The 71232-nt window shown below is 46.6% G+C and overlaps 2 protein-coding genes across 2 annotated transcripts; one reads left to right on the top strand and one right to left on the bottom strand.

Annotated features, from left to right (window-relative positions):
* Positions 1-25666: 25666 nt before the first annotated feature.
* Fam43a (family with sequence similarity 43 member A) lies at positions 25667-28058 on the bottom strand. Its single transcript, XM_021209434.2, has one exon. It carries the CDS (start codon positions 27169-27171, stop codon positions 25894-25896), a length of 1278 nt encoding a protein of 425 aa, XP_021065093.1. The 5' UTR covers positions 27172-28058; the 3' UTR covers positions 25667-25893.
* A 12512-nt stretch (positions 28059-40570) lies between these two features.
* Positions 40571-68651, top strand: Lsg1 (large 60S subunit nuclear export GTPase 1). Its single transcript, XM_021209419.2, has 14 exons — positions 40571-40869; positions 42455-42581; positions 45574-45694; positions 46228-46314; positions 47306-47392; positions 54828-54888; positions 56332-56508; positions 58181-58564; positions 60080-60181; positions 60262-60405; positions 61666-61789; positions 64117-64196; positions 64700-64873; positions 68176-68651. Exons 1-14 carry the CDS (start codon positions 40768-40770, stop codon positions 68353-68355), a joined length of 1950 nt encoding a protein of 649 aa, XP_021065078.1. The 5' UTR covers positions 40571-40767; the 3' UTR covers positions 68356-68651.
* Positions 68652-71232: the final 2581 nt, after the last annotated feature.

Below are 71232 nucleotides of genomic sequence, written 5' to 3'. Positions count from 1 at the left end.
GGAAAGGGAGTAACTGTAGATGCAGCATTGGAACCCAAGCCTCTAGGGACATGGAAACTGACACCAGCGACTCCAAGCATTACCCACTGAGCTCATTTGTTTCTGGACTGCCTGGATTCAGATGTCCTTCCTTGGAGAACAAGACACTCAACTGCTCCAAACCTGTGTATGTTCTTGGGTAAGTTACTTCTACCCCATCAGCCAGGAGCCTGTGTCTGGAACCCCCAGATTTGCTAGACCATGCATTTCTGAGGACTCCACAGACCCCAGTGAAGGCGAAGGAGGCGAAGGCATAGATTAATGTGGAAGATTCCAGAAGGAGCCACAAATGCATGGAGTTTGCAAAGCCGGCAGAATACCAGAGCACTGTTTGTGTGAGCCACACTCGAGTATAAACTCTTGGATGTGGATAAACAGGAGACATGCCTTATAGATTCTTCATGGCTGGATTTGGTTTTGGCTGCCCACTCCAAATCTATGGGAAGAGAATTGTGAGCGCCTTTTGACAGGCAGGATTGCAACTGGGTCCTACGGCCAGGAAAATAGATCTAACAATCAGAACCCTAGAAGGAAACCCCAACCTGCTCTTCAAGACAGCACTTTTACCTTACAAGGTCAAAGTAAGGGTAGTACTAAAAAGAATTTGTTAATTAAGAAATGCTTTCTGGGCCAGGCAGTGGTGGCGCCAGCCTTTAATCTCAGTACTTGGGAGGCAGAGGCAGGCTGATTTCTGAGTTCGAGGTCAGCCTGGTCCACAGAGTGAGTTCCAGGACAGCCAGGACTACACAGAGAAACCCTGTCTTGAAAACAAAACAAAACAAGAAATGCTTTCTGGGCTGGAGAGATGGCTCAGCAGTTAAGAGCACTGACTGCTCTTCCAGAGGTCCTGAGTTCAAATCCCAGCAACCACATGGTGGCTCACAACCACCCGTAATGAGATCTGATGCCCTTTTCTGGTGTGTCTGAAGACAGCTACAGTGTACCCGTGTACTTACATATGATAAATTAATTAATCTTTGGGCCAGAGCTAGCGAAGCTGGATCAAGAAGTTAAAAAAAGAGAGGGGGGAGGGATGGAGAGAGAGAGAGAGAGAGAGAGAGAGAGAGAGAGAGAGAGAGGCTTTCCAAGAAAGAATTGGAGAAAAGGAATCAAGGAAAATGTGATCTCTCTCCTCACTGTTTTGTTGGTGTTTGCTTGGTTGAATGTCTGGTTGTTTGGTTGGTGTGGTTTGAGACAGGGTTTCTCTCTGTAGCCCTGGCTGTCCTGGAAATTGATTTGTAGACCACACTAGCCTCACAGAGATCTGCCTGCCTCTGTCTCCCAAGGGCTGGGATTAAAGGCATGCGCCACCATGCAAGCTGCCTCTCTTCCTTGTTAGGTTGATGAAAGCATCCAAAGAGGAAGTTGCATCATGCCAGGCCACCCCTAGGGTGCAGGTGCATTCTCTGGAGACGAGGCTGGAGCCTAGAAGAGAGAGGGTTATGTTGTCTGTGTTGCTGAGTCGATGTCTTTTAAGTTCCCTAGGCACTCTGAGGTTCTATAAGATCGAGCACTGATGAAAAGCCTCATCTTGTCTGGAGGTTGGGCCCCAGGTTCTACTGTGGAAATCTGGGAGCCCAGGGTAATCTAGAAGATTGGTCCTTGCAAGAGAGAGGAGCAGAGGAAGAAAGGGAGGTGGTCAGGAGGGGCGGAGGGAACTGGAACGAGCCCAAAGCCTGAAATGTTCATCACTAAATTGGACCCAAGGAAAGGATGAACAAATGCATTAGCTTGTGCTAGGCAAAGCCTGTCATCTAGTCCCTGCACTTGTAAATGGGATAAATGAGGTGTGTATTCTACAACCATGATGTCACACCGACCTGAAGAGCAAAGCTGTGGCAGAGGCAGCTCTGAGATGGGTGTGATGTGCCTCAAGTCATTTCTATTTGCTGGCTGGGGTTCCGAAGTGACTCTCCCGATGCCAATGCCAGGCAAGGATACCAGGAAACAAGTCCATCTAGATTTTCTCAGAATGTTGGTGCCAGCCAGAACTGAGCACATTTTTTTACAAAGACTGGAAGAGATGAAATAGACGGAGTAGAAAATGCAAAATAAAACCAAGAGAGCAGAGGCTTCTGTGAGCTGAGCAGCTGGGTAAGCTTGAGAAAGATCAAATAAAAACTAGGATTTCTAGGCCAGGAGACTCCCTGTCTTTAAGCAAGTGGTAAGAATGAACCTGTGCTGTCTGACCCAAGCCCGAAGCCTAAGGACTAAAACCCCAGGATGGTACACAGGAGTGGACATGAGTGTCCCTGTTCCTAGGCAGCCCTGAGCTACTGTAGCTTTCTGGTCCAGTCATGAGGAGGAGGGCATGGTAGCAGGAGCTGCCAACCAAACCAACTGGTCATATTGCATCATAGAAAGCAGAGAGAGGGGGATGCTGATAGGCTTCCCTGTCTTAACCAGTCCAGGTTTCAAGCCCACGGAAGAGAATCCCTTCCTCCATGCCCGAAGCTCTCTGAAGTTCAGTGATTCGTGTTCACACGCGTAACAGTTTAGAGGAACCACCTCTCTAGAGAACCATAAATGACAAATAGTAGTATATACAGTGTTTTTAACTTAATGGAGTCGTCATGTAAGCCCGATAGGAATTCATATCTTAATAAATTAAAATAAGGTATTTATATAAGGAAAAGTATATGAATATGAAATATTATGTAATAAGTAATATTCATGGAATCAGACCTGCTACTTACTTAGGTTTTTTTGCCCAAGTCTTTTGACCTGGGGTCTGTCCATGCCAATGCCAGTTCACATGCACACTCCACTATGTAAAAACACCAATTTAAGTGTACATTCTTGACAACTATGCAATTTTTCCAGTGTCTTGACAGATTTTTTTTTAAAGATTTATTTATTTATTATATGTAAGTACACTGTAGATGTCCTCAGACACACTAGAAGAGGGAGTCAGATCTTGTTAAGGATGGTTGTGAGCCACCATGTGGTTGCTGGGATTTGAACTTGGCACCTTTGGAAGAGCAGTCGCATGCTCTTACCCGCTGAGCCATCTCACCAGCCCATCTTGACAGATTTTTAATGCTATGGATATGATGTCATAATGAATATTCATGTGTGCATAGCGTATTCTGGTTCTGTACCTAGAAGCGGAATTGCTATGTTCTGGGCACGGGACCAATCAATGGCTTCAGCCTCGTGCCCATTGTTCGTGTCTAGCTTGTTCCCTGCTTTGGCGGGCACTACACAGGTGTGGGCATTTCTGGAGCCCAGGGTGTGGTCAGACACCAGGCTGATGGGTGCAGGCCCTCAGGGATAAGGAGGCTCTACGTGCAGATTATCTGCATGGATCCACCAGATCTAACCCAGATCTCCTGGAGATCCATCAATAAATTAAAACAATATATTTTATGTAATAAAATTAGACAAATCAAGCCACAAAACTCAGATCTAGAAAAGTCAGTCTAAAACAAGCCACTGCCCTGCCTTTTTTCCCTTTTCTTTCTTTCTTTTTTCCCTTTTCTTTCTTTCTTTCTTTCTTTCATTCTCTCTCTCTCCCTCCTTCCTTCCCTCCCTCCTTCCCTCCCTCCCTTTCTTTCTTTCTTTCTTTCTTTCTTTCTTTCTTTCTTTCTTTCTTTCTTTCTTTCTTTCTTTCTTCCTTCCTTCCTTTCTTTCCTTTTTTTCCTCCCCTTTTAGGAATGTTAACTTAGTTCCCCTTTACTGTCAAAGTATTGTGTTCTTCATGTATATTTTAGAAATGTTAGGGGCAAAATGGAGGCTGGGGGTTGAGACACAACCTCAAGCATCCTACTTTGGCTTGGAACTTCCAATACTTCCCATATGCTGGGGTGACAGGTGTGAGCCGCCATGGCTCCAGGGTGCGCCTGCTCCACCGTGGTCTCTGGTCACACTTTAGCCTATTTCTCTAGGTGAGTTCCCCTTACTCATGTGCTATGGTGTGCATTGACAGTTTTGTTTTGTTTTGTGTTCTTGCTGGTTTTGTTTTTTTGTTTGTTTTCATTGTTTTGTTTTTGTTGTTTTGTTGGGACAGGGTTTCTCTGTGTAATCCTCACTGTCTGGAACTCACTAAGATCCAGGACAGAGTTCAGGACAGAGGACCAGAATTCAGGTCCCCGACACCCACGTGATTGCCAAATGGATCTTGGATCTTCAGCCTTTGCAGACAGAGATGGGATCCTCGGGGCAGGCTAGGTGGCTAGCTAGGAGCAGCGGAGAGCTCTGGGTTTAAGAGACTTGCCTCGCGGGGCATGGTGGCGTAAGCCTTTAATCCCAGCACTCAGGTAGAGGCAGGCGGATTTCTGAGTTCAAAGCCAGCCTGGTCTACCAAGTGAGTACCAGGACAGCCAGGGCTATANGGACAGCCAGGGCTATACAGAGAAACCCTGTCTCAAAAAACCGAGAGAGAGAGAGAGAGAGAGAGAGAGAGAGAGAGAGAGAGAGAGAGAGAGACTTGCCTGGAAGATTAACATGGAAAACAGATGAAGGAAGACTCCTCCACAGGCACACATGTATGGCCACCCACATGTGAACACATCACACACACACACACCCGCCAGCTCCCTTGGGGACCACGTGAATGGGGGTGGGTGTGGTTCTCAGGCAGATGGTGTTACCAGAAATAAGTGGATATGGTGGGAAGATGAGGAAGTAGAGTCCAAATTATTAAATCTGTGTTTTCCTATATCTGTTTTCCAGTGACCGTGTAGTCTGAAATATGCCCCCCCCACGAGGTTTGTGGGCCTACTAAACCTGGGGAACACAGTGAGTCTTGCAAAAAGAGAAATGTGTTTAGCTGTGTTCAATCCAGTATTTCCCAAGCTCAGTTGCTCACTAAACCGGTTTGACTTTAATTCCAGTAACCCTCCATGGGGTTTGTGTTATAGCGCATTTTGGAAAAACCAACCTAAGTAATAGATATTCTCCAGAAAGACCTGAGTCAGATTTCTGAAGAAAGAAAGCAAAACAAACAAACTAATAGAAGAAAACACCAGGAGCTCCGTAGTTATAGACCCTTCTGGGAAGCTATGTGCAAAGAGTTGTTTTATACTAAGTTTAACCTCTTCCTAGCCATCATTTTCTAGGCTCAGAGTTTTGGGTGCTTAGAATTATGCAACTTAACGTGGGGTGTACCTATGAGGCCCCAAGCCTTCCCTCTCTGGATACATTCCTTTCCTGGGTTGTCACAACAGTTCTCACATGATGTCTGGTACTCTGGTTCTGTCTAAGATATATCTATGCCATTATGTGGTTGGCTACTACAGTTCACAAAACCAACTTAGTGGCATGGGGACATCTGTTCTGTCCTGTGTGCCTGTGTAATAAAAGGCCCCAGAAGGATGAGCAACGAGCTTGAGAACAGCATTAACAGCACCTCACATCTGGGGAAGCCAGGGCGGGACCAACATTAATTAGTATAATGAAGGTCTTCACCTCGCTAATGAGGGCTTAGGTACGATTCTATCTCAGATCAGCCAACTGGCTTACAGGTGCAGCTGAAGGGCACAGTAAAGTGCCCGGACACTGAAGAACAGGAGAGTGATCCAGGCCGGCCACAGAGTCTAGAAATACAGGCTGAAATATAATAGATGGTTTATTGATAGCTCGTCATGATGCGTGCCAATATGATATCTCTGCTTCCAGACTTTGTGGCCACGCTGTAGTAAAAGCTGTTATTTACATCAAGCAGTCGAGTGTCGGCCATTATCACTGCTCTACCTGCCCTGCCTAATTGAATCCTTAAAGCCCTAAGAACTGGAGACTGTCATCATTTCTATGGGAATAGGCCAGGAAACTGAAGCATAAAAGGGCATTAGGATATAGGACAAGGTCTCCTCTTGGTTAAGTAGTAGAACTGAGCTTCCAGCACAGACAGTCTCAGACCTGACCCCAACAGGCTCCAGCTGCCTTTTCAGGAGAACTAGGGGCTGCAGGGCTTTGCTGAAGAGCAAAGAAGCACAAAATTTGGGTGCTCTATCTTATTCTGTTTTTTTTTTTTTAAACCACAGATGATATGATTAGCATCTGGACAGTCGTCCCTCGGTATCTGAGGGCAATAGTTCTGGCCTGCTACTTTCCAGATACCAAAATCTACAGATGCTCACCTCCCTCATATGAAATGCCATCATAGTTGCATACAAGCAGGAATATAACCTCTAATGTACTTTAAATAGTGGCTAGGAAACCTACATACAATACCTATTATAATTCCATGTAAACATCTGTTGTGTTGTTTACAGAATAATTGAGGAAGATTGTGTATATGTTTAATACTGGTATATAGTAAGAATTTTGGTCTCTCTTAAAAACATAGAAATATTGTGGAAATATGTTTTTGTTTTGATTCCAGGAGTGGGGCTACAGGGCTGGCTCACAGTGGGTGAGTCTGATTTGCCTCGTGCTCTAGCAGAGGTGTGGTTTTGCTAGCCACAGAGAGTTTCTGCGAGCATGTAATATGTAGAATTCTGGAGACTTTTCAGAGGATATATAAATGCTAGAGCCCCAAAAGAGGTGGCCAATTGGTAGCTGGATGCTGTTTGGTTGCTGTTGGCTATGCTTTGTCAAGTAGCTGTGTACAAAATGATGAAAAGAAGAAATTAGACATCCTGCCAGTGAAATCAAACTTGCCCCAAGGAACCTGATGCCCCCTAATGAGCAGAAAGTCGGCTTAAGATACCACCACCCCTTTCCTACCCCTGACTACTGTATTTTTATTCAGGGATTCATATTCTCTCTCTCTCTCTCTCTCTCTCTCTCTCTCTCTCTCTCTCTCTCTCTCTCTCTCGTTCTCTCCTTTATCCTCTTACTTGTCTACATAGTGTTAGGAGGTTGAAAGGGAAGAAAAGAAGTAGAAAAGAGTGGAATTAAAAAGAACCCACAAAGTAGCCAAAAGTCCAACTGCCGGCACGATTTTTTTTTTTCAGCCCGTGAACGGTGGTCTTCCTGGACGGACCTGCAGACTACACTGTACTTTACAGCTGACCTTTCATCACCACCCCACTACAGCCTACCAGGCAAGGGCTACAGCTCAGTCTCACCAGCTGAACCTTTCACAGAATCCCTACCTACCAAACAGCAAAGCCAAGTGCTCTGACCCCAGGACTCACTTGATGTTAATTGCCTGTGTGAGGCTGTGTGAGAATGAATAGTGGAGATGGAGATGGTGCCCGGCGACCTCTGCCTTTTATACTACTTCTCCTGCACCAACTACGACTATGGTATAATCGTTTTGACACCATGGAAATGCCAATGAATCCCTTCTGAAGCTAGGCCCTGAAAGGCGTGGAAGCACCTCCTCTGTTTTAATCTCTCCTGGATTGTCTCTTGTGGGGAGCCAGCTGCCCGGTCATGAAGATACTCCAACAGCCCCACAGACAGGCAGTGAAGCCTTGCTGTCAGCATCCCCCAGTCAGCACTAACTTGCCAACCATGCCAGCAAGCTCCACAAGCTCAGACAGATGATCATGGACCAGACCGACACTCTGAAGATCACGAATCATGTCCACCTCGATACGTCATTTCCGAATTTGTACAGCTACAAATAACTCTGAAGTTCCAGCTTCAACAAATGACCTAGGTCTCTAAATGGGAATGTGATCTTCAGAAAACCTTCAACACATTCTCTCAAACTCAGTTTGTCCCCCTGTTGAATAACAATCTAGGTCTGCTTGAGAATCAACCTCAAGGTAACTGATAAACCATCGCAACTGTGTACAGAGAATGCCCTGAGGAAAAATGGACTCCTGGTTCAAGGATGCTCTTCCATGATGCCGCTGGGGCCATGTAAGCATCTAAGGAGTAATTCACTTGTAGATATAGCCAATCAAGTCATAAAACCCTAGTTTAGGTCCCTGGAAACAACAGCCCACAAATGGCTGCTTAGTATAAACTCTGTTCCCCGTTCCATGCTAAGCTATTCCAAAATGAGATGTGCCTTTGTGTACATTGGTTAGTTCGATAGTAATGCCTTCCTCTACTCCACCCCACCACATCTTCTTCATTCATCTCTCCCTTTTCCTAGGTCCATATCATGCCTCTGAAGCATCAAGACACTGCCTCTAAATCCACAGTAGGGGCAGCTTCAGGTAGCCGGCAGAGGTACTCTGTTAAATGTTTATTAACCATCCCTATATAAGGGGGTATTCTCGGCAGGGTTTTCATTGATACATTATAGACTATGACAGCTTGGGAAGGAAAGGGTTTACTTCAGCTTATAGTTCTACATCGTGGTCCATCACTGAGGGAAATCTAAGCCAGAGCTCAGAAAACTGGAAGCAAGAGCTGATACAGAGGCCATGGGGGACTGCTGCTTACTGGCCTGCTCCTCATAGCTTAATCACTCTGTTCTCCTATAGCACCCGGACCACCATCCCAGGGATAACACCACCCACCTCAATCATTAGTCAAGAAAATGCACCCCAGGCTTGCCCACAGTCCAATCTGGTGGAAGCATTTTCTCAGTTCAGGGTGCCTCTTCCAAAAGGCTCTAGCTGGGTCAGGTTGACATAAAATTACCAGCCTGTGGGAGAGATCCTTATTTCTGTGTTGTTACTACTTTCATCATCGATGAGGGAATTAGCTACCACCCTCACATCCTTGAATAAAGAATGGAGAAAGAGGAGTGGTCTTTCCCAATCTCTCTCTCTTCCTCTTGTCTGCTTAACTGTTATGGCAGTCATAGCCTTGGGATGTACCCTCTTACCTACAGCATCCATCCTTCAGCCCCAACCTTCCTTGTCTTTGCCTGACTACTGCAAGAGGCTCTTCTTGTCTCCAGATCCTCTTCACCCCCATCTTTCTTCCACACTGCCGTGGGTACGTAGTCGGCCATCATCTCGTGGTTCAGCACTGTCCATTCTGAGAACCATCAAAGTCCAGGGCAGCCAGTGGAACTGTCAATGTTATTGGATGTACACTCTCTTGAAGACCTGACCCCTGTATATTTTTCTCACCTACACACACACACACACACACACACGCACACACACACACACACGCACACACACACACACGCACACACACACACACACCTCACACGTTTCTCACAACAACCCTGATGTTATGAGAAAGCAGAGTGATTAAGCTATGAGCATCAAGCCAGTAAGCAGTACCCCTCCATGGCCTCTGTATCAGCTCCTGCTTCCAGGTTCCTGAGTTCTTGCCTTAATTTCCCTCAGTGATGGACCATGATGTAGAACTGTAAGCTGAAATAAACCCTTTCCTTCCCAAGTTGTCAATTCTCTGATCAGCCACATTTCAGCTTAGGTTCCCATAACATTCTTATGACTAGAAATGGATTATTCCCTGTACAAATCTCTTCTCTCTCTCTCTCTCTCTCTCTCTCTCTCTCTCTCTCTCTCTCTCTCTCTCTCTCTCTCCCCTCTCCCTCTCTCTCTCTGTACATCACCACTATCCTCTTCCCTGCTAAGTATCACTTCCTCAGTCCCTCTGTCTCCCTGCTTAATGGTGTGGTACAGGAGGCTCAATTTTATTGATGAAATACTTACCACGGGGCATCCTGGCTGGTTCTGGATATATCTGGTGTTCTCTCCCTTTCCAAAGCCACTGAGGCTTCTGGGCAGGCAGAACTCTTGATGAGTCTCCTACTCTTCCATGCCTAGTACCATGTCCTGGAGAGGGAAGAACCTATTTGCATCTAGAGAGGGCAGAGCTGGGGGGGGGTGTCAGTGGAGTGGTATCATGGGCTTAAAGTGGTCAAAGTTCTCTCCTGCTTAGAAAGGCAGAGAGAGAGATGTGTGTCTGCGGTGGGCATGTGACAGGGGGCCCTACAGAACAGGAGTCCATCTAGTACCTTCTACCATGGCTCACACTCCTAGGACCACCTCCCCTCTGTCCAGTTTCTCTGTTTCTTCCCACAGTGAAGCACCTACTGTCAATAGTTAAAAATTCATCCTCGAAGTTCTGTGTCTTTTATATTACCTTAAACGGAATAAGTATGGGCTCGAAGCAACCTCTTGTTAAAGACTGGTTCTGACTTTAACCCAGAGTCAGTTTTCTCTCCCTGGTAATATCTAAGCTTAAGTCACTGAATAAATGGACGATAGTTTGGATCTCAACTATAAGAAAATGTCCTTGGCATGTTAGCTCTGGTCCACTTACTGAGGACTGAGCAAGTCTTCTCTTTCCAACCGGCTTCTCCATCAGAAAGAAAGAAGAAAGCCTGTGACCAGAAGGTCACCACTGCCTCTGATTTTGTGACTCTAAGTCAAGAGGCCTTTCTGACCCTTAATTTCCTAATCTGTAAATAACAATAATCATCTTTGCCCAAAGCCAGGTGTGGTGGCTCTTGCCTAACTCCTACCACTAGGCAGAGACAGAATGATTGCCAAAAATTCAAGTTCACCCTGGTCTTCAAGCAAGTCCTTGTCTCAAAATAATAATAATAATAATAATAATAATAATAATAATAATGCTAAATTTAAAATTAATCTCTATCCACTTCAAAAGTCTATTTATAATCAAATGAGAGGTAAACATATAAAGATATATAGAAGATATTAATGGGATAAAAATAAGATGGTAAGCCATAACAATGCATTAGTTGTTATAAGTAACAGTACATTAAAACACTTTGTAAATATTCCTAGGTCCTAGGTGATCTAGGTCAATTTTAACATGATTATAGACATTATAGTAAATGTTAACTTAAGAGAGAAGCAAGAATATATCAAAGGCACATCCTCTAAAGTGGGTACTGTTTCCATGGCTGAACCAACTCAGGAATCAAAGGTCAGGTACGCGGGCAGACATGTTAGTGCCTGGGAGGCTGAGACACAAAGACCTAAAGCCTGAGCCGCACAGGGAGCGCTAAGCCAGCCTGGGCTGTATAGTAAGGCTTTGTCTCAAAGCCACAATCCAAACAAGCAGCATCGGGACTTAAACCTTTACTGAGTGAGCTATGGACAGACGCCACCAGCCAGGCCTGTATCTATAGCGCTATCTTCTTCTTACATCCCCCAAGTTCTATACTAAAGCCTGATCATTTACATGCAGGCATGCGTGCCTATTCTAAGGTTTGTCCTGAATGCTCAGCCAGCCTGTTAACTAATGTGCTGAACAGAATGAAAGTAACTCATGCCTGTTCGCCTTTCCCAGGTAGAACATAACTGGGCCGCCATAGTGTTTCAAAGCCTCTTTATCCTTGTTAGTGTTCAACTGTTCAAAAGCAAGGTCAGGGCTCAGAAGTAAGACGGGCCTCGCTTTGATCTTCAAGATCATGACCACACTCTGCTCAGAAGCCTTCATCTTTGTGTCTCCAAGCACAATAAAAATATGATTAGGAAATCTTTATAGTGTCCTTGAGGAGTCACTGTACCCAGAGTGACTGAAGCCAGAGACAATGTGACAAAATCACTGCATAGCTTTAACCCTGAAAAGATCGTCCACTATTACTCTATGCAAAAACTAAGGAATAAGACCCTCTTTGTTTGACTTCATAGAAAAGTCGAGACCCCGAGACAATTATCAGGGCAGCTTTTTTGGGTGATTCTGGGGGTGCCATTTGATGCTTAGTTCAATCCTAAGCCACTCACCTCTCATTAACATACAGGTACTTGATCTACACTTGATCTATATGGAAGCAGAAACACAGGTCACCAAACAAGGGTGACCGATCTATCTTATAGTGACAGGGACTCCTCTGCCAATGGGAGATCCTGAATAACAGAGTATGGCTTATTTTTCTCTCTACCTCAGACAGAGAGCTAGCCAGGGCCACCACCAACCAGGAGACCGGGAATCTCTTATTTATCTGGAACACAGCCTGCAGGAAAATGGGATTGAAAGCAAAGCCCACACACATTTTGTGAGCTAAATCACATTAACAATAATAATACTTAACACAAGGTCCTTGATGTCTCTAAATTAATTTGCAGATAAAGAAGTGCATTTCTCTTGCCTGGCATCTCCTAGGACAGCCTTTCTAGCAAGCATAATATTGAATTGTTCCATATCTGTTAGAAAATAGTCACTAGCCCACTGGGCCCCATGGTGTTACCTGGCTACCATGTCTCCTCTGTGAACTCTCCCTGCCTACATTCCCATGTGCCCATGACCTAGCGACTGAAGAGGTAATAAGTAAATGACCTAAGTCAGGCCCCCTATTTGGAACAATAACTGTTTAGACTAGGGGTGTGTACACCCTGCTGATACCTAATACGTTGCTATTATTGTGATTTTTCCTATACTGAGCCACTTGCCTGCAGCCATTAGGGTGTCTGTGGTTTTTGCTGTCCATACTTGGACCACTGGGTCTGGCTGGAGGGGACCCTAGTACAAGGACATAAATCACGTAGCTCCAGCATAGCCATAGGGTAAATTCCCAGAGCCCAGGCAGGCCCTGTATTAACCCTGAACGGGAGTAAGGAGTGTCCTCTGTAACTAGCACTTAGTGTGGCTTCTTTCCCCTCAGCTGTGCCCCAGAGCCCCAGGTTAGGTGCCTCTTAAAACCCTGAAATAATAATACCTAACAGCTGTGTGGGTAAGCTCTCAACCTGCTGTCTGTACCCACGTCCCTCAGCTCAGTCCAGTGGAGAGAGATAATGATCTATCCCAGATTTAATTAACATCTGGGCCCTGCTGCTGGGAGAATCCCAAACCCACTTCTCCCTGTAATTGCAAGCCTTTTATTTATTTGGGGACTTTGATGACAGTCACATAATAGGAACGATGGCCCCAACCCCACCCACTCCCTTGTTCTTGCCAGCTGCCATCCTCCCCACAATTCTCCTTCCTGACGACCCATCATCCCCAGTGCTCCTTAGCCATGCCCTCGCTCTGTGCTATTTGGCCCTTATTGAACACTGAGAGCCAGGAGACCTGGACCTCGATCCTGTCTCTGCCATGGTTCGCTCTTACAATCAGATATTCGTGTCTGGAGGCCCTGGTGCTTTGCTGTGTGCAGCATGTGCTGTCTCGTCCTTTCTGCTGCTCTCCACTCTTAACTCCCTAGGTCTCTTACCTAAAAGCTGAGCGATTCATGCTGCCCTGACTGCGTGATATACTGGGTGGCTACAGGCATCAGGTAGAAATTATCTGAGAGCATTGCTGTTCTAAGATCAGATGTACCTTGTACACAGAAAAGTGACTTCCTTAGGACTGGGCCATGGATGAGAGGATCCAGCCTTTAATATCACAAGCCCCAAGGAAACACTTGGTCTTGGGATGTTGCTGCTGGAGCAGGAATTGGATGAGGCAGTCAGAGAAGGCAGCCATGGCCAGAACCCCTCTCTGGCCTCCTCCCCTCCCCTCACCCATGCTGAGATGCAGACTTAGCCTGGCGTTTCCATGAGATGTAGCTTCTGTTCATGGTTTCCTTTGAACTGAACGGTGCCGCAATTAGCCCTATTTACAAACAGGGCTGTGGACCTCAGAATTGTACCACTGGATGCCACCTGGGACTTGCAGAGGCCACAAACAGCCTCTGAACCTGCTGGTGTGCTCCCCTCCCTGCACCCCTCCACCCCCCACCTCCTGGTATCTTCCCCTAGCTTGTATCCTTGGTTCTCTTTATTCTTTTCTCTCTTTCTTCCTGTCTTCTTTTTTTCTTGATAATGACACCTTAATTTCAACTATTTACAGATTCATCACTAAAGTTATCAAAAGATAATAATGAAAAATCCACTGTCGTTTGGTTTCTCAGATGTCTTTTTGGAAGACATAAACATTGAAAAAAAAATGCCTTGTTAAATCAAAGTATTCTTAAAGCATATCGTGTGGTTTAGTTTTAAATTGGTGTATTGTAGGCTAATAAACAAACCCCAAGTCCAACCAATACAGCACAGTACAGTCAAATGCACCAGGTAATGATATTTTGGTCAGTGGCCAGGCAAGTGCACAACGTGACACTGTGGCCACCTGGGTTTGTGTAGGTCTGTCTATGATGTTCACACAATGACAAAAACCTCCTACCACCACCATTAAGTGATGTGATGCATAACTAGCTATGTGAAATAGACGTCTTGTATACCCTCCAGGCCGGGGGGGGGGGAGTCAACTGGTTAGCAGAGATGCTTCTGGCAAAGGCAGGGAGCCCATCAGTGTTGGAGACAAAGCATGGGAGATACTAGGTGAGTACTCTAATACTGAGTGACAGCCCCAGCCTGGTAGTGAGACTTTTCCCAGACATGGAGTGGGGTCATGGTATAGGGTGGAATTCACTTAGAGCAGTGGTTCTCAACATTCCTAATGTTGAGACCCCTTTAAAACAGCTCCTCATGTTGTGGCGAACCCCCATCAACAAAGTCGTTGTCGTTGTTACTTCGTAGCTGAAACTTTTCTATTGTTATGAATCATAATGTAAATACTGTTGGAGAGAGGAGTTTGCCAAGGGGTCGAGACCCACAGGTTGAGAACCACTGGCTTAGACCATTCTGAGGGCATACCACGGCTGCCCATTCATCTGTCTGGGCCTCTCACCTAAAAGGCAGTCTTCCCTCTCTCTTCACTGTGGGTCTGGGCTCCACCGTGGGCTTCCAGATCACAGAGAGGAGAGGTCTAGGCACAACCAACCAGGCTACTTTTTATAGGGGATCAGTGCAACAGACTGCAGGGAGACAGAGCTCAGGAAGGCTCCCCGGGAACCACAGCTACCCTTCCAGGAAAAAGAGGTCTGCTGCCAGGGACAGCGCACATCTAGGGAGTCCCTTGGCAGGAGACACTCTGCCTCAGACAGTCCTTCCAGTTTAGGGCTAGCATTTTCAGGATCTTCTGGAGAAGTTGCTTGGGCTCCGTGTCCTAAACCATCCAAAGCAGCCTGTAGGCCAAGTAAATAAATGATGGCTTCAGAAACCATAAAGAGTGGATTTCCCACGTCCTTAGCTCAGGGGAACCTGAACTCGTGGTCATAAAATGAAGAGATGACAGAAGAATCTATAATATGGGCTGTGAGATGGGCTCAGCTGGTAGAAGAGCTTGCTGCCAAGCCTGGCAGCCTGAGTTCGATCCCTGAGACCAGCATGATAGAGGGAGAAAACTAGTTTGTAATTTTAAGTGAATAGATGAAGTGTGTGTGTGTGTGTGTGTACACTTGTGTACATGGATGCATGTGTGCATATGGAGGCCAGAGATCAATGTCGGGTGTATTCCTGGGTCACTCTCTACCTTTTTTGTAAGACAAGGTCTCACTATGTAGTTCAGGCTGGCATGGAACTCAGTATATTGGCTCCGGCTCCCAGAGAGCCACCAGCCTCTGCCTCCCCAGTGCTGGAGTTAAAGTGTGTGCAACCATCCTGACTCTGCCTTATCCTTGGAGATAGGGTTATGTCCTGAACTTGGCACTCACTGATGACTAGACTGACTGACCAGTGAGCTCCAGAGATCTGCCTCTCTCCACTCCTTCACTCCACTGTACCCGACATGATGCCAGGGTCATAGATGTTGAGACATGCCCCGCTTTCTTCATGGGTGTTGAGGATGATCCGAATACAGGTCCTCATGCTTGCTTAGCAGGTACTTTGCCAAATGAGCCATCTCCCCTGCCCAGGGAAGGGTAATTTAATATCTGGACTGATTAAAGCCACATCTTTCAAGATTTAAATGAGCAGCAATATGAACAGACTCTGAATGACCAGTCATGTCCCTTCCGGCACGCTGTTGCCTCTGCATGTTCCTTCTCTAAAACCCTTTCTGTCCTGGTTGGGCTTTTTGTCAACTTGGCACACACAAGAGTGATCTAAGAAGCTCAGTGGAGACAATCCCTCCATCACGTCACCTACAGACACGTCTGTGGAGCATTTTCTTGATTAAGGATTGATGTGGAAGGGCCCATAGGTGCTGCCGCTCCTGGACAGATGACCCTGGGCTGTATAAGAAAGCAAGCTGAGGCAGCCATGAAGAGCAAGCCGGTAAACACACACGTCCCCTCGACTTCTGCTTCCATTTCTGCCTCCAGGCCAGGTCCCACCTTTGAGTTCCTGCCCAGCCTTTCCTTCAAGATGAACTGAGTTGTGATATGAAATAAATTCATTCATCCCCAAACTGCTTTTGTGAATGGTCTTTATCACAGCAGTAGAAAAACAAACCGAGCCAGTTTCCCTCTTCTTCTAACGAGCACACACTGATTTTTGAGCTTCCATTGCAGTGACAAGGACAAGGACAACTCTGTTCTGGGTTCAGGCCAAGGAAATGTAGGCGGAAGTGATGTGTATCCCTGCCACACTTGATCCATTAAAGCCTTATAAAGGGCCTTGAGCACCATAGGATACTCTGTCTAGATGTAGAGGGCCAGGCCTTTTCATGTAAGGTGTAGGGCGACAAATGCTTTAGGCTTGTTAATGGGCTCTGTTAGTCTACTTTCTGTCACTATAACAAAGGAAGAACATCTAACACAACCAATGCAAAGGATTTTTTTTTTATGTTATTTTAATTTGGCTCACAATTTGGAGAGTTCAGTCCGTGACAGATTGGAGCCATCACCCTGAGCCTGTCACGAGGGAGCTCATTGTGGCAAGAGGGTGGTAGAGAAAAACTTTCACCTCATTAACAGGGAGGCAAAGAGAAGGGACAAGTTTTAGATGCCACAATCCCCTTTGTGGTTCTGTCCCCAAGACCTAAGGGGCCTTTTAGTGTGCTATGCCTCCTAAAGAGTCCTCCGAAGCTTTACACAGGAACCTGTGGGCGGCACTTACTCAAATCGAAGCAACGGTGTTCCTTGCAACTAGAGTTGGTACTTAGCATCCTAAAGTTTCACATCTGTAAATTCAACCTGCCATGGGAAAAATTATCATCATCATCATCATCACCACCACCACCACCACTGCCATCGTCTTTACAGTCGACATCATCATCATGCAATGGCAAAAATGCAAATAAAAACAAGAATATATCAGCTATTGCAGAATTTACTTTTTAAATAGCTACCATAATACAGATAGGGTTTAAAGTGTACTAGAGGACCTACCTACATTATATCTTAAGTAAGCATCATTTACACAAAGGATTTAAGCATCCTCAGATTTTGTCATCTATGAGGTAGTGGAAAGGTAGTCCTGGAACGAACTCCCCTTAGGTACCAAGGGGCAGACTATGATAGCCGCCACTGTCAGGACGCACAAGCAAAAGTAGGCAATATGCAAATGAGCAGGTGTGCCTGTGCTTTAACAAAATTACAAAGGAACTCTTCATATTTAATATCACCCTTTGATACATAAATCTTCATGATATCAAGTCTGTAAAAGTATGAGGCCTGTTAATGTAACTAGTATTCTATACCTTAATTCATTAGATACCCTACACTCCCTCTTTGTAGATGGGAAGTAGGATAAGGAAGTGGGCCAGAGTAGAAGGAGAGAAATTAAACATGTTTCTGGGGCTGGAGACATGGCTCAGTGGTTAAGAGCACTGACTGCTTTTCCAGAGGTTCTGAGTTCAAATCCCAGCAACCACATGGTAGCTCACAACCATCTGTAATGGGATCTGATGCCCTCTTCTGGTGTGTCTGAAGACAGCTACAGTGTACTCATATAAAGAAAGAAAGAATGAATAAATAAATAAATAAATAAATAAACAAATAAAAACATGTTTCTGAAGAAGACCTTAACAGGATAGCGCTAGAGGGTCAGAAACCTAACATGGTAGTCGAGAACTTGCCTACTATGCACCCCGGTTTGATTCCCATACTGCATCGACTTGGTGTGCTGGCCCATACCTGTAATTACAGCACTCAGAAGTGGAGAAAAGTTCACAAGTTCAGAGACATCCTCAACTACATAGTGAGTTCAAGGATAATCTGAACTACATGAAATTCCCTTTCAAAAAATTTGTTTCAATATTTTAGGTAGAGATGTATATACCTCAGTGGTACCATGCGCACCAAACATGCACGATGTCCTAGGTTCGGTCTGCAGCAATGTCAACCGCGTGTACAATCCTGACACTTGAGAGGTGTAGCTAGGAGAAACAGAAGGTCAAGGTCATCTTGAACTACAGAGGAAGCTTAAGGCCAGCCAGGTATGTAAGACTCTGTCTAAAACAAACCAAAACCAAACCAAAAACCCCCAAGCCCTCAGGTAGCCAGGCCTGGCAGCACCACACCATCTCTGCCTCTCCTCTGAACGCTCTCCTTGATTCTACCCCTTTTTGTGATGGAGTAATAGCATGTGTTTGGCTCACATTACAAGTGCACTTTCAGAGAGTGAGGGAGCCAGAAAAGAACAGAGGCCTACACACATTAAGATGGAAACTGCCTGGGTTGCAGGTGGGCAGTCGGATCATTTTGAGAACAGAAGACGCTTTCCCTATAATTATGCGAGGGCATCAGGTACACACCAGGGCTGCCATGAGCAGGCCTAGCAACCTGTGGCAAGTCTAACAACCCAGTGCTTCCTTGGATCATGGTCGTCAACACGATAAAGCATTCCCAAAGGGAACTGATCATTTTGATTAGCTAATTTGATCAGCCCTTAATATTAAAAACAAAGACATTGAGAGCTTAGCGGAGAGGCAAGGTTGATGTGGTTTGAAGTGTCTCTGGGCAGAAGTCATGGTGTCCTCATTGTGCTGGTGTCTCACGGAGCATCTCACACCACAGCCAACCACAACAGCCAGAGTGTACAGCACAGCTTGTGTTCTGAGCACAGCCCCAGTCATGTCCACTCACAGGGCTTGCACACTCACACAGGCACAAGTGCACACACACGCACATACATATGTACAAATGCATGTGCACATACACACACACACACACACACACACACGAATTCTGAGAAAACCCTGTGTGTACTCTTTTCCATATATAGTCTCCCAAAAAAACCTCAGATCTTCCACACCTCTAAACGGCTGTCTCAAGGAGTGTGTGTGTGGGGGGGGGGGGGGAGAGAGAGAGAGAGAGAGAGAGAGAGAGAGAGAGAGAGAGAGAGGAAGCATTAATCACACCAGCAGTATAAACCTGGAACAGTAATAAAATGCTGACATAATGCACCCCTTTACATGAAACAAATACAAATCCATCCAGAGAAGCTAGGGCGGTGGTCCACTCCTCTGCCATGGCTGATGGGAGAGACTGCTGTGGAGATATGGACCAGAACTGCTGTGGACACCTAACATCCTGATGGCAACCCATAAACTCTCTTGTGCTGTGTGAATACTTACCTACGGTTTCCTTCTCTTAACTGGTTGTGTCCTTCTGTCTACATGTTTGGCCTCCCTGGGCACTGCAACACATTTTGTGGACACATGTGGTATGTGGGAGCCCCTCCAAGACTCTTGAGTCCACTGAGTCAAAAACTCTGCTAGTTCCTTCACTGACCAATTGCCTCAGATGTGAGAAAGCCATCTCACGACATGGTAATCTCCTCCAGACAAGCAACCCAGGCGCAAGCAGAGGCTCTTCCAAAGAGAAGCACTCCTCGACTGGAATCAGATGATGGGCACCAGGGACAGGCTGTCGCTGGGATTTAGGACTCCAGAGAAAAGGTGTCCTACAAAGGTTGGATTTCCCTTCTTGGAAGCCTTGGTAGAGGGCATCAGCAGCCATGGCTAACTGTGGGTGGTTTTCTAGGTCTGTAGGTGGTACCCAGGAAGCCATTTGCAAGCCCTGATCTATAACACAGAACTGAGAGTTTGCTGATGCAGAACCTGGTGGCCCTCCCCACCCTCTGTCCTTGAAATCATGTGACCTTGGAAATCTTTCACTTTCTCTTTCTCTGGTAGGAATTCAGCCGCTAAGATTGGTGCCTTTTGAAATGTGGCATCAGGTGTTACAGAAACATTTGTAATGTTATGAGTACTCCCTGCACCAAAACATTTCTTACTACCCACGGTATTTCCCTATCCTGGTTCCTGCAATCCCCTTATTATTAGAAAAGAATCCAGGACATATATACTAAGCTTAAGGAGGCCAAATGGGGTGCTTTAACAGTTGTTAGGGGAGGGGAGAGGGCTTATCTCTGAAAACAAGCAGCCAGCACCTGTTCCCAAGGCAGTGGGACCCTCCCTGTTACCTTCTGCAGGGCTCTAGAAGAGGATTAGATGGCGTCTTGGAAAGAGACTGGGGGCAAAATTGTGCCCCGGGTCCTAATCTGAGCTCTGCTACACATGAGCTTCCAGTGACATGTGTTTAAAAAAAATTCCTTCTTGGCCTCAGTTTCCCCATTTAAAAAATAAAGGGATTAAAGCCTGAGGTTCTATGTTGCTCTCAGAATTAGGAAGGAGAAAGGGCCCTGGAAATTAACCTATGCCCTTGTCAGCCACAACTGGCTCATTCTGGACTTCCAGCCAGAGAATCCATTGTTCTGGGGAAAGAGATGGACTAAGGATCCTGGCGAGGCGAGGTCTCTGCTAGGGCAGAGCATCTCCAGGGCAGCCAGTTCCTGAGTCTTGCCTCACGTGGGACTTGGGTTCTGTTATGACAAAGCACCTAGCCACCAGATGCCCTGGTGGTCCTTGATGGCATGCACAGGCTCTGCTAAATTTCCTCAGACAAAAATTCAGCTACTTACGAACTAACGTATACATCACACTCTAAATATGCAGTGTCTAAGACCCGCAGTCAGGAGACGAAAATTCTAGTCTAACTGACTAAGTGATCTTAGGCAAGGATTTGGAAGCTGAAATAAGTAGAAGCATGTTACCAATTTCCTTCCAAACCAACTCCAAATGAACCATCTTCCTCTGAGCTAGAATCCCCTCACTCTGGAAGGCTGACGACGTTTCAGGAAAAAGCTGAAGTTCAGATAGAAGTGAGAAGTTGAAGCGACTGCCCATCTCACCTGACGCGCACAGGTCCTCAAAACTAGATCCCTGTGCCTGGGTGGTGACCTGGAGATTTCTCAGACTCTACCTCTAGCCTGGGATAGACCTACCTCTCCCCTCCCTGGGAGTATTTTCTGAGCACCTATTAGATGCAAACCTCGGTGCTCTGTAGAGTGAATCAGAGATGCCTAAGACGTTCTTGACCTTGAAGAATTCTACCCAGCCGGAAAGATACAGAGGATTAATAACCATGATGCAATGGGAAGAACGCCTCACTCTCAACTTCGACCTGCTCTTTGAGGGTGGAGTCTGGCTAGACCAGATCTCATGGGTGGAAGAGCAGATCAAGTTGCTCTGAGAACTGGCAGCCACCCACCCAGCCTCCCACCAGCACTATTCTCAGGAAGACACACACCTGACCTCTCTCACCCCCAGCATGTGCATCCCCTTTGTATTCGTTCAAAACGGGTGGGGGATGCCAACCACCAAGGCCATAAACATCTGTAATTGAATGTCTACCCGTGGATGAAGCGTGGGAGTACAAACCAGGTGGGGGGGGGGGGAGGGAGTAGCTTTGACTTAGAACTTGGACCCTGGGGCCTTCCTGTGTGGCTTTGGCCAGGACAAACCCTTTATACTCCAGTTTCTTGTCTCTTAAAGGTGGGGGCAGGGCCAGAGAAAGTCTTGAACTCTCTGGAGTGGTGACAAGCCCCCTGCCTGGTTTGCTCTCTCTTTAACATCTGGGGGTTTTATTTTGCTTCTGGAGTAAGTAACTGGCTTTTCTAAGAGCATTTGTGGAAAGTTGAGAAATGAAGCCAAGGACCGGGTGATGATTGCAGCAACAGGAGAATCTGCGTGTGCAGTGGGGGTAGTGTAGGAACAGAAGGAAGTAGAGTTTGGTGACAGAGATGAAGAGGACAGAAATGGCGTCTGTCAGAAGGACCACTGTCCACAGGAGTTAGAAATAAAGACTTTCACTGGTGCTGCTGAATACCCCAAGACTGAGGAAGGAAGGGCTGCCCTCTAGCTACTCACGGCTGCTCTAGTTGGCTCCGCTCAGAGCTTGCTTGCACGAGGATGCAGTGACAGAGACCTTTGGGCTGTGTATAGAGGGAAGTCATCAGGAAGAGGAAAGGCTCCAACTCACAGCAACGCTGGATCCAGATGTGGCCACATACACAACATCCGGTAGCAGTGAGCACTGCGTGCCCTGGCCCCCACCTTCCCCGGGGCCAGGAGTAGTTTCTCAGGCATCTGATGTGCACCCCCCCCCCCACGCCCCTGCCTGCGATCCATGCTCACCAGGGTCCAGCCCAGTCATGCATCCCCTGCCAGCAGTTGCTGAGACTACTGATGCATGCCACACAGAAGGAAGAGGCCCGCTGATTAAATTACCAAATCCTGTTAGAAAACAGGGCCAACACACTCCAAATAGAATTTTTATGTTTCCCGTGATCTTTGACGACTCCTGGGAGACTTTGAAATCTCCAGTGTGGTGCCAAGGGTGGATTCATCCCAACGGTTCCATCTTCTTCGCCAGCGGAACCCTCAAACACAGCTGTGTCCCCTGGGAAGGAAATCGGCTCAATCGGTATAACAGAGCCTTTCTAATTTGTTTAAGAGCCGCTGTGCTTCTGGAGTGGGGGAGGTGGGTGTGTAGAGATGTTTCTTTCAAGAGGCACTGTGTGTGTGTGTGTGTGTGTGTGTGTGTGTGTGTGTGTAGGGGTGTTCTCTGAAACTCCCATAGTCCAGAGACTTTGTCATACTAAGGTTTATTTTATACCTTCCAACTCCTCCTTCGTTCTTCCTCAACACACACAACACATTATAGACAGGAACATGTGATATCCGTGCTGAGAGAAGTTGGGACTCAGCTGCCACCTCTGCAACAAGCCCTCCTGCCTCCGGAAGTCACTTGAGTTCTAGGCCATCACTGCTTGCGGTGTGACTTAGGCTGCAAAAGAGTGGGCAGTGTCTCACTGCACTTAAAACACCGGCGGGTTACACATATGAAGGAGAAGCAGGTACCTCACCTTACAAAAGGGAGGAGGTCAGCGTGGTCACAGCAGACGCCAGGCCTCTCTGGGGTGTACTTTTCGCCCCATAGCCTGAGCCAGCGGTCGTCACACCAGGCTGTCTAGCACCACTAGGTACCAGAAACAAAGTTTTGTTGTGTCTTCATTCAAGACATTTCTCCTTCCTCTAGTGATGTCATCCCTGGAAGATGGAGATGAAGCAAGCCACTGCATCGAGTTTCCCCTTCACATCTCTTCTAGAATTACATCAGCCAAGAGCCCCGAGGTGAGGTGACAAACAGCCAAGAAGCCAAGGGGAGCGAGAGGGAGGCAAGGATGAGGGAGGGAGGAAGGGCGCTGCCTCTTTTTCCATCAGCATTTCTTGTTCCTACTCTTAAATCAAGCAAGAAGGCAAGAAAAGAAAAGAAGAGAAAAGAAAAGAAAAAGAAAATGAAAATCAAACTTTAAACAGAGAATCGCCTTGTGGCATTGGGCTTAAATGCTGTTGTCCTATCTACAGCCTTTGCTGATGAAAGCCAACCTTGGCGCAGGCAGGGTCTGGCTAACGGTGAAGGGCCTGTTCCTGGGTAGGAATTGTATCAGCTCCACTGCTTTAGACCTTCCTAGGTTTCGTTCAGCAGAGGAAGTTGGCAGTGTGGAAGTAACTGGAAATGTAAACTCTGTCAGGCGGCTCACACAGCTATCTGCGGGAGGTGTTGCCACAGAAGGCCGCAGCAGGGTGTGCTGCTGCTCTTCCTCATCTATACCAGAACGTTTCAAAACATCATTCGATGATGTACATCTGATGCATTCTGGGAAGATGACGACCAAAACAAAATAGAGGATGAAAAGGTGTGGCCTGTGTCCTTAAAAAGACGTTGAATGTTAAAAGAAAAAAATACTTCCCAGTCCCCCACCCTTCTTCTTTTCTTTTAAAGGGATAGGTTTATTGCTGAACCACTCCCATTAATTAGGAAGAAAGCTTCACCCTCCCTTCCTCTCTGATTCCAGTGCCCTCCAGTCTCCTCAGGATCCTTGGGCCTAGCCGTTCAGAACCTATTTTACAAGAAAACAAAGCAAAGTGGCCTCGGGACACCTCGAAAGGGCCAGGAGTGGCATCCATTTCTGCAGCACAGGAAGAGAGATCCAAAGGGCAACGGGGAAAAATGATTGGCAGAAGGGAATTTGGGCAGCTTTTGGGTGTAACCCAACCAGAGACATCTGGTTGGAGTTCACAACAAAAACAAACAGAGAAAGCATGAATACCCCACAGCACACGCGCGCGCTCACACACACACACACACACACACACACACACACACACACACACGCGCGCGCGCGCGCGCGCGCGCGCGCGCCAAGCCAACAGCTCTGCTGTCTTGCTATCAGAATGGTTCCCACTGGGCCAGGCTGGGCTGCAAGGGCAGGAAACAGGCCGTTCAAGCTGTCTCCCCCCAGCCCCACCTGCGCCATGACTCACTCCCCCGGCTGGCTGGGGCTTACAACTTTTCTCTTTGCTTTTCTTCCCAGAGAAGAACAAAGCAGGCCTCACTCCACTGAGTCCCCCTTTAGGGTGCTAGTCGGTCTCCAAAGCACCGTGGTGATTTGCAGAGGAAAAGGACTATAGATTATGTTTGTACTTGGTCACTAGGCCAACCCACAGGAGGTGGTAAAAAAAAAAAAAAAAAAAAAAAAAACCTCAGCACACAGTAAGTCACTCAGTAAACAGCCATCCATGTGACACGTGTAAACAGCGTGGGCAGTTGAATTTACACTGACCTCTCCAAAATTAACTTGAAGGAAAAAAAATCCATATGCCAGGCATAAGGAACGCTGCACAGCTTTGACCCCAACTCTAGGGGAACGGAAGCAAGCAGATCTCTCAGTCTGAAGCGAGCCTGGTCTGTATTATGGAGTTCCTGGCCAGTTAGAGCCGCATAGTGCGTCTCTTGTCTCAAAAGCAACAAGCAAGCAAAACTGCACACACACACATACACACACACACAATGAGATTATGAAATACACAGAGGCAGGCCACAGATATAACGCCCGGAGTTGTCCGACCCAAAAACCACTCTATGGTAGTAGCAAGGTCTCACCTCCGGCTTTCTTCAAGCGCACGCACAGCGGGGACCACACCAAGGTTGGAGGCACAACCCCGCCCCCACCTCCTCCCCGCCAATCGTCTGGAGTAGCATTTCCAGAGGCTCTGACAGCTTTTCCTCTTTATTCTCACCCCGCTGCTGACATGCAAACAGAACCGAAACAAGGCAGCTCAAAAAATAACAAAATGTTTTATACACATTTCCATATATACAACCGAACAACATTTTACAGGTATCTTTTGCACAGCAAAAGAGATATAAACATTCAGCTCCGAGAACACAGTTATGTACAAAAAAAAAAGTCAAAAATACTTCACAACAGTGCAAAAATATTTTACATAGCATCACGGAGTAGGAGCTTTGGGGCGGGAGGAAGGTGTGTATTTCTAAAGGAAAATTCCTTTTTTGTTTTTTAGATATTAGGTTTCTTTAACTGTAAACAAAACACGACTTTCATACACTGCCCCCCCCATAGAAGAGTTATTTGAGAAATTTGGCATACTTTCAAGAGTTTGAGTCTGAGGTAAACAGCCCAAGCTCCCCTATCCGAAAAGAACTGGGGGCAGGTAAAGCGGCATTAAAGCCTCCAACGTTATGAAAGTGACTTTGTTAATGAGATATTGATGACAGAAAGAGGCCTTCCAGTCAGGGGGTCTGGAGAGGAAGTGAGCCCCTCCTTTCCAAGCCCCAGCTACCTCACAAACAGGAAACCGGCTGCTGGGCACCTCCAGCCCGCCCTTGGCCTTTTCCAACTTCAGCCAGCTCTCCCTCACCCACCCCTTTACCACCCCAGAGAGCCTATCTCTCCTTTGTAGTGCTTCTCGCCCTCCCTGCCCCCCACCCCCCTGCTCACAACCTGAGCCACCTCAGAGCAAAAGCTCTGGGGCAACTAGCGGGAGAGACTAGCGTCCCCAGAAAACTCCAAAGTCAGGTCTGGGCTTCAAGTATATCATTTCCCTTTCCTGGAGAGGTTAGGGGGGATAGAACTACTGTTGGGGAGCCACTGTGTGTATGTTGGGGGGGGGCGCACGGAGGAGTCTTCTGGCAGCTTAGCCCGAGTAGGGCTCATCTAGGTTGGTGCAGTCAGCGGGGCCCGATGGCTTGCCAGGGCTGGCAGGGGTGGCATCCAGGCCTCCACCCTCGATGGAGCTCTCGCTGCCTGTGCTCTCGCCCGACAGCAGGCGTGTCACCCTTAAATCGGACTCCAGGGTGCTCACGTCATTGCCAAAGCTAAGGTCGCCCAGGTCACTAATAAGCTGTGACAGTTGGGCCTTCATGTCTGAGGCACAGACTGACAGAGGAAGTGATGTCCCCGAGCTGGGTCCCAGCGAGACCCCGCCGTCTCCCAACGCCTCCTCGTGGCCATTTTCCAGCGGGTCCAGCAAGTCCTCACATTCCAACTGCATGGCCACCACCAGCGCCCTCTGCGCCTCAGCCTCTTCCTCTGCTGGATCCCCATCCCCCACGCCGTCCTCTTCCTCCTCCTCCTCCTCCAGGCAGCCCTCCAGTTGCTCCTCTTCTTCCTCCTGCAGCTCCTCTTCCTGCTGTTCCCCAAGCAGGTCCTCGGTGATGGAGCCCAGCTTGGGAGCGCTGCGGCTGCGCTCCACTGGCGGCTTGTAGCAGCAAGGTCCGTGCAAGAGCAGCTTGCGCAGCGGCACTAGTGGGATGGTGTGTGCGCCCACCAACTCCTGCTGCTGGTGACGCGCATCATCCCGCCGCTTGAGACGTTTAAACTCTGCCAGAGCGTTGGCTGACGTCTGGTAGAGCAGCAGGGCCATGGCCTGAGCCTTCTCCGGCTTGGACACCAGCACGGCGTGGCAGCGTAGCATTACCGCCTTGTGCTTCAGCTCATGTCGGTACACCCAGGCGAAGACTTTGGGCAGCCGCGCGTCTGCCACACAGTAGGTGACGCGGTGCAGCAGGTAGAGGTGGCCGGGACGTCGCAGCGCTCGCTCCTCGGCATGCACCATGCGGATGCCTTGCGCACTCACGGTCAGCTTCATCTTAGTCCCTTGACGGCCGGCCTCACTCTTGCTCCAGATCTTGCCCACCGCTAGGTCAGTGCAACCGTCCCCGCGCGCCTGGATGGTGGTGGCATTCCCCAGGTAGAGCACAGTGTAAGTGGGGTCCTCGCTGGTGATGTGCAGCTTCTTGCGCTTGGAGCGGAACATGCTGCCCACCCGGCTGAGCGCGCCTTCCGGGCAGGCTCTCGCCAAGGAGCTGAGCGCGGAGTAGTGCAGGCTCACAGCGTAGCCCTTAGGCTTGGACGCCTGCCGCGGCGGCGCCTCGGCCAGCAGCTCGAACTTGTGCTTCTTCCACGGCAGCATCTCCGGAGGACGCCCGAGAGTGGCTGGGGCGGCGGTGCCCGAGCGCGGGGTGAGAGCCCCGCAGGGCCACCAACCCAGGCTACGCTTGGCCCGGGCAAGCTCGAAAAATAAAACTCGAGCTGGGAGGACCTCCGGGACAGGGAGATGGAGGCAGAGGAGGCCAGATAGTGCTTGGGAACCCCGCAGGGGCTGGGGTAGAATCTTAGAGAGAGAGAAAAAAAAAATCAGCCGAGAGAGATCAGGAGAGAGAGAGAGAGAGAGAGAGAGAGAGAGAGAGAGAGAGAGAGAGTACAGAAGCCTAGATGAGGAGAACCAGGACAAAAGTCTCAGGCAAGCAACAAAATAAGAGCGGAGCGGAAAATATTTTAGAAGAAGGCCAAATGAGTGCGTGCAAATAAATAGAGGTGGGCGGCTCGGCCAAAGCAACCGGGATGGTGAGAGAATAAGCTGGAACTCTTCTTCAGCGAACGTGACACACACACAAGTCTTGGGCCAGGGCCAGGAGCCGCGGAAACTACAGCAGTGCGCCCAGGGGTCGGTGCTCCCCACCCTCAGTGGGTGCAGGAGAGGGCGAGCCCCTCGGCTGGGCTGGTCCCTGAATAAGCAGCTTGCCCAAGTGTGGTCCGAGAGGTCTGGCTGGCCGCGGCGGGCCAAGCACAACGGTCCCGCAGCTCACTGCATCCTCGCTCCGAGAGGACGCCGGGGACTCGCGCTCGGCCGTCTCGGCCAAGGTAGCGCGGGGTTCCGAGGGCAGGACGCGCACATCGTCCGCTCCGGGGACTGCCGCTACCTCATTGCTTCCCTCCGGGGGTGTCCGGCTCCGCTTCGGGGTTCTCGGCGATCTGCAGCGCGCCCTCTGTAGTCGTGCGCGTGGTAGCCGACTTGCTCGCTTCACATCATTGCCGTCCGGGAGGAAGATCTCGGGTTAATATAGGCCGGCGCGAACCATTCACCGCGCGGACAGGGGAGGAGCACAGGAGAGGATCCCTTTAGGGCTGCGACGCTGGACGCAGTTCTGGTCTCTTAAAGGGACCAGGTTGCAGGCACTGGTCCAGGGAAGGGAAGATTAGTCCACTTAGGCAACCACGTTCCAAATTTACCAGCATCTCTTTTAGCTATAGAAATCAAAAGACCTGGAGTTACCCGATAGCAAGAGGAACTTAAACTTTGACACTCCACCCTAGGCTAAATTGCAACTCGCTGATTAAGTGTATGTCTAGATAGAAACTTCTGGAGGAGGTGGTGGAAGTTGAGATTGTAGACTCTCGGGAAAGTTGCGTAGTATTTTGTCGTTGTGGTGATGTTGTGTGCCTTCTGTGACAACTTCAAGAGAATTTGCAGGTTCTGTTTACTATTATTCTTTAATAATCATCTATTAAAGAAAATAAGGAGCCAGGCAGTGGTGATGCACGTCTTTAATCCCAGCACCTAAGAGGCAGAGGCAGGCGGATTTCTGAGTTCGAGACCAGCCTGGTCTACAGAGTGAGTTTCAGGACAGCCAGGGCTACACAGAGAAACCCTGTCTCAAAAAAACAAGAGAGAGAGAGAGAGAGAGAGAGAGAGAGAGAGAGAGAGAGAGAGAGAGAGAACCTGTTACTCTTCTCTTGGTGCCATTTATCCACCGGTGAGCAGCAGGTAGTAGAAAGCTCGTGGTAACATGACTGTCGTGAGCAATGTTGAACACAGTAGTGAATGGTCCCTAAGTTACTTGCTTCCAGTTTCCACCCCCAACCAAAACTGCCACAGACCCTCAGAGTAAGGCCCTTTTTCAAGTCATGTGAAGTTTCTAAGTAAGGCTGTGCTGCTGTTTGTAGATAGACCTATCACTGATGCAATTTGGGTGACAATTCTTAGTAAAAAAAAAAAAACAAAAAAACAACTCAAATGATACTTTTCATACTCTTTTTCACGAGCTAACTGGACAATGTGGGGTTTGTTTGTTCCCTTTTATTTTCCCTTCCTTGAGACGGGATCTGGTACCCTGATCAGGCTCTACACACATTTGGACACTCTTGTCTCCGTCTCCACAATTGCATCGTCATGTATAGCTCTGGACAAGACACTCACTCACCAGCTTGCCCCTCTGAGCCCTCCACAGCCTTCTGGACACCAAGGGGCCAATTAGTGAAAGCTAAATGACTTCTATTTGATGAATGAGACATTTGAGCAAACAGGTATTTTTTGCTGGGTTAGCTTCAGCCAGAAAAACCCAAAGTCTTATGAGAATCCGGGAGAAGAGAGAAGAGAGTTCACTGTGACTAAGAAAACTTAAAAAGATTCAGGGAGCAGGCGATGTTTGAAAGATGATTTCCCCAAATGGGAGGGGGATTGGAGGGTTTTCTGAGAGTAGAGGATGATGCAATGCCAAGATTAAAATGCAGACACTTGTATAAGATGCGACAGAGTCAGTGATAACAATAAAGAAATGTTTCCCCATCAAAGAAATGTCCTATAATGGACTTAAAACCCCCTCTCTCTGCAGGAAGAAATGGCCTTTTCCTGACTGGCTGTTAACGAGGGTCCTACTGCCCAACTTGCCAACTGTGTGGGTGGGCTAATGTGGGAGGGGATACCAGACACCATGATGAAACAAACCAGAATTATAATAATCTATCATGCCAACACTGATGTTTCTTTTCTGCCAAAGGGACTACAATATTGTGTGTATTTGTGTGTACGCACAATAGAAATTATTGTTCAATGCCAATAATGGCGACTTGCAATTCGAAAGAACAAAATATTCTGGGGGAAGCATGCCAATTTAGCCTTCAGCTGAGTGATACTTTCCCTCTCGATAATCCCAATCTCTAAATTCTAAACTAGAGCCCGTATCCAAGAAGTTAGCATTGCCAAGTGTCCAGGATGTCTGAGGGCCAGAAGGGCTTCGGGGAGCAAAAAGAGGACCAAAGCTGGTCTCATCTCCACTGAAGGCATGGGCTACACCCAGTTACAGAGAAACCAGAGAGAAGCAGTGATAAGGAGGCATCCACCACGGCTCTCTGGTGGCAGCCAGAGTACCAGTCTCAGAGGTACAGGCCTAACTACCTGTTTAATAAGCTTGTTTCGATCTTGGAAGAGCAGAAAGGTTCTAGGTGAACAGGAACACCCCGTATGTGAGTCACGTCCTGGGCTTGTGCTGTAAGACCCAGGAAGGAAACCTTGCTATCTCCTGCAGATCTGGACCTTGGATAGCCTTTGAGGGTCTACCTACCTTGCCTTCTGGAGAACCTAGCCGCCCTTGCTGAACTCTGAGGTCTCAGACGCTCGGTGGGAGGGAGGAGCAGGTGGCAGGCAGGTTCAGGGAGAGAACCTCCCAGCAGGGTCCATTGAGAAACTGGTTAGACACTACAGGCTGTACTTTCAATGACGCTACTCCACCTACTGGCGGCAGACGGAAGTGCCACTTGGTGAGGTGGTTTCTCACAAAACTGGACAAGCCGGTGATTGAATCAATACAAAAGAAACGCTGCCAGCAGGAGTGCCAGCCTCACGTGGCATCTGAGAACCAGCCTCCTAGAGGGCTTTTGGACTGGCTTTCTGCCACTGTGTGTTTTGCATAGTGCTCCTCTTCCCCTGCTGTCCCCCTAACTGGACACGGACTTCAAGGTGACAATGGTGACTCTGGAATCCTTTGAAAAAAAAATATTTGTTGAGAGTCTGCTGTGGTGATGACGTTGCTGGAGGTTGAGCAGTCGTGCAGCTGGGGGTGTTTGCTTTCTTGGGAGCGATAACCTGTGGAGAGGCAGATGACCAACACCCAAGGAATCAAATGCCCGAGAGGGCTAAGTCGCTGGTGAACAGAGGGCAGTACTAGGAGTGAAAGTGACTGCTTTCAAAGCCGGAAGGTGTTTCTCGTGAATAGCCATGAACACTGAACATCTGAGGGAGCCAGGCACTCAAAGAGATGCTGCACAGGCATGCGCGGTTCTTGAGCACCCAGGAGGTGGTTGACTCAAGTTGAAGTACGCCACAAGTATGCTTCTTGATGACTTAATTAGACAAAAAGGTGGTAATGATTTTATATGAATTCCATGCTGAGTAACAACATTTAGGCTACAGTGAGTTAGATCGAAGGCACTGCATTAAATTAGTTCCCCCTGTTCCCTTCCTTCTCTAATGTGGCTGTAGGCTTACACATTCAGGCAGTGCTGTCCTGAACAAAAGCCACAGCTAATGTAAAGGCCTTCAGGTTTTGCAATAAGCTACACTGGCTCAAGGACTTTCAAGCTTCTTCGTCCCCCTCTGTGACCCTAGCATCTTACTATTGCAGCCCCTTTGTCCTGGACTCCTGGGAGGTCTGTTTTCACGCCCCCCCCCCCCCGCCATGCAGCCACCTACACTAACACCAACAAGAGGCCACTGAGTCACTGGAGGCACCGCCCTTCGAGGGGGTTCCCACGGTTTGTGTGGGACTCCAGCTAATTCCCACCAAACGATATCACTACAGAAGAGCAAAAGCTGGCCCTCGGATCCTTTTCCAGCCTTGTGTCTCACCACATGGTTTCTCTGTCGTGTGTAGGCTCTCGTGTATGCCATCTGCCGTGAGAGGAAGCAGCCAAGGGGCTTCTTGGCAGAGCCAGTGTCATGTTGTTTAGATTTTAGACTTCCTAAACTGTGGGCTTGATAAACCATTTTTCTCGCTAAGTGGCTAACTTTTCGTGTTTTGTTGTAGTGACAGGAAACAGAGCGATAGAGCCAATCTTCTTAGAAGATGTCCCTGCACAGAGAGTTGTCTCTGTCGTGACAAGCAGAACAGAACCGATGCTTCTCCAACCAACAACTGAGGCAGTTAGACCTTGGCTTGTGTCCCAACCAAACTCACAGCGAACAGCGTGTCCACACACATGCCTACCTCTTCCCCCGTAGCTCAGAAGGCTCTCCTTTTGAGCCTGTCTCCCTCAGAGCTACTCTATAGAGTTGCCACACCCCAGCCCTGGCCTTGTGCCTCTTCCTAGTTTCAACCCTGAAGTGGCTTCCCACCAACTCCAGGCACAGCCCCTTCAGCCCAACACACAAGGATTCTGATGTTGAGCCCCGACCTAGCTGCCCAGCCTCCGTGACCTTTCCTGGCAACAGAATCTGTACTAGGCAGTGAAGGATGGCCTGGCCTCCCTCTTGGGCTGCCGAGACTGCTTCTTCTGTTTCTCCCATTGCTTATATGGTGTCTTCTAATTGAAATGGTTTCTGTCACTTCCCCTGGCTGGTCCCTAGTTTGTCTGTCTTCCCCCTCCACTACCACCATTATTCCCTCCTCTTCTTCCTCCTTCCCTCTTCTCCTCCCCCTCTCCCTCCTCCACTCCCTCCTCCTCCTCCTCTTCCTCTTCTTCTATGTTGGGAACTAACCTAAGGGCCATGTCAGACAGAAGCTCTACCACTGAGTTCCTGCCCCAGCCCTGACACTCATTTTCAAGAGCCAGCTCAGATGGCGTCTTCTCCAGGAACCATTCTGTTTCCTCCTCAACCTCACTAGCGTACTTTGCTATAGCTCTCATCTGGTTAACAACACTGTCAGGTTGACTCTTCATTTTCCCCACTAGGCTGTGAGCTCCTTTAGTGGGTACCTGCATTTCATCCACTGCAGTCTCGTCAGCCCATAGCTTAGGCCTGCTACCAATGTATGGTCAGTGTGTGGAATATGAAGTAGACAGTAACCATGTGAATATTTGCTCACTAACAGTTGTGTCTTACATGCACACTGCCAGAACTAGAGAGCTCTTCATGGTAACCTAGTCAAACCCTCTGGTTTTAAAGACTTAGAAACCAAGGCCCAGAGAGAGCATGTGCATGGCCAGAGAGCAGTTTAGTGGCAGTCAGGATGAGGCTCCATATGGCTTACATCTGAATTTCATGCCACCTTACTTCTGCTACCTACAAAGCCAATTTATTATATTTACTTAAAAACTCATGTACTACACTTGATAAAAAGTCTATGTTTTGGGGCTGTCTGGTTCATTTTATCAACTAGGCTTGGGCATTCCCCACTAGTCAGACATACATCTCTTCATTCATTGGCCCCCTGTGAAAAATTCACTTTTTAATGGTTCTGAAAGAGGTTTGAGCCAAAGTATATCTGTCACCAGACTCTAGTAGCAAGATTTTGGTTTCTGTGGTAGTAAAGATAACACTTAGGCCCTGTATGTTAGTGCACAGGCTTAATTGCAGCACTTGGGAGGCAGAGGTTGCAGGATCTCTGTGAGTTCAAAGCCAGCCAGGTCTACAGAGTCAGTTCCTTCCAGGAGAGCCAGGGCTACATAGTGAGACCATGTCTCAAAACAAAGAAAAAAGATCATCCTTAGGTTCGTGACAGTGTAGTAGCCACAGAATCCCTCTGTTCTGTGTATTAACTTTGATCTCGTCAGTATTTTGAACTTTAAAAACAATACCTGCATAGTTTCACTTCTCAGAAAATATTATAAAGTAAAAGTGGATTAAATATATAGAGGTACTTGAAGATTTTCTAATGAAGACTAGAAAAGGTTACTTACTAAGCAACCTTGTGTTGAATTTGCCGTGTGTGTGTGTGTGTGTGTGTGTGTGTGTGTGTGTGTGGACAGGGTTTCCCTGTGTAGCCCTGGCTGCCCTGGAACTCACTTTGTAGACTGGTGTAGACCAGACTGGCCTTGAACTCAGAGTTATACCTGCCTCTGCCTCCTGAGTGCTGAGACTACAGATGGGTGCCACCAATGCCTGGCTTTCTCTCTCTCTCTTTTTTTTTAATTTTCCTAAACTTCTCTCTTGCATATAGACTTGGCACACCTTTAGCTAGGCAATGCCAGGTACCGACAACATAACAGCTATTCAATGTAAAGATTACTTCAGCTGGCTGCTGCACACTTGATACTGGGAGATGTACTTGTTCTTATCCTTTGGAAATTCATAGTTCCATATTCACTGATTTTGGAGAGGGCTTGAAGGGGTGGCTCTTGGTATCTGTAGGGTATAAAACACAAACGCCAATGTTTGATCTGAGGTGATGTACGCAGAGCATACTAAAATACCCTGGGAACTCTGAGGTGAATGTCGAGTGAATACTGAAGAGATCAGGACGGCTTTCATGAAGCTTTATCTTGGATGGGGGCAGGGTGGGGCACTTGGTGTCAAGCATGGAAGGATGGGCAGATTGCTACAGAGACGAGAGGGAAGAGTTCAAACAAGAGAAATGACTCGTGTCGAAGGTGGTTTGTGCAGAGCACCAAGGGACAGGCGTGAGAGCAGAGACCTTGAGTGTGCTGAGCTTCTTTCTGTGTCTGACACAGCCAAGTGCTTGAGACCCATCCTCTTTCAAGAAGGTTTCCTCTTCTTGAGAGTGCTAGGTGGGCTGCCCCACTCCCTTGACTTCACACAGAAGGACTATGAGTTTGAAGGAGTTGAGAACAGCTTGCCCGAGGGACGGCACTGTTCAGAGATGGTCTCTGAGTACCTGAGCTCTGGCTGTACTCATGGTATTTCTCTTGTTTATTGCCTCTAGTGACTTCCAGATGGGAGAGGCCTTGATCTGTCATTTCAGGTCCTCAGGAGGCAAACTCTGGCTCAACTTAAACACACACACACACACAGAAAGCATCGACTCTGGCCATCTTGGACAAGCCCTATCCCCAGTACCTGTGCATGTGATCTTATCTGGAAAAGTCTTTTTGCAGATGCAATCACAGGAAATCGATATTGCAATCGATATTAGAGGGGTCCCGCAGCAAGGACTAAAGTCCTAATCCACACTACTTGTGAATTTGATCTTAGTAACTTAAGCATCTCTTTTTGAGGATTGTCATTCAACTCAAAACAGAGGGTCTTAGAGTTTCTATCACTATGATGAAACACCATGATCCAAAGCAACTGGGGGAGGAAGGGGTTTGTTTTCATTATTGAAAGCAGCCAGAGCAGAAACTCAAACAGGGAAGGAACTTGGGGCCTGGAACTGATACAGAGGCCTTGGAGAAGTGCTGTCTATTGCCTGGTTCCTTTAGAACCCAGGGCACCCAGCTCCGGGATGGTACCGCCCACTATGAGCTGGGACATCCCACATCAATCTTTAATTAAGACAAGGTCTTACAGGTTTGCCTATAATCCAGTCTTCTCAGTTTTTCTCAATTGAAATTCCCTCCTTTCAGCTGACATGTCAAGGTGACATAAACACTACCCAGCACAAGAGGCCACAGCTGCAAGTGTAAGAGGTAAAGTTAGCACAGCAGGGGACAGAAGGCAGCCGTCCACACACTGCAGAGGTGAGCCTCTCGGTCCGCATCCCCAGAGATGTTCTGGCCATGTTCCTTTCCAGAAAGCCTCTTCTTTCCTGGGGCTGTTTGCTTGTAATGGTAAAGGCCAGGCAGAAGGACAGAGATATAGAAAACAGCCAGCAGAAACTGAACACACATCCTGTCAGCGTTGCCATGGGCGGGGACAGTAAAAGACAGGTTTATCCTTCAAGCAGAAACCTTAGGTGTTAACAACAAACCAACAAAACAAAACAAACAGAAAATCCCTATGTTTTCAGTATTTCTACTGTAATAACCGTAACCAGTGATGACTGAGTTTGCTGGATGTGGTGGTTCATAGAAACCCTCTGTGGAAAAAAAGGCACAGATTGGGCTTCTCAACTTACATGGCAAAAGTATTGCCCTACTGTTGCCCACCCAGGGACTCTCTCTGGGGATGTCTGTATGCTCCCGCTGTTCCGGATACTGGAGTAAATCACAGGGTGTAATGAAGAAGAAGGGTACCCACCAGGGTCAGGATGCTGCCAAGCACCTCAGAAGCCACTAGCCATCACCCACTCCGGTGCACAGACTTGACCAAAACCACCCTGATCCTTGGTTAGATAGCCGTTGCTTAAATAGTTCTGGTGGTAGGGAACACACTACTTCCAGATCTGCACTTGCTATCCTTGAGCCACTGATCGTAAGAGAGTACAGGCTAATTTAAATCTCAAACTGTGATCTGGTTTCTAGCATGCATTCTGCTTCTGTTGGTCTTTCATCCACTTAGGACCCCCTCTTTCCTTTCCTTATGAATAGAAATGACCATGAAGAGAAACAGCCGCTGCATGCCTTCAGTGTGCTGTCCTACAACACAGATCTACATGCCGCCATCATCCACGACACAGTGATAGTATATTTAGGGTGATTTAAGGGGGAGAGGTCATAGAGACAAAATGCAAAATGTTGGGGGCGCTCTGCTAGAATAGGCTTTACCGGCTGGTGCATGCCACGCCCCCAGGCTGATTGGAGTTATTTAACCCTGGATGATTGACACTAAAACATACACTCATTCAGTCGGAAGCTTGTCCAAAACTGACTGTCCAGATGCTAGTGAGATCCATAAGTTGATGGAGGAAATTATCAATCCAGTGGGATCAACCTGGCACTTTCTGTTAATTTCTGATTTGGCAATTACTAAACCCTCACTTAGATCCCTTCATTTAACTTCGACTCAATTTGTCTACAATTGCTACAACTTTTAGGTGCAGGAAAACAGTGATATCCTTTCTGACCTGACTCTTGTGAAAGGAAAACTTAATTGTAAAGTCATTCATGAATAAGACCATGGATGCACCACATCTAAGAGTTGATATTTTAAAAATCCATAGGCGTAGGGGTTGGCAGGATGGCCCAGGGGGTAAAGGCTGGCTACACACACAAACACACACACATCCTAAATGTTTTAAGTTATTTTTAAATCCATAGGCATATATATAATCCTATAGCTGTGATATGTATGTGTGTTCTATAGCCTATAGTATAGCCGATATAATCAAATCAAGAACCCCTTCGCATAATTTCTTTTGCATGAACAACTTACTCAGCCAATCAATCTTTAATTGCAGTGAACCAATCATTAATAACAACCACCAATAAATGTCTGCAAAGTTATTTAAACTCACTGGCAGGTGAGAACCCATCCATCTCTAACAAAGAGAAACGGAAAAGAACAGATAATAGGAGGGAGTTCCCCTACTGATTTGTCGACACTCCACAAAGATGTCCAGACTTTAATTTTCACAACTCGTGGGCTTCTGCAGACCAATTTGTTGTTCCTGGCTAGGGTGTGTGGAGGTGAGAGATGGGAGAATAGGATGTGTGCTTACTTTGGGAAAATGCCAGCCGCTGACACATTGTTGGGCAGAGGGGTGATAAAGCCAAAATAGAAGCCAATCTGCTTCTCGTCTCCCTCCCCTGACAGATGTGGAGCCCTGGCGCTCGTCAGTGTGGAACTGGATTGGTGAAACACGATCCCAACATTCGTTCCTGGGTGTGGGCATCAGGGCTTGGAACTGCGTTTGTTTAGACAAGGTAAGTCACCTATTATGCAACATCATGGCTGAGCCACCCTCCCTGTGCTACTATTTGGAAGGTGGATACAGGCTTCCAAACCCCAAACCAATGCAGCCTTCGCCCAGGAATCAGTTTTTCAGGAAGTCCTGGTTTCCATGGAAGAGCTTAGCTCTGGGAATTGGGGGTATTCTGGTGGTGGTCTAGTAGATGAGCTTTTCAGATGGCATGACAAAGCAATGGCAGGAGTTTGGCTGGGCTATGTTGCGCCCTGCAGTGTGTGGGTGGAATAGCTCCTGCAGTCAGAGGGCAGGGACCTGGCTGATTCATCCACGCATCCCCCTCCTTCTGGCGGCATCCAGCCCTTTATTCAATCCTTCATCACCGTGATCCTCACTTGCACTCCTCTTTCGAATCTGGGTCCTATGCTCTTGCCCCATCAGCTCCTTCAGTTGCTTACCTCGTTGCCCTTCTCCATGAACAATTATCTAGCTGGGTTCTCACGTATATTGCTCAGTTGGGGTGGGTGGGGTGGGGTGGGACAGAGGATATTCAGCTGTGCCAAACAGGTATCTCCACAAACTACTGGACAATGACCCTGCAGAATTACTGTGTTTGTTACATTTTTAGGACAAAAAAAATTGATGATCATTTTGTTTGTTTTGTTCTGAAACAGGGTCTTATGACGTAGCTCTGGTTGGCTTGGGGTTCTCTATGCAGGCTGTCCTCAAACTCACTGAGATTACCCTCTGTCTGCCTCCCAAATACTGGGATTAAAGGCATGCAGCACATTAAAGGCATGACCATTATTCATATTCCTATTAGCCAGATAAGAAAACTGAGGTTCACTACTTTGAGTATTGTGTTGTGAGAAAATCTTCAAATAGGTTGTGTCTTACTTGGCAGCTTAGAATAGTTGTTATTAATTAATCTTACCATGTTGATGCTCTTTTGACACTCCCCCAAACAACCTTGATTAAATTTTCACTTTGAGCAGGGCACTGGTGGTTCATAACTTTAGCCCCAGCATCTGAGGAGCAGAGGCAGGCAGATTTCTCAGAGTTCGAGGCCAGCCTGGTCTACAGAGTGAGTTCCAGGACAGCTAGGACTACACTGAGGACAAGGGGTATGAGTCTGTCTTAAAACAAAAAACTAACTAACTTACTAATAAACCAACCAAGAGTGTGTGCTTTTTCAAACGCTCTGGAAAAGGAAACTAAGGTGAATCCTTGAGTTACTGGTTGAACTCTAGTAATAAAGTGGCCATTTTCTCTACACTCTCTACTAGTGTTGCCTGTATTAAAATGCACAACCCTCTTCATTTCCTTGAGTTCGGGTTATCTTTAACAATGCCAGATGAAGTCGCTCTCTCCCTATGCACAGGGTGACCCCAGCATACTGGATTAAATAAAACTCCTCTTGCTTTTGCATCAAAAAACAACAAAAACAAAAACAAAAAACAAAAAACCCACCCAATACCAGATGCTGTCTCTAATTCTATTTGTGTGTCTTCTCTTTATCTTCCTCCTGGAGAGTGTGTTCAGAGATTTTACAGTCTTGCTTCTATGCTGGGAAACAGAGAAATCATGTTCTTGTCTATTGCTTCTCTGGTTTGTGAGCACTGTCTTCCCAAAGCCTTTCCAACTGCCGCCAACTTTGTCAATCCTCTGGGAGCTCCACAAAATTCACCCCAGTTAAGCAAGAGTCTAGTGGAGGGATGGCACACAAAAAGGATGTGGGCAAAGAGTCAGAAATGGGTGAGCGGTGTGGTCCCAGTTCTGCTGGTTGCTAACTAGTCCACTTGAGCGTCTTCATCTGCTCCAGAAAGGACGGGCTGCTCTTGCCACTTGTTACCTGGAAACGTGTTAGACACAGACACACAGACAGACAGACAGACAGACACACAGACAGACAGACAGACAGACAGACANACACACACACACACACACACTCAGCACCCAGAACTTACGAATCAGTCATTCTGTTAAGGTTATTCCTGGGAAATTTCTGTACACATTAAAGTTAGAAAAGTAACAAACCAGGTGCCTTCCTGATATTTTTCTTAATTATTTTAACTGACAAGTAAAAATTGTGCATGTGTGTGTGTACGTGTACACGTGTGTGTGAGTATACATAGGTAAACATGTATGTCTATATATACATATTTATGTGCCACCTAATTATAATATTTTATTATACATAGATTAATCAAACAAGTAAGCAACAATGACCAAATGCTCTCAATAATATGGAAGTGTAACAGGACTTACATTTGACTCCCGACTCTGCATGTCTTTGATCTATAGCCGGTGAAAACTACTTCCATGGCTAAGCAGCGTGTTACAGTGTTACAGTGGTCACCCCAATGAGGATGCTATTCGGCACAGTCGATTATAAACTGATTTCTTTTTTCTTTTTCAGATAGGGTCTCACTGTGTAGCCCTGACTGTCCTGGAGCTCTCTTTGTGGAGATCTGCCATCCCGTATCCCAAGTGCTAGGATTAAAGGTGTGTGTCACCACGCCTGGCTTAATTGAATATATATATATATATATATCGAGGAAAGCCGGTGATTGGTTGGGGGCACTGAATATCTATTAGTGGAGTCAGATCACTATTTTCGCTTTAATTTTAATCATAAAAAATGTTGATACAATGCTCACTGGAACATGTGAACTTTCTTTTTTCTTTTTCCTCTACATAGAGCAGAAGAGCAGTGGCGCCGGCTTTCATGTCTCAACTTTCAAGTTCTGAAAATGCTATTTAACTGCCCATTCTAAACTCTCACCAATGTGTGAACTTTTCTCCCCGCTCCGCAACTAATGAATACTAGGAAAACAAAAATCGATGTAATTGCTGAGCAGAAAAACCAGCGTCGGGAATTTCTGCCACCTCGAGTCACAGAAGCACTCTTCACCGGCGTCCCCTCCTCTCCCTGACGGAAGCCGCGGGGAAGGTGGAGTTAGCCCCGTGAACTTCAGCGGACATATTTTCCAGTTGTCCCAATTTCCCGCCGGACTTTAAACAGTGGCGTACAAGTCTGGAATGTACCATTCTCTTAAGTCGGTCAATGTATCCAAACGGAAACAGTCGTAGGAGTAGCCATAAGGCATCGCCGAGAAAAAAGTGTTACATTTCTTCTCTATAATACTTTCAAACTCGGGATCTACCAAAATCATTCTGAAACAAGTCATTCAATACCCCGCTGCTACACTTCCGGACTGGGCAACTTCGGCTCGCTCTTACGTCACTTCCGGGTTCACAGCCAGGGAAACCGGAAGGCTCACGCGCTGAGCGGTGGTTCGTGCTGCTGGTGCTGCTGGTGCGCGGTTATGGGTCGGAGGAGGGCGCCGGGTGGTGGTGGGTCACTGGGCCGGGTACTTATCCGGCAGCAGACTCAGCGAAGCCGCAGCCACCGTCACACTGACTCCTGGGTAAGGAAACCTGTGCTCTCCATAGTCTTTCTGTCTTGTTCTGAGAGCCCCCATGCTACAAAAGTTGGAACCAGAAGTCGCTCCTGAACAGGATTTCGAAGCCGACCCCGGCAGGGCGCAGAGAGACTAAATACAGGACGAGTGTGTAGTGAAAGCGGGAAGAGCCCTTCGTGTTGGGATGTTTCCCTGTGTTTGACTTATGCTCCAGAAACCACGGGCGCTCTTGGATATATCTATAAAGAAAATAACTTGTTATCGTAATTTTTGGAAACAAAGTCTCCGTATGCAGCCAAGTTTGGCCCAGGACTGCCTCCCTCGTGCCTGTGCCTGGAGAGTACTGGGTTTACAAGCCGTGGCCACCATGCTTGGATCTGTAAACTTTCCGATGTTAAGTTGCCCAGAGAATCGATCCTCTAGAGATGGTTGGTTCCGTTAGAGGCGATCTCTGCTTTCCCTTGTTTTGCCCCCCTTGGGGTTTATCTTAAGGAATTGACATTGTCTCTAGAAGCTTAGGGAAGATCATAGTAGCCTTAAAAAGTAAATGAAGTATAGAAATTAATCCCAGCAGAGTATTTGAGGGCACTCTGAGTCCTCATTAAAATCTTGTGCTGAAGTTGTTTGTCCCTGGTGCATGTCCGTCACACCTTCCCATTTCCAAACAGTGTGAGGAATACACAACACACATGCTTCTTTCTCGGTGTTCAAGTCTGGACATTTGATTGCTAATCATCTCGACTGGTTTTGTGATGACCTCTCAATGTACTAGCCTTTGGGAAATAGTGGAGTGGTTTTAATTTTTATCTAAGGAAATTCTAACTCATATCCTGACTTTTGTTAATCCTAAGCTTTTAATCCTTAATTTCGTTTTTTAAAAAAAAACTGTGTTTGTATCCGTAGTAAGCATATAACTTGGGATGGTATATATATCAAACTCAGGGTTGTATGAGAAATCAGTTTGCAGGTAGCTCTTTGTTTAACGGTCATTCCAGGCAGGTCAGTCTTCCAGCCCTTGGGGTTTGGGGCAGAAGAGACTAAGGGAGTGGGGAAACAGATCTCTACACAGTTCACGATGGCCCTGAAACTTGTGGCCTCTGAGACTCCTGCTCCTGTGAAGCCACCATGCTTGGCTTTAAAATATTCCCTCTCATAGGTCCCTATGAAAATGTTTTATCTGGCCGGCAGTGTCAAGACAGTCTGGGTTCTAGTTCTTCATCAGTATTTAGTTTACAACTATAGGTAAATCATTTTACCTATTTAAACCTCAGCTTCCTTTATAGTAAAATAAGAACACAATAAAATTCGCTTCGATAAAGGGGGCGTGCCCTTGCTGAGGTAAGAAAGTGTTCATTTAAATATCTGATCTTGGTTTTTTTGCATTGCTGGATATCGATGCCGTTGACGGCAACAGGCAAGTGTTCTGCTGAGCTGTGCCTCCATCTTAGCTAGGGTTAGGTATTGCCTGTGTACAGTCTAGAAGAGTCCAGCCACGCTGAGACATAGACCAGTACAAGCAACAGTAGAGCTGTGTGGATGCGAAGAGCTTCCACAAGAGAGCTGCCTCACTCTTTGCTCTGTTTATTCACAGCTGCATACGAGTGAACTCAATGATGGCTATGACTGGGGTCGTCTGAATCTTCAGTCAGTGACGGAACAGAGCGCCCTCGAGGACTTTCTTGCGACTGCAGAACTTGCAGGAACCGAGTTTGTGGCTGGTGAGTCATTTATTACCTAGTGCCTATGACAGTGGTCACACTGCTGTCTTGTTCACTTCATATGAATCCAAAAAGCAGTATGGGAAAGTTCCATGAGTGTAAGGCAAAGACCACACTGGTTTTTAAATTCAGATCTAAAAAACACTTCAGTTGTTAGACATGGTGGTATATGCCTTTAATCCAGCCATCTGGAAGCAGAAGCAGATGGATCCTCTATGAATTCCAGGCCAGCCAAGGTTACATAGTGAGATCCTGACTCAAACACAGAACAAAAACCACTTCAGGTTGTACTTCATCATTGAGATCAAAGCATCCTTGCTGCTGTCTGGCACGTTGTGTTTAGTTACTGTTGTAAGTATGTGTTCTAAGAACTCAAAGTAACTGACAGATGCTAGTGTGTTGTTTCTCTTACTATTATAAGTGTCATGCTTAGAAAGTCACTCATTCATTTGTTCCAAATGCTTTGAACCAGTTACTCTCATACATTGTGCTGGATACTCGTAGAATGTTAAAAGATGCATTTTCTGATGCTTTAAATGCTCTCTTATATGTTTTGAAGGAAGTCTAAGAAACAGCAGACCTAAGCGGGCTCACAGTGGTCTCCGCCCGACAAGACTGGGTGATGGGTAGGTGATCAGGCAGACAGCTGTTGATAGTGGTGCACACCTAGGATCCATCCCAGCACCTGCACAGCACTTGCCATAGTTTGAGGCCAGCCTGGGTTACAGATAATCAATTCCCAGCTTAGGCCACATAGCAAAGCCCTCTCTCCAAACAAAAAAGACACAAGACACCATGTGAAATGGCAACCTTCTTTGTTCAGAAAATTGTCACACATTTGGTTGTGCTGGTGCAGTTTGGTTGGACAGGCTGTAATGGGCACACTGAGGGGTGGGCAAGGACCATATTCCCAGGAGGAGAAAAGGAAAGGCTCACCTCAGAGTGCAGAAGGCAGAGGCGGGTGAATGTCAGGGAGTGTGAGACTAGCCTGGTCTACAGAGTGAGGCCTTGTCTTTTTTATTTTTAGTTTCTTACAGTCCAGACTTTATTTCCCTCCCAGTCCACCCTCTGACTGTTCCACATCCCACACCTCCCCTCACCACACAAACATCTCTAAGAGGATGTCACCACACCTCCACCCCACCAAACCTCCCTGCTTGGGGTCCCAAGTCTCTATAGGGTTAGGTGCATCTTTTTTTCTTTTGGAGACAGTTTCTCTGCTTAGCCCTGGCTGTCCTGGAACTCACTTTGTAGACCAGGCTGGCCTCGAACTCAGAAATCCGCCTGCCTCTGCCTTCCAGGTGCTGGGATTAAAGGCATGCGCCACCACACCCGGCCTTAGGTGCATCTTCTCTGAGTCCAGACCCAGCAGTCCTCTGCTGTTTATGTGTTGGGGATTTCATATCAGCTGGTGTATGCTGCCTGGTTGGTGGCTCAGTGTCAGAGATTCCGGGGTTCCAGGTTAGTTGAGACTGCTGGTCTTCCTACAGGGTTGCTCTCCTCCTCAGCTTCTTCCAGCGTTTCCCTAACTCATCCACAGGGGTCAGCAGCTTCTGTCCATTGGTTGGGTGCCAGTATCTGCATCTTACTCTTTCAGCTGCTTGTTAGGCCTTTTGGAGGGCAGTCATGATAGGCCCCAGTTGTCCTGTTTGCAGTGGAACTCCTGAGATGCCTTCAGGCCGCGATGTCTTCAGGGGAGCAGGAAAGCTGGCAATCTACCCTGACAGAGGCCCCAGCCAAAGGGCATGGCCTTGTCTCTCAAGGGCTAGGGGATTAAAGGTTCGTTATGGGTTTAGGCAAGTAATGGCGTAGTTTCAGGTTTTGTTTTCTGGTAGGTTTTGTTTGGGGGAAGTGTTTTGACTTAGGGGTTTGGTGGGGCGGTAGTCATGCTACCCACCTCTATGAAGTTATGGTAGACAGTATACTTTAATATGCACACACAGTGTACTGGTGGTGACTTTCGAGCTGACTGATAGACCCATCACTTTACACGGTTCTCTTGTGTGTGGTAAGATTATTCACAGTTCACTCTCGAAGAATTTCAAGTGGACATCCAGCATTCCTTGGTGAGGTCACCATGTTGGTCAATAACTGTCTAGAACTCCTTCTCAAGCCTCATTGAAACCTTGTACTCTTCGATGGCCTTCATCGTATTTCTTCCTCTAACACTTTCACTCTCTGCTTCTACAGGCTCCACCTTTTCAATTGTATATACTAGTGAGGTCACATTAGCCAGTCTTAGCTACTTCGTGGGTTCCTCATTTTCCCACCCTTTATCCTTCCCCCAACCCCCTTTCACCACCCATCACTAAATAAGAGAGAGAGGAGAGGGGGAAGAGAAATCTGAATCTAATTTCTTCTTGTTTCTTCTATGAGCACAATTACTAACAAACCATAACCAATCGCTCTGATGACCAACAGCCATCAATCCCACCTATCAGGGCTCTAGCATTTATATACCCTTTGAAAAATTCCCAGAATTCCAGACATCACACAATCACAGAAACTGCTGCTGACAAAATCACACCTGCTAGAGCACGAGGCAAATCATAGTAAGCTTCGGGGCTCCAAATCCCTGCACCTGGGATTAAAACGAAAACATGATATCTTATTTCCACCTTTTTAAAAAGAAAACAAAAGCCAGGCAGTGGGGGTGCACACCTTTAATCTTTAATCCCAGCACTTGGGAGGCAGAGGCAGGCAGACTTCTGAGTTCCTCAGTCAGGGCTATACAGAGAAGCCCTGTCTCCAAAAAAAAAAAACAAACAACAACAACCAAAATTCCAGAGTTGACACTACAGGTCCTGAACCCCTGGCCCTCCTGTCTCTGTTCCCCAGTGCTGGGTCGCAGATTTGTACCACTAAGCCACTAAGGTGCTAGGCATAGAACTTACAGCTTTAGGCTTGCTGGGCAGGCACTGTAGCAACGAAGTTACACCCTTGGCCTCTAAATTGCATTTTGACTAATAGTACTTTTCTTTCCTGTGAACAGAGAAGCTTAATATTAAGTTTGTACCCCCTGAGGCTAGAACTGGACTGCTGTCTTTTGAGGAGAGCCAGAGAATTAAGAAACTCCACGAAGAAAACAGACAGTTCTTGTGTATACCAAGGAGGTAAGTTTTTTTGTTTTTTTTTCGAGACAGGGTTTTTCTGTATATTTCTGGCTGTCCTGGAACTCACTTTGTAGACCAGGCTGGCCTCAAACTCAGAAATCCGCCTGCCTATGCCTCCCGAGTGCTGGGACTAAAGGCGTGCGCCACCACGCCCAGCCCAAGGAGGTAAGTTTTAACAAGAATTTAGATCATTAGAAGACAGAATGAGGTAGGATTAAGAGTGGGTAAGAACACTGGCCAGATTCAGTTCCCAGTACCCATGTGGCATCTTACAGCTATCTGTAATTCCAGTTCTGGGGCATCCCATGCCCTCTTCTGGCTTCTGCACGCATGCATATGGTGCACAGACATACATGCTGGCAAAAACAGTCATTCACATTTAAAAAGGATTAAAGAAGAACACACAGCTACCAAGTATATTCTTAGTTCATAATTTTCCTGCTTCTCCTTTCCATTTGCTATTTATATTTAGATTCTCTAATATTTTGGTAGCATATATATATAAAATTTCTTCTTTTCTATGATTGTTTCAGACCAAATTGGGACAGAAAAACTAGCCCAGAAGAACTGAAACAAGCAGAGAAAGATAACTTCCTGAAATGGAGGCGCCAGCTTGTGCGGTGAGTGTTGGACTTGAGGATTTGCTGGAAGCCCTGCGCACAGGCGTTTGCCCCCTGATGTTTTGATTCCTTTAAGAGAGAAATACAGGGACTGGCAAGCAAGCTCAGCAGGTTGACTCACTGCTGCCAAGCTTGATGATCTGAGTTTAGGTCTCAGGACCAGTGATGGAGGAGAGATGATTCCTGCAAGTTGTTCCCTGGCCTCTAAATAGCCATACAAAATAACCAAGAAAATGCGATTTTAGGTGGGAAGGGAGGTAGTGTTTGCCAGCGCATTTTGGTGTGCGTATACACGGCACTTCAGGGTGCAGCTGAGCACAGAGGTGCTTAGTGGTTACTCCTTGCTAGTCTTCTTTACGTGTGTGTATGTGCGTGCCTGAGTGTGTATATGTGCCTGCAGAGGTTGGAAGAGGGCATCCGATCCCCTGGAACTGGAGTTATATGTGGTTGAAGTTGCTCTTTTTTAACTACTGAGCCATCTTTCTGGCTCCAGTCTTCTATCTTAATTCCCTTCTGTGACCCAGAGGTGCTCTTCTGAGCATTCATCCAGTAAGAGTTGTAGGAGAGAAACTCCAAGGGCTAAAACACAATTTGAATTTGGTGGACTGTAATATGACTAAGGTCTTTTTTATTTTGTTTTTTGTTTTTTCTTGAATTGATTCAACAAGAGGTGTATTAAAATAATTGTGCGGAGCCTGGCCTGATGGTGCAGGCCTATAATCAAAGCTACTCAGAAGGCTGACATGGGAAGGTTGTGAGTTCTCTAGGCCTTCCTAGACTACAAAAAAAAAAAAGTAAAAAGAGGGCTGGGATGTGGTTGGGGGGTAGAGCTCATGCATGGCTTCTACAAAACTTTAGACATAATCCTAAGTACCATAAACAATAATAACTTAAAGTATTTATCTTTTTAAATGTAATAAATGTGAGTATTTATAATTCTTTAGAACGATTATGATCAGGCAAAGATGTAAACTTCTCATTTTAAAGCCAGGCTAGAAGAGGAACAGAAGTTGATATTGACTCCCTTTGAACGAAATTTGGACTTCTGGCGCCAGCTCTGGAGGGTCATTGAGAGAAGGTGAGGAATGTTTTCCTTGTTTGATGAAGACATTGCAGTGTTATTACAGGACCTAATGTTGACATGTGCTCCGGCCACTCGATCCAGCAGGAGGAAGATTAAATTACATAGTGAGCTATTGAGAATTATGCAGAACAGAAAATAGCCCTTACTATAAGCAGGTCACAAAGCTAAATCAAAATCAGACTCTGTCAAAGGGACTGGCTGTAAGGTGGGGATGGGGGTGGGGAGGACGTTCACAGGGCTGGGGTGGGGCTCAGACAGACAGACAGACAGAGAATGGAATCGGGATATATTATATGCATGGATGAGTTTTTCAGAGAACAGGATTAATTTTTTTTAAAAAAATTGAAAAATATAAGACTAGAGAGAGAACGCACGGGTAAGAGTTCTTGCTGCTCTCTCTAAGGACCCAAGTTTGGTTCCTATTGCTCACATTAGATGGCTCACGACCACTTGTAACTCCATCCAGGGGGCTGCCCTCCACGGACACCTGTATATGCTCACATAGACACATGCCATAATTACACACACACACACACACACACACACACACACACACATCTTTAAACCTGAAAGCACTGGTCTACAGAAAGAGTTCCAGGACAGCCAGGGCTACAGATAAACCCTGTCTGGGGGGAGCGGGGAGACCTGAAAGTAAAATACCGCATTCAATTTCAATTGTAATGGCTTTTTAGGTCTGGGGAAGTAGTTCAGTTGTAGAACACTTACTCAACATGTTTGAGATCTTAAGTTCATTCTTCAGTACCAGAGGATGTGTGTGTGTGTGTGTGTGTGTGTGTGTGTGTGTGTTAGTTAGATGAGTACACTTGACAAGTATGTAAAAATAGTGACTGATGGGGCTGGAAAGATGTCTGAGCCGTTAAGAGTAGTTGTTACTCTCGCAGAAGACCTGGGTTCAGTTCCCAGTTCCAGTGGAACCTTTCCTGGCCTCCAAGGCATGGCAGATCTGGCAGATGCATGTTCAGACATACATTTACCAAAACACTTGCACACATAAAAAATAAATCTTAAAATAAAAGAATAAATGTTTGTATAAGGTAAATTCTGGAGCACCTGTGGTTACTTCAGCAAATGTACATTGAGTTTGTCCTGGTTATGGAAAACAGGCACAGAAAAGCCCAACTTCAGAGGTGTGTGCTGTAGGGCAAGCTGCTCAGCTCCAAGGACACGTAAAGGAGCAAGACAGAGTCCTTGAGCTCAGAGCACACAGTGCCTAGTCAAGGACCAGGCAGTGTGACTGTGGGTAGCAAGGCCGTGGGCACTATAGCGTAGAGGAGAGTGCTGGTGAAGATTAAGACAACCCAGGGTGCTTTGTTTGTTTACTTTTGGAGACAAGGTTTCTGTGTAGTCCTGGCTATCATGGAGCTGGCTCTGTGGAGCATGCAGGCTTGGGACTCAGAGAGCCACCTGCCTCTGCTTCCCAAGTGCAGGGATTAAAGCCGTCAGCCACCACTCCCACCCCAGATTACTTTTCAGTTGGGTTTTTTTGATGAGTTTGGAGTGGAAGGAAGACTTGATTCTTTCCCGTATGTCATCCAAGAGACATTCTCAATCCTTGTTTCCTCTTTCTCCTCTTCATGGTTAGAAGGCCATGTTTTCCTCAGAGTTTCTGAATAACTTTCAAGGATTTAGCAAATAAACTTTATCCACAAAATGGTGGTTTTAAGTAAGAGACATTAGGGTTGCGTTTATTTGAAATCTATAAAATGTGTTAGGACGCACAGTCAGAAACAGGTTTACTTGGGGCTTGAATTTAACTTGTAAAAGAAAATTCATTTCTTTTTATGATGTTGAAAACATTCCTCTCTCTTGCCTTCCTGTTCCCACTCTGTCCTCTCTCCCCACGTGCTCATGGCTGGCCTCTTACCCCCCTACTCCTCCTGCCTCTGCTTCCCTCCACGCCCCCCATGTCTCTGTCTCTCTCTCTCTCTCTCTCTCTCTCTCTCTCTCTCTCTCTCTCTCTCTGCCTGTCTCTGACTCTACTACCCTCTCAACTCCCCTCCCCATGCCCTGAATAAACTCTATTCTATACTTAATTTAAAAAAAAAGGAAAAAGAAAACATTCAAGAGTTTTTGGGGGGTTTTAAAAGATTATTTACTATTATATGTAAGTACACTGTAGCTTTCTTTAGACATACCAGAAGAAAGCATCAGATCTCATTATAGATGGTTGTGAGCCACCATGTGGTTGTTGGGATTTGAACTCAGGACCTTCGGAAGAGTAGTCAGTGCTCTTAACCGCTGAGTCATCTCTCCAGCCCCAACATTCAAGAGTTATTGATGGTGGCAGATCTTTGTGAATATTCTCAAACCATAAGAAGGTATTAGTGACAACTCAGGTTTTTCTCACCAGCAGATGGAAGGCTGTTGGGATGTGGGGGGTGAGAGGGGGTCTCTGAAAGAAGTTTGCTGCTGCCGGCAGGTTCTGCATAACACCCCCCCCCCCCGCCCCCTTGAGTCTCCTCTCTTCTGGAGCCCGGAGAGCCTGTGCTCTTCCCCTGAGGAACTTGGGTGGAGCAGGGTAGACTTGTGTCTCCTTCAGAGCCTCGGTAGCATTTGAGGGTATGTGCTGCTTATTTCCAAAGTGGTCACAGGCTCTGCAGCTCTGCACCTTGACAGATGACACCACCCACTCACCTTCCTGCAGTTCTCGTTTGGTTCCAGACTTTCCTCTGTTCCATTTTCTGTTCATCCTGGCTTCTGCTGTTTACACATGAAACTTACCTACATGATGGATTCTTGTTATTCATTCACATTTAAGAATGAAGTATTACAAGACTGATTGACAGGCCTGCATGTTTGGATATAGTTTATCTAGTGGTGAACTTCCCCTGTAGGGAGACTGGACATGGATCGGTTGTGTTTGTTTGAAATACTCCAAGATGTTAGTATCTTTGTCTTTCCTTAGCACCTGTCAGGGTTGTTTGCTTGTTTGTTTTCTACATCTACGTGTACATGTGTGTACATGCATCTGTGGTCAGAGATCAGCTTTAGAAAGTTGGTCCTCTCCTTCCATCATGTGACACCTAGAGAACTGAACTTGTGTGCTCAGGTTTGAGGGCAAGCTGAGCCATTTACTGAGCCTTTTTCTCACTGAGCCATTTCACCAATTCCTCTCTATCTGTTTCTTAAAGTTAAAAAAAAGAAAGAAGCTAGATGGTAGTGGCCCATACCAGCATATGGGAGACAGAGGCAGGTGGATCTCCAAGTTCACAGCCAGCCTGGTCTATACAAAGAGTTCCAGGTCAACCAGAGCTACAAAGTGAGACCCTGTCTCAAATACCATCAATCAATCAATCCTGAGCAGGGGTGAAGCTGTAGCTCAGTTGGTAGGAGTGCTTGCTTGTTATACACAGGGTCTTGGGTTTGACCCACAGCACCACATAGAGCTGGCCATGTGTCTTAGCCAAATTCTGTTGCTATGAGGAGACATCATGACCATAGAAACTCTTATGAAGGAAAGCATTTAATTAGGGCTGACTTACAGTTTCAGAGATTTAGTCCATCCTCATGGTGGGAAGCGCGGTGGCACACAGGCTTACCCGGTGCTAGAGAAGTAGCTGAGAGCTCTTTATCTGGACCCTCAGGTAGCAGACAGATACTGAGGCTGGCCTGGGCTTTTGAAAAGCCCGTCCCCCAGTGGTACTCCAGTAAGGCTACACCTCTCTCAGGTCGTTCCACTCCCTGATGACTGACCAACATTTAAGTATGTGAGTCTGTGGGGCCATTCTTAGTTAGGCCACCACAGTATAGTAATGCCTGCCTATAATCTTGACACTCAAAAGGTAGAGGTGGGAAAAGTTACCTATGACCTTCATATGTGTGCTGTGGCATGCACACACTCACATGAGCACACACAAAATGCATAACTTAAAAGTCTTAATTTCTACTTACTTGTTTTAAGAGAGAGTCTCTCTCTTATCCCTAGATGGCCTGGAACTCAACTCTAGACCAGCCTGGACCCGAAGTCACAGAGATCTGCCTGCTTCTGTCTCCCAAGTACTGGGATTAAAGACCTGTGCCAACAAGTATAGCCTTAAATGTTTATCCAAAAGGATTCAGGTTCACCCTGACTACATAACACCTTCAAGTCCGGCCTAAAAAAAATCTCAAATAGCTTAAAGATACAGTGCTGGAAAAAACAAACCAAACCCCAAATCAGTTGATGGCAAGGAATGACTAAGATCAGGGCCAAAATTAATGAAAAGGAAACAACAACAACAACAACAAAAATCAACAAAATAAAGTTGAGTCTTTGAAATGATAAAGATTGACAAAGTCTTTGCTGAACAAAGTGAGAGAGAGAGAGATGACTCATTAATAAGATTAGAGGAAAGGGGGAGCCTCAGTGACAGACATCAATGAAATTTAGTACATTCTCAGAACGTGCCTTGAAACAGCTGCAACAAGTTAGAAAAATCCAAAACCAAGAATTTTCAGAACGGTGTGACAGAAAGGAGCCAGGCACTCTCGCAGGTTGCTTTATGTTTAATCTCCGCCCCTGCTTATCTACAACTCCCTGCCCCATCTTGTCCCAGGACCAAGTCTCAGTTGGAGACCCGGTCAGTTTCTTCTTAGCCATAGTAAGCCCCGGCCCTCTGCTGTCAGGGTAGAGGAATGCTGTTGAGCAGTGCAGCCGGGGAACTTACTGTTCACACACAGTACAGCTCTGCCCTCGACTGCTGCGTGCAGCATGAGCAGTCTTACTTCACTGACTGGGCAGTTCTGGGCCTGTCATTCTTGCTCTGTAGTGAGGATTGTTAATTGTTCTTGTACATTGTAAGAGGGGGCAGAAGTAACCATGTATGTTCAGTCCTCTGACTGAAGGAGTGGTGCTGTATCTACTTTGTATGCCCCTAAGTTAGTACTGGGATCCCCAGAGTGAGCCTGGATGTGTAAAGACTGTAGGTCTGTTGGAGTGCAGTTATTACTTGCCGAGCTGGTGCATTTTCTTTTATAAATTTTTTATTATATTTAATTATTTATGAGTATACACATGATGGGGACAGCTATGACTACCATCATGTCTGTCTCATTGTGTGTACTTTTGGAAATCTAGAAATAACTTGTGACATTTGGTGCTGTTCTTCACCATGTCAGGTTATCAGACTCATCTTGCCAACCCATTCCTTAATATAACAGTCAGTATGTTTGAATCACACAGTATGGTTTGTGTCACATAGAAGTAGACCTGAGTTAGCCAGAAATATTAGTGAAGTGACTACTGCCACATCTTTAATGAAAAATATTGATGTCTTCCCTGTGGCAGATGTCCGTGTTTGCTAACAGGCTGACTAAGCCATCTGCCTTTAATTTCAACAGCAGTTATCAAAAAGGATTTGCTATATAACACGAAGGCACTGCAGGAAAGTGCTGAGGCGTGAGGTGAACAACATTCTGTTTGAGTAAGGCGTGTTCTTGTTGAATACTCACCTCCAGCAGGCTGGCCTGCAGAGTCTTCTTCCTGCTGGCTTGCAGCTGCTTATTTCCCCTGTGTTGGTAGGTAGAGCTAATGTTTGTGTATCTTGTGGGTTAAGCTGTTAGGTTTTATAGTCATTTAGCTTAGTTTGGCTTGAAAGTGAGTATTATACCCTGAAAAAGGAAATACTGAAACTAACTGAGAGAAGTTTAAAAGTTTGTTTAAAAATGAGCAGATGTAAGCCAGACATGACGCCCTTAATCACAGCACCTGGGAGCAGAGTTCAGTGCCCATATAGAAAGGCCTCGTCTCAGAAAACAGCTGGCCGACCAAGTTAGGCTCTGCAGAGAGCGCTGTAGGCATGTTGCATCTGCAGTGTATCTCTGTGCAGTGGTAACCACAGAGGCTGAAGGAGGTAGGTGCTGGGATGAAGAAAATGCCACAGTGTTCAGTGCCATGCTGGCCTGATGCCACGTCTACATTTGCTGGATTGGAGGGGCTTGCTGTCTGCTGCAGAAAGCTATCTTACTGTTGCATCTTCCATGTGCCAGACACCCAATTTGACATTCATGTTTTGCTGTAGCTGACACTTAGTCCCGTTTTTATTGTTTAAGCACATTCTCAGAACTTGGAGGTGATTGTTGGCAATTATAAGCTCTCCTCTTGAGCAGTTTTGGGTTTAAATGCTTTTGTAATGGAGCTGCCAACATGTTGTTAGTGTGGAGACCTTAATGTAAATTCAGGTCGGGGACTTAATACTTGGTAAACTTCACTTTGGGGTAGATGGGTACTTCTTTGACCAGAAGGTAATAAAAGCTATAGTGAAGGTTTTACAGTAAGATGGCTTCTGAGCCCTCCAGGCCAGAGTAGAGCCATGAAATGTGGGAGAGATGGCCCCTGCTCCAGACTCTGGGTGCCCTTTCTGGCCTCTTCACTTATTAACCTCAGGCAGATTATAGAACTATAATATACATTATAAAAACTGCAAATAATTTTGCCTTAAGGAATTAGTTTGTCAACTGCTTAATGCATAAAAAGTATTTCTTATTATTACAAATACATTAATATATGGCAATGGTTCCTTTTCCAATCTTTTTTTCTTTTTTTAAAGATTTATTATATGTAAGTACACTGTAACTGTCTTCAGACACACCAGAAGAAGGCGTCAGATCTCATTACAGATGGTTGTGAGCCACCCTGTGGTTGCTGGGATTTGAACTCAGGACCTCTGGAAGAGCAGTTAGTGCTCTTAACTGCTGAGCCATATCTCCAGCTCCCCTTCCCCAGTATATTTTTATTTATTTATTTATTTTTTCTCCCGAGACAGGGTTCCTCTGTGTAGCCCTGGCTGTCCTGGAACTCACTCTGTAGACCAGGCTGGCCTCGAACTCAGAAATCCGCCTGCCTCTGCCTCCCGAGTGCTGGAATTAAAGGCGTGCACCACCACGCCCTGCCCAGTATATTTTTCTAATTTGAGAATGTATACACATAAATTTTTCTTGATAACCCATTGTGTCCAGTTGGCAGTTCCTTTATTATGTTCATGGGTGTGGGGACCTCCACTGGAGCAGGATGGATGGACCAGGGGCCACACCATAAAGAAAACTGTCTCTCTGGAAGCCTTCAGATGTCAGCAGCCCCTTGGCTAAGGGAAGAGCTCGTGTGCAACTTCCCCACTCCAGGCTGGAGTGCGGATGGCCTGGTCCTGGTCAGGTCTTATGCAGGCAGCTGTGGCTGCTGAGTTCGCTGAGTGCAATGTCAAGAAGACACTGCTTCACTCTGCTGCTCAGCTCCTGGCTTTTCCAGTGTTTCTACCCCCTTTTTCTCAAGGGTCTCTGGACACTGAGTAAAGGAAGTGGGGTACCCACTGAGCACTCCCCAGACACTTAGCTCTGAACGTTAGGTAGTTGTGAGCTTCCATGTAAACCGCTGTGTCAACAGTGGTCTCCTTTACTTTACAGTAACTGGATTGTCTCCCTTTTTTCCCCACAGTGATATTGTGGTCCAGATAGTAGATGCTCGAAATCCGCTCCTGTTCAGATGTGAGGATTTGGTAAGTGAAGTTTGCCTTGGGTCCTTAGCAGCCTTCCATCTTCTCTAGCTGGTTACTCAGACTCCCTGTCCTTCACAGCCAGGAACTTACACACTGCCACCCTTTAGACAGGTTTGCTTCAGCAGTTGTTCCCATCTGTAGAGAGCATAGACATTTGAATCCACGTTCTAGCTGCTGGTTAGAAGGCACTTTATTGCTAGCCATTTGCTGATCTCTTGTCTTCAGGAGACAAGTCAAAATGGCATTTGCTTTTCCTTAGGATATTCCTGCCACTGTTTAATCCACTCCAGAGTTCTCTTTTCACACCTTACTACACCTGTACTAGTTTACAGATGAACTAAGCTCATTAATACAGAGCATAAGGTGTAAGGATTACTGAAAACAACATGATCCAGTTGAGCTCATGGTGCTATGTGCGATGTACATTTTTCCATGTGAAGACCATAGTGGTTTCTCTCAACTCATGAACAGCAAAAAATATTAATGGTAGACGTTCTCTTCAGAGCTCACAGAAAGGATCAATTAGTAGAAGCATCAAAAGTTCTAATCTTTGAGTTAGAAAGTGATTTAAGGACATCATTGGAGGTGGCTCAGCAGGTTAAAGGAACTTGCTCTATGAGCCCAGTGACCAAAGTTTGACTTGAACCCCTGTAAAGGTTGACGAAGAGAATTGACTCCAGAGGCCTCCTTTGACCTCTACATACATGATACAGCATGTATAGGTCCATGTACACACACAATAATAATGGGTTTTTTTGTTTGTTTGTTTGTTTTTGAGACAGGGTTTCTCTGTATAGCCCTGGTTGTCCTGGAACTCACTTTGTAGACCAGGCTGGCCTCGAACTCAGAAATCCACCTGCCTCTGCCTCCCAAGTGCTGGGATTAAAGGCGTGCTCCACCACCACACTCCCAGCTCATAAATAGGTTTTTTAAGAAAATGATTTAAGCCGGGCAGTGGTGGTTCATGCCTTTAATCCCGGCACATGGGAGGCAGAGGCAGGCAGATATCTGAGTTCGAGGCCAGCCTGATCTACAGAGTGAGTTCCAGGACAACCAGGGCTACACAGAGAAAGAGAAATTGATTTAAGCCTGGTAGTAGTGTTGCTTGCCGTTAATCCCAGCACTCAGATCTCTGAGTTCAAGGCCACCCTGGCCTACAGCGTTAAGTTCCAGGACAACCAAGGCTACACAGAGAAAGACAGAAATTGATTTAAGCCTGGTAGTAGTGTTGCTTGCCTTTAATCCCAGCACTCAGATCTCTGAGTTCAAGGCCACCCTGGCCTACAGCGTTAAGTTCCAGGACAACCAAGGCTACACAGAGAAACTGTCTCAAAAAAACAAAACAACTACAAAAAATAGTGATTTGGGGTGGGGGTTTGATTCAGCTTTAATTGGTAATCTGTGGTGCTGATGAGCCCATCTGTGCAATGTCTGTCTCTATAGGAATGTTACGTGAAAGAGATAGATGCTGCCAAGGAGAACGTGATCCTCATAAACAAGGCAGACTTGCTGACTGCTGAGCAGCGGTTTGCCTGGGCTGTGCACTTTGAGAAGGAAGGTGTAAAGGTTATCTTCTGGTCAGCTCTGGCAGAAACTGGTCACCTAAACGGTGACTCTAAGGTAACGGACTGGGGGCCTTTCTCAAGGTGGGCTCTGGGGTGGCCTTATTTCTGACTAATGGGCTTGGTTTATATTGGTGATTTGTAAGGATTACTTTTGTCTGGGGAGTCCTCTCCCCCAGTTCAATGATTACAGGATAGTCTATAAAAATACTTAAAAATCTGTAATCAGATCACACAGATACTTGGTGATTTCATATACTCTTTCATGCCATATACTCTTTCACATCTGAGACCTTTTTTAATCTTCAGGGAGTTGTCTATGAAGTTTCATATTTTTTTTTTAATTTGCTTTTAAGAGAAACTTCACAGGGCACAACTGAAGGATGTAGGCAATTTCTTTTATTATCTTTAACCCAAATTTTACTAAAACTTAAAGTCTATTAAAAAAATTAGTCCTGGTATCTTTGATATTTAGAAGACACTTAGAAGTGATATTTCCCCCTCTTCTTTTATCTTTTGGCTTTTTAATGGGTGTTAATATAGGTGATGTGCAGGCTGGGCATGTTAGAGAATACCTTTAGTTCAGCAGAGGCAGGAGGATCTCTATGAGTTTCAGACCAGCCTGATCTACATAGTGAGTTCCATGACTGACAGGGCTACAGAGAGACAACCTGTCTCCAAAAAAAAAAAAAAAAAAGGGATGTGTGAATACAACCCCCTCTCTTGGATGAGCTCATTATTTACTGAGCTCTACACTCCAGCTGAAAGAAATCCCTTCTTCCTTCCTTTTCCCTGTTGGACGGTCACATTATCTGTCTGTGGCTAATTAGTGCTGAGGGCCTAGCAATGGTACAGTGCTTGCCTGCCTCCAGCAATGGCAGGGCACCAAGGCCAGGCAGCTTTAATCTCTAAATTCAGAAACTGTTTCCCTTCGGTGAAGCTAAGCTAGCTCCCAGTCTTTGATCTGAGGGTTTATTCTTTTCATCTTGGTTTTTTCCTGTACGGTGGTGTTCATTTCTTGCCCTCAGCTACCTCATAGACACCATTTTGGGGCTCTCATCTTGGTGTTTATCCATTTCTGTTAGGATTACCATTAACATTGATGGAATCTAATGGAACACAATGCTTATCCCACATGCCTGCTAAGGGATGTACAGAAAGATTCCGATTTCTAGAATGGAAACAGAAACTTAAGGAGTTAAAGTGTTTGCCTTCAAGCATGACGGCTCAAATAAGTGCTGGTCTTGGCCAGCCAAGTGTTTTGGTGCTTGTCTTTAGTCCCAGCACTTGCAAAGCAGAGACAGGCAAATCTCTTGAGTTCAAGGCTAACCTGGTCTACATAGTGAGCTCCTGTCTATTATCATCATCACCAATCTAGAGTGAAATTTTGCAACCTCTGAATGTCACACACAGGGGTCTGTTCTCTTTTTGACTTACTTAAGGCCAAAAAGACTTTGTTTGGTACTTTTTGACATATTTAAAGCAATTATAAAATCAAAACAAGGTTGGGGGTGGTGTACTGCTTGCTTCATATACAGAGCTCTGCAGCAACAGAGCAACAGAAGTGAAGGTCTGACCTCCTAGGGGCATCTACTGATGTCCACCTATGTGCTTGCCTGCCCATATCCTGGTTCCCAGCATAGTATTTCCTGTTCTTCCATTACTAGCCCGCTGTGTGTAAAGTGCAGTTACACAGGTCTGAAGTTCTGTGGTTTCTGTCACTCCATCAGGAGGAAGTAGATAGCGTTGCTGGAGAAACCAACAAAGCAGAGTCTGAAAGCTCCAGTGTGGATGCAAATGAAGTCCCACACAGCAACTTGTTCTCACTTAGTGAGGCGTCCACAAGTGACAGTGGTGACAGCGAGTATGAGGACTGTCAGGAGGATGAGGAGGAAGATTGGCAGACGTGTTCAGAAGAAGACAGCGTCCCTGAGGAGGAGGAGCAGGAGGAGGAGGGCTGTCTTACGGATTCTGAGACTCAGAACAGAAAAAACACAGAAAATCAACAAGTGAACAATGATAGCTACCTGGTGTCAAAACAGGAATTACTGGAACTCTTTAAGAAGCTCCACACTGGGAAGAAGGTGAAAGATGGACAGCTAACTGTTGGACTGGTAAGATGAAGGACACTGAAGCCAGCACATGAGAGAGAGCCTGAGGTCCCCGTCCTTCCACAGCTGCAGGTAGACCCACACAGGCAGGCAGGCTTCGGCACCTCAGGGAAGGCATGGGGTGCGGCAGTGGAGGGGCAGGGTCCAGCTCAAAGGGAACATCTCAGGGTTATACTCTCACCATGCATGTTTATATTAAATGTGTTCTATAGTCTTCCAGTTCAGATCTTTGTCACATCCGTTACTGAGAGATGAGAATGAGACAGGTTTTGATGCTGCCACTTGAGTGCAGTGTTGTGTAGACATCCTAGCATCCTTGCCAGCTTATGCTGTTTCAGCTTATGCCGTTAGTTAGGGAGAGTCCCAGCCTTGGCCAGACAAACTATGGCAGATACTTTTATTGCATAAACATAGCAAAAATGGGAAAGGGTAGCTGCTACCCCAGCTATATGGCCTAATTGTAAAGGGTACAGCACGGCCCACCCTTAGCTGAGGACATGAAGGTGTCAGGGACAGCATATGTAAGAAAGATCTTTCCAGGGAAGAAAACAGGGTAGAGAGATGGGTGGTAGCAGGTTGGGTCTCAGCTCTTCAGTTAAAGTGAGGTGTAGCTCCTAACTGTGTTTAGCTCTCTCTCTCTCCTGTGTCCCACCCACCACCGAAAGCAACAGAAGGCCACTTACAGTGTAGGGTCTAAAGAGATGCCTTGGCAATTGAGAGAGCGCTGGCTACTTTCACAGAGGTGAAAGGTTGCATTTGGCTCCCAGCGCCCATGTGGCAGCTCACAGGGATCTGACCCCCTCTTCTGGCCTCCGTGAGCACTGCCTGCGGGTGCTGCACACACAAGTGAACACACAACACTCTTAGCCATAGTGAGGATAATTTTTTTTTAAATGCTGAAGTCAAATGGCATTTCACTGTAGGCTAAAGGTCTGCCTCCAGGGTTAGATAGGCTTGGTGTGATTCTTAATTCCATACTCAACTAACCTGAACATGGACGTTTCTTAATTTCTCTGAGATTTAAGGCTATAGTCTCTGTTCCAAAAATTACTTTTCATGTGTATTGGAAAGCCTGGTTTCTACCTGTGCCTTTGATTTGTAGAAATAAAGTAGCCTCTCTTGCTTTCTAAAGAAACTCTGGGCACCTAGAGAGTATCTTAAATATTCTGCAGAAATCACCTGCCACATCCTACCGAATCCTGACTAAAAAGTACTGCCAATTGTAGATGCTGGGAAGTTAGGGTTGTTGGTCTGGTGTTGGCTACACCCCCTTGTTGACAATGCAGTGGAAACGTGAGACACCTGGGGAGGCGCTGGGCATGAGGTGAGGTTTACTACTGGGCCAGCAGCAATGTCTGCAGAAGAGCCACACAGCTGCACCACAAGTCAGGTAGGAGACAGTCTAAAAGCCAAGAAATAAAAGACAGACATACAGAGCATCTGTTAAATAATCTTTCAGAGCAGCCAGGCACTTAACCTAGCATCTCGACCACTCAGGTGACTGTGGGTCTCTTCTAGGTGGGCTACCCTAATGTTGGTAAGAGCTCAACCATCAACACCATCATGGGCAACAAGAAAGTATCGGTGTCTGCCACACCAGGCCACACCAAGCATTTCCAGGTATGTTCCCGTTGTTTGTCCCAGCACTCCTCTTCCTTCCGCTTGCCATGTGCCATCATAACCTACTGTGTGACTTTCAGACCCTGTACGTGGAGCCAGGCCTCTGCCTGTGTGACTGCCCGGGTCTGGTGATGCCATCTTTTGTGTCCACCAAAGCAGAGATGATTTGCAATGGGATCCTCCCTATCGACCAGATGAGAGATCACGTTCCACCCGTATCACTAATATCCTTTCTGCTTCAGTCCACTCTGGTTATTGATGTGTGTGAGGGCTCTGGGGATTTTCAGGGCACTGCCTTCAAACAGCATAGGTGTAGGCATTAGGGACAAAGGCGTGGTACTTTGTATCTCCGTTAGGATTATCTCTCAAAGTTAAAAGTTTGTTTATAATAATGTTCCTTAAGGTAATACTATTAAGATCTGTTTTAGCTTTATTGATTTTTATTTTATGTGTGTGTGTTTCCCTGTATCTTTATCTGTACACTACTCGAATGTCTGTTGCTCTTGAAGGTCAGAAGAGAGCATTGGATCCCCTGAACTGGAGTTACAGACAGTTGTGAACCTCTTTGTAGGTGCTGGGAATCGAACCCTGGGCCTGAAAGAGAAGCAAGTGTTATTAACAAGAACCATCTTTCTAGCCCCAGAGATATTTTTTTGAAACTTTTTTTTAATTTTTAATTTATATTTTACACTCTATATTCCATTCCCCAACCCCACCCCGAAATAATATTTTAATGATTGTTTTTATGTACATTTAGAGACTAGGCTTTTACTATGTTGCTCAGGCTAGCACAGAATGCACTGTATTACCCAAACTAGCCTTAAACTCAGCCTCCTCCTCAGCCTTTCTAGTGCTGAAATTACAGGCATAAGGTACCATGTCTGGCTTGGTTTTTGGTTGGTTTGGTTCAGGGTTTTTTTTTTGTTTGGGGAGGGAGTGTTGGGAGGATCTGGGGGGTTAAGGGAGCTGTGCGAAGGTTAAGACAGTTTTTCTATGTAGCCCTAGCTGTCCTGGAACTCCATCTGTAAACTACCTGGCCTCAAACTCACAGAGCTCTCCCTGTCTCTGCCTCTGAGTGCTGGGCCAAGCTGGAGAGATGGCTCAGCAGTTAAGAACACTGACTGCTCTTCCAGAGGTCCTGAGTTCAAAAACCCAGCCTGAGTTCAAAAACCACATGGTGGCTCACAATCATTTGTAATGAGACCTGACACCCTCTTCTGGTGTGTCTGAAGACAGCTATAGTGTACTCATATACATTAAATAAATACTATTTAACATAAATAAATAAAGACATGGGCTACCACCAACCCAGCTGGGTCTGTTATTTTAAAGGATGCATTTAAGGTGATGGTTGGGGTGTGAGCTTGTTTAAATGAGGGAGTAGCTGCATTCTGCTGGAGAGAACGAGTCAGCCGTGAGGTAGTGTGTCTTAGGTGCCATGGCAGCGTACGAGTCAGTTCAAGAGCATTCCTTGACAGGTTTACGTTTGCCAGAATATCCCACGGCGAGTTTTGGAAGCGACGTATGGTATTAACATTATAAAGCCTAGAGAAGATGAAGACCCCTACCGACCTCCGACCTCAGAAGAACTGTTGACGGCTTATGGATGTGAGTTGTCTCTCGTAACCCAGGCAAAATGGTTCATAGAAATTCGGAGAGGGTCACTCAGCATTAAACCCAGGACAAGCATGAGATCCACTCCCAACTGTGTCATTTAATGGCATAAGTGCTGATTTTCATCTGCTTCTTCTTATCAAGTCGGTATTTCCCATCTGTAAGGACAGACGGCCACATGTAGACAGCCGCTCAGACCGCTGTCCACACAAAGCTCTGTGCAGTAAAGCCCCTAGCCGAGTCGCCCTCATAACCTCTGCATTTCTTTTACCATGTATCATTTTAAGTTGTGCATGTGCATGGTTGGATGCATGAGTGCTCCTGCCCGCCATGGGGGCCCTAGGTCTCTGAGCTGGTGTGCCGTGTGGTTGTGAGCGCTGTGTGGGTGCTGGGCGTGTACTTGGATGCCGTGTGTCCTCTGCACCGCAGCACGTGCTCTTTACTACTGAGCCACTTCCCCAGTGCCCACGTCATACTCTTTTTTTTTTTTTTTTTTTTTTTGGTTTTTCAAGACAGGGTTTCTCTGTGTAGTTCTAGCTGTCCTGGAACTCACTTTGTAGACCAGGCTGTCCTCGAACTCAGAAATCCATCTGCCTCTGCCTCCCGAGTGCTGGGATTAAAGGCATGTGCCACCACGCCTGGCTGCCCACGTCATACTCTTTGGTTTTGATTTTTAAGGTGGTCTCACTGTGTAACCCTGAGTAGCCTGGAGTTCACAGAGATTGCCTGCCTGCCTGCCTTTGCCTGCCTTCCCCCTCCCCCCAAGTGCTGGGAGTATGAAACTCAGCTACTTTGTGGGTTTTTTTGTTTTTTGTTTTTTTGTTTATTTTACTATTTGGCCTACATGTGAGTCTATACATTGTGTGTGTGGTGCTGAGGAAGCAGTGGATGCTCTGGGAGGGGTTACCACAGGTGTGGGCTGCCGTGAGGGTGCTGGGGATTGAACTCTGGTCCTCTGGAAGAGCAGCCAGTGCTGTTAAGGGCTGAGGCTTTGAGTCATTTCTCCAGCCCTGCTTTGTATTTCTGCAAATGCTGGTGAAGTGGGAACCTCCTAATCCCCTGCCCTGCACCCCACCCCCAACCCCCAACCCCCATTCGTTGGTCTTTTACATCGATGCTCCTGTTTTTAGTGGTGATGGTTTGGTTTGTTTCTCCTAAGTATTGTTCCTGTCTTAATTTGGAAAGCTTTTGTTGTCATTGTTCTAAGGCTGCTTTGTGTGTAGTCCTCCCCACTCTACCTCACCCTCCGCTCCACCATAAACATTGCCGGAAACACAGCAGTGTTTGCCTTTGGGGCTAAGCTGGGTTTGCTCTTTTACATGTGTGTGTGTGTGTGTGGGGGGGGTTCTTCTTCCCAGAGTGCAACGATATAATAGTTACTTTAACATTTGAGTTTGTTTTGGTTTGTTTTTTAAGATTTTATTTTTAGTCGTGTGTGTGTGTGTGTGTGTGTGTGTGTGTGTGTGTGTGTGTGTGTGTATGGCTATACATGTGTCTCTGTGGGGGTTGTGCACATGAAAGCCGTGCTCTCAGAGGTGGGGTGGGGGGGGGGTCCCTGGAGCTGGAATCACTGACAGCTGTGGGTCATCTGCAAAAGCCGTGCAGGCTCTTACCCACTGAGCATCTCTCCAGAGCAACATTTAGGGTTTTTAATAGATCTCAATTTATTTTGTGTGTGATGGGAATTAGGATTTTACATATTTTCTTCTAAATTGAAAAGGCCAGCATATCTATAGGAGCTGAGTTTGAACCCATTTCTGCCAGAACAGCTATGGTCTCCATTGCTCCTGATTGAGAAGGGGTGCAATCTTCTTGGGTTGTTTGGGAAGCTGAAAACAGATGTAGTTATTAAATTAGGATGTTTGCTGTGTTGCCTTTTGTTTTGTAGAAAATATTCTCCTGCAGTAAATGCCTAAGATGGAATAAATAATTAATACCAAGAAACCAGAAGTGCCTGGCATATGCTGGGCCTTGCGTAGATATTAGATAAGGCTTTGGGCGGTAGTAGCACATGCCTTTAATCATCTGGGCGGCATGGACAAGCAGATCTCGGAGTTCATGGTCAGCCTGGTCTACAGAAAGAGTCCGGGATAGTGGGAGCTACACAGAGAAACCTGGTTTCAAAAAACAAGCAAACAAAGAAGTAGATAAAGCTTTACAGTCTACTCTGCATTAGCAAATGTTGTTGATGATAGGTTTTTATGGAGAAAGGAAATTACTTTTTTGTAGAACTGTGGGAAAGAACCAAACGCATATCACCTCGGTGCGCCCGCCCTGTTGTGCCGACCCCTGAGCGTCCCTCACATACTGTTCCCTCACAGGCATGCGAGGATTCATGACAGCACATGGGCAGCCAGACCAACCTCGATCTGCACGGTACATCCTAAAGGACTATGTCGGAGTGAGTGAACCCGATCCTGATGGAATGACCAAGTTTGCTTTTCCCTGCACTGTGTTCTCAGTAATGCCAACCTGTTAAAAAAGATGTTTTTCCATTGAGATGGGCTGATACCCAAGTGGGGTGTCTTGTTTTTAGTGATGCTAGGGATTGATTTGTGGGCCTTATACCCAGCCTCAGCCCCAGCCCCCCATTTCTGAGCCCTCAGAAATGATCTTGATTTCAGACTCTAACCTAGTATTGCCAGGTTTAGTGTGACCTGACATAAAAGAATACTGAAGAATACTTAGTAGAAATGAAGTACACGTGAAAAGGCAGGCCACAGAGGAGGCAGATTGCCTGTAAGCTCTGGGCCCTGGACAGGCTAGTGTGTGAGAGTTAGGGAAGTTACTGAAGCTCCACTTGCCACAGCTGCTTCAGCCTGTCCCTGTCATACTGCCTTGAAGACCTTTGCCCTCCTGGGGTGACACGGGTACAGGTACACTGTCACTCTGCTCTCTCTGCAGGGTAAACTACTGTATTGCCACCCTCCTCCTGGAAAAGACCCTGTGGCGTTCCAGCACCAACACCAGCAGCTCCTAGAGAGCAAAGTAAAAGGGGAAGAACTGAGATTTCAGCCGGGCAGAAACCAACGAGCCAAACAGATCGAAAATGTAGTCGACAAAACTTTTTTCCATCAGGTAAGATTTTTTAAGAGTTTACATTTGCCAGGCATTGGTGGTGCACACCTTTAATCCCAGCGCTCAGGAGGCAGAGGCAGGTGGATTTCTGAGTTCGAGACCAGCCTGGTCTACAGAGTGAGTTCCAGGACAGCCTAGGCTATACAGAGAAACCCTGTCTCAAAAAGAAAAACAAACAAGAAAAAGAATTCAAAATATTTACTACTTTAAATATCTGGTAGACTGGAGAGGTTGCTCTGTGGTTAAAAACACTTGCTGCTCTTACAGAGGACTTCCCTGCACTCACATCACGGGGCTTATAGTGACCCTGTGACTCCGGGTCTAGGCACAACACATGCTGTGTACCCACACACACACCTATAAAACAAGCTTTTTAAGTTCACACCATAATCTCTCTTATCTGTGTATGATTATTTTGCCTGTATCGTGTGTACCTGTTGAAGTCACATGAGGGTGTCAGGTCTCCTGTCCCGGCAGTTACTGATGGTTGTGAGCCACCATGTGGGTGCTGAGATTGAACCCCAGGTCCTCCGAAAGAGGTGCCCCACTGAGCCATCTCCCCCCCACACACACACACACCTCCCACCCCCACCCCCTACCCTCCACCCCCACCCCCACCCCAGCTCTTTTCCTTCTGAGTCTTGCTTTGTGCCTCAAGCTGACTCTGGTTTCCCCTGGGCTGGAATTATAGACTTGCTGGCTCCAAACAATGTTGAAGTGTAGAGTAGTTTATCTTACAGTCAGCGTTGTGCCACAACCAGTTTTAGGATTTTATGACTCCAAAAAGAAACCACATACCACCTTCCCTCTCCCTCTCCCTCTCCCTCTCCCTCTCCCTCTCCTCTCTCCCCATTACCCTCCCCCTCTCCCCTGCCACCCACTGGCCTGCTTTTTCTCTGTCTGTGGGGTTATCTGCTCTGGAGGCTTCCCTTGAGTGGAGTCATGCCTTTTGTTTAACTGTTCAGAGTCTGCCTGTAGAGCGTCTATCTGTACATCATTGCTTCTTATTGCAAATAAGTCACTGTAAAGAAGGGCCATTGTTCATTTTCCCATTGATAACTAGACATTTGGGTTGGTTTTGGCTAATTTTGTTGCTAGGTGTGCGTGCCTGTGTATATTTGTGTAGCATATGTGTTTACATCTCAGGAGTAAACTTCTGTGGAGCTGGAGTGCCTTGGTCATTTGTAAAGGGTGCAGCCAGGCTGTCCAGAGCTGGCTGACAGCATGCTCACAGCTGTGGTTCATGGTCCATATCCCTGCCACTTCCCGTTTGCTGGTACTGTTTCAACCGGATGAAGCAGTCCCTGGTTCAGCTCTTCAATTCCCAGGCGTTTCATGATAGGAGTGGCTTTTCACAGGCTCACGGGTGCCTGTGCATTTCCTGGACAGACTTAACTGTTACTAGTTGTGAGTGGTGGGGTTTGTTTGTTTTTTTTGGTTTGGTTTGTTCTTTTGGTTTTTTGAGGGGGCTGATGTTCTGTTTTGGGAGTTTTTTGTTTGTTCTTTTGAGGGGGTTGCTGAAACAGGGTTTCTCTGTGTAGTCCTGGCTGTCCTGGAACTTACTCTATATGTAGACCAGGCTGGCCTTGAACTCAGAAATCCACCTGCCTCTACCTCTCAAGCACTGGCATTCAAGGCATGTGCCACCACTGCCCTGCTTGACCACACTGGTCTTGAACTGAGGATGATCTTGAACTCCTTCCTGATCCTCCTGCCTCCACATCCCAGGATTATAGTTGTGCACGCCCACATGCTGAAGACTCTAAGCAGAGTGCAGTGGTGCACACCCATGGTCCACTTGGCGTTCTGCTCTTATATCCACATATACATTACATATACATGTTCTCACTTCCACAGATAATGCGTGCGTGTGCATGTGTTCGATATTAATAACTTGAATCACTTCATCATAGCTGGTAGCATTTTCCAGTGTCACATTTATGTGCAAAAAAGTGCAATCATTTGGTTGTGTTTCAATGTTTCCAATGTTCTTTTGTTTGTTTGTTTTTTTGTTTTGTTTTGGGGTTTTTTTTTGGGGGGGGGGGATTCAAGACAGGGTTTCTCTGTGTAGCCCTGGCTGTCCTGGAACTCACTCTGTAGACCAGGCTGGTCTCGAACTCAGAAATCCGCCTGCCTCTGCCTCCCAAGTTCTGGGATTAAAGGCGTGTGCCACCACCGCCTGGCTCCAATGTTCTTAAATAAGGGCTGGAGAGATGGATTGGTGGCTAAGCGCATGTGCTGCTCTTGCAGAGAACCTTATTTGGTTCCCAGCATCCACAGCTGTCATTCAGAATATTCAGTTTGAATTTTTTAGTTCCTACAGAGATTTCTAAGGGTATTGCATGAAAAAACTGGAAGTTGCATTATATGAGGGAAAAGCCTATTTTCAATAAAAAGGGAGAAAAACTGTCACCTTAATTTAATGTCTGCATCTAAACCTTCACCCCTAAGAGTAGTATTTTACGGTCTATGGTGGCCATGGAATATTACTGTATAATTTGTATTCATACTTTTAAATAAAGGTAATGTTTCCTGAGTGTCAGATGGGCTGAAGTCTTCAGGCTTCACTCTGACATCTGTGGAGCTTCAGGCTCTGTGAGGTTACACTGCAGTGCCGTCCATCGCTCAGGACAGGGATTGGGAATCCAAAACTTGCTTGGGCTACAAAGTAAGGCCCTGACACTCTCCCCGTGAAATAAAGGAAAAAGAAAGAAAAAAAATAGAGCTTTCTAGGAAATAGTTCGTATTCTGAGGATCTTAGTGGTTTTAGATATTGGAAACTACTAAACTGTAGACAAGAAGGGCCAGGAAATACATGAGTTAAGAGAGTACTACGGCTGGGCGTGGTGGCGCACACCTTTAATCCCAGCACTCAGGAGGTAGAGGCAGGAGGATTTCTGAGTTCGAGGCCAGCCTAGTCTACAGAGTGAGTTCCAGGACAGCCAGGGCTACACAGAGAAACCGTGGAGAGAGAGAGAGAGAGAGAGAGAGAGAGAGAGAGAGAGAGAGNTAAAGAACATCCCTCCATGCCCTCTGCATTAGCTCCTGCTTCCTGACCTGCTTGAGTTCCAGTCCTGACTTCCTTTGGTGATGAACAGCAATGTGGAAGTGTAAGCTGAATAAACCCTTTCCTCCTCAACTTGCTTCTTGGTCATGATGTTTGTGCAGGAATAGAAACCTGACTCGTTGGGGGAGAGAGAGAGAGAGAGAGAGAGAGAGAGAGAGAGAGAGAGAAGAGAGAGAGTGAGTGAGTGAGTGAGTGTGTGTACTGGCTTGTTCATGTCTCTGTGCCCTCTCTCCAGGAGAACGTCAGAGCACTGACCAAAGGGGTCCAGGCTGTCATGGGTTACAAGCCCGGGAGTGGCCTGGTGACTGCAGCTGCTGTGAGCGCTGAAAATGTACCTGGCAAGCCCTGGAAAAAACACGGTAACAGAAACAAAAAAGAGAAAAGCCGTAGGCTCTACAAGCACCTGGATGTGTGAGCCTGGCTGGACAGAGACGGCAGCAGCGGCACTGTGCAGGACAAGAGCTCAAGCCACTGCCACCTCTGCTTTCCTGATGGCTGCACTGTGGACTGGACCCTGCTCTCCTGGAGAACACAGTTGCACCCAGAAGTATTGACATCAAGACAGCTTTTTGGAAGCACCTGCTGTGGCCATGGTAGTCATGTGGTGCCCCAGAAATCGTCCTGCAGAAGGATGGTGGACATGTGTATAAGCATACAAATGCACATTGACTTTGAGGTTTTGGAAAGTTATTAAAATTAATTTTCCACTAATTGATATTTTTATTGTCTTAAATAGGTAAACTGCCATTCATACATTTAATGTTGACCCTTTAGGGAGGGCCTGGAGATGGCTCAGCAGTTAGGAGCACTGGTTGCCCTTCCAGAGGACCCCGGTGTGGTTCCTAGCACCTACACGGCAGCTCATCATGGATAACTCCAATGTTAGGGCATCTAGTGACTTCTGGCTTTGATGGGTACTAAACACACAAATGGTACGCAGACATTCATGCAGGCAAAACACTCATACACATAAACAGCACACATTGACTCAGGGTTTCAGTCTCCCTGGGCTTTCCTCCACTCCCCAGGGGTGACCCTGAGAGGTGGTTTGAACAAGAATGGCCTGCATTGAGCTTATGGATTTGCACACTTGGTTCTACCTCCGCCCCCTTTTAAACAAAGTTCTAAAAATGAAAAGAAATACTAAAAATAAAATATGACTAGGACTTGAATTAATTTCCAGACACATATCCAACGTATCCCTGATATGGCAGAGGGCTAGCAGGGGTGGTTTGGTAAGAGCTGGGCTGGACTGGTGAGGCCAATGAGTAAAAGGTATTGTCACACAGACCTGCCGACCTTAGTTTGATCTCTGGAATCTACCAAGGTGGGAGGACCTCTGACCAGTACCTTCAAGCACACCTTAATTACAGAATGGTACGCTCCGGAAAGCATCGCCCATCACCTGACATCACCCCATGGGGGAAACACTTGCTCAAAGCTCACCCACTTGAACAAACCCATAGAAACAAAGGCTGCTAGGCTTTATTTCAGACATGAATTTTTGATGGTATAGATGTTTGGTGGTAAAGTTCTACAGAAAAATATGCATTTCTGCAAACAGTTTTGTAAGCTAGAATTCCTTAAAGCCTCTGTCTCAACCATGAAGTCAGTTAAGGCTGTCCTTCTACTGGGCATATTAACCCCGATAATGTTTGAATCAGCCACAGCTGAGCCTGTAAGACACCTCTGTTGATAGCTTAACCATTTGATGGTCACAAGATGACAGGATCGACTCAGCGTGTTGCTAAGCAGCGCGTGTGACTTACTTCAGCATAGCGGCACCAACCTGTGAAAAGCTTAGGTGGCTGAGGCAGGAGCGCTGAGTTTAAGGCCAGCCTGAGCTGGCAGCCAGGGCTGACATAGCAAGACTCTTGTCTCAGAAAAAGAAAATCCCACACCCAGGAAAAATGTTATTTTATGGGAAAAAAAAAATTGGACTTTTTGAGACAAGTTGTCTTAGTTACTGTGCAGAGACGCCATGCCCAAGGTGACTTAGAGAAGAAATTATTGGGCTTACAGTTTGGGAGGGAGCATGGCCCTGAAACAGTCAGCTGAGGGTTCACATTGAGACAACCACTAGGCAGAGAGCACTAACTGGGAATGGAGTGGACTTTAGAAACCTCAAAGTCCCACCCCACCCCCATGACACACCTCCAACAAGGCCACGCCTAACTAATTCCTCCCAAAGTTTACCAGCTGTGGGGCGGAGGTGGCACCAAGTGTGCAAATCCGTAAGCCCTAGGCTGGCCATTCTCGTTCAAACCACCTCTCAGGGTCACCTCTAGGGAGCGGAGGAGGAATCCCAGGATGGCTGAAATCCTGCATGAATGCGTGCTGTTTATCTGGGCACAGCCAAATCAAGCACCTCAAAGCCTTTGCCCGACCCCTGGGAAGATGGCAGAGGCTTCCTTTCTGGTCCTGTGTAGTTGTTGATAGCGCTGCAGAAAATGTCCACAGTAGCTTTTTCCCTTTGGACGGTTTACAGTCCGAAGACTGCTTCCTTACAGAGACCGTTCCTACTGACTAGCTGAACCTGTTTTCTCCATCCAGCTGTATATCGTAAACCTGCCTCCTCACTCAGCTGTGTATTATTCCCCTGCCTCTCTGTTCAACTCCATACAACAGACAGAATGTGTTGTGGTTTCTCCATCAGAGAGCTCCATCCACCCAGCTCCCAGTTTTTCTGTATGTCCATGTTATCTGTCCTTCGTTCCCTCACTTGAGGTAGTGAACCTCAAGTCAAGGGGCCAGGACATACTTCACACACAGGCAATCCTCACCTCAGTCTCCCAAGAGCTGGGTTTACAGATGGGAGTCACCACACCCAGCAAGAAACTACGTTTAGCAAATATTTATCGATCAGCCACTTGTAGCAGAGAAGCAGTCGGTAAAGAAACCAAAGTTGGAAGGCCCTGTAAACAGGAGTGAGCACTGGAAGCTAACTGTAGCCAGATCACTTGGGACCTTGAGGTCCTGAAGAGATTCTAGGTGTAAAAACATTAGATAACTGTTACACAGGTGAGCCATAAAAATGTGGCCCCCAGGGCTGGCCAATTGGAGTTAAGAGCAGCCCAGATGAAATATAGTAATAACTCAAGGGTTATCTATAAGAAAGTAGCTTCTTTCTAATCCCAGCACTCGGGAGGCAGAGGCAGGTGGTTTTCTGAGTTCGAGGCCAGCCTGGTCTACAAAGTGAGTTCCAGGACAGCCAGAACTACACAGAGAAACCCTGTCTCAAAAAACCAAAACAAAACAAAAAACAAAAAACAAAAAAAAAAAAAAAAAAAAA

This window comes from Mus pahari, chromosome 12 (assembly GCF_900095145.1).
Source record: "Mus pahari chromosome 12, PAHARI_EIJ_v1.1, whole genome shotgun sequence".
In the NCBI taxonomy this organism is placed as follows: Eukaryota; Metazoa; Chordata; class Mammalia; order Rodentia; family Muridae; genus Mus; species Mus pahari.
The sequence above is the reverse complement of the archived record's forward strand: the minus strand, read 5'-3'. Positions and strand labels throughout refer to the sequence as shown.

What these genes read in the sequence shown, in the direction of transcription:
- Lsg1 (XM_021209419.2), top strand. Translation starts at nt 40,768, where the DNA reads ATGGGTCGGAGGAGGGCGCCGGGTGGTGGTGGGTCACTGGGCCGGGTA. An exon ending in TTCTTGTGTATACCAAGGAG is followed by an intron (nt 45,695 to 46,227) that starts GTAAGTTTTTTT and finishes TGATTGTTTCAG; the next exon opens with ACCAAATTGGGACAGAAAAA. An exon ending in GCCACACCAAGCATTTCCAG is followed by an intron (nt 60,182 to 60,261) that starts GTATGTTCCCGT and finishes TGTGACTTTCAG; the next exon opens with ACCCTGTACGTGGAGCCAGG.
- Fam43a (XM_021209434.2), bottom strand. Translation starts at nt 27,171, where the DNA reads ATGCTGCCGTGGAAGAAGCACAAGTTCGAGCTGCTGGCCGAGGCGCCG.